The 72089-nt window shown below is 40.7% G+C and overlaps 4 protein-coding genes across 7 annotated transcripts in view; all 4 read left to right on the forward strand.

The window, feature by feature from the left end:
• Positions 1-285: 285 nt before the first annotated feature.
• Positions 286-30869, forward strand: LOC127355964 (paralemmin-2-like). 2 transcript variants are annotated; one of them, XM_051387312.1, is made up of 8 exons: positions 286-410; positions 19050-19101; positions 20335-20415; positions 24334-24452; positions 24886-25030; positions 25990-26014; positions 27923-28003; positions 28697-30869. In XM_051387312.1, the coding sequence occupies exons 2-8, from the start codon at positions 19057-19059 to the stop codon at positions 29551-29553; spliced, it is 1353 nt and encodes a 450-aa protein (XP_051243272.1). In that variant the 5' UTR covers positions 286-410; positions 19050-19056; the 3' UTR covers positions 29554-30869. The 2 variants fall into 2 exon arrangements, with proteins under 2 accessions (XP_051243272.1, XP_051243273.1); XM_051387313.1 differs by lacking the exons at positions 286-410; positions 19050-19101 and adding an exon at positions 19797-19849.
• Positions 30870-30957: 88 nt separating this feature from the next.
• On the forward strand, positions 30958-39213 carry LOC127355953 (uncharacterized). 2 transcript variants are annotated; one of them, XM_051387296.1, is made up of 4 exons: positions 30958-31039; positions 33917-36372; positions 38514-38587; positions 39043-39213. In XM_051387296.1, exons 2-4 carry the CDS (start codon positions 33963-33965, stop codon positions 39142-39144), a joined length of 2586 nt encoding a protein of 861 aa, XP_051243256.1. In that variant the 5' UTR covers positions 30958-31039; positions 33917-33962; the 3' UTR covers positions 39145-39213. The 2 variants fall into 2 exon arrangements, with proteins under 2 accessions (XP_051243256.1, XP_051243257.1); XM_051387297.1 differs by having other exon boundaries at positions 39046-39213.
• An 18437-nt stretch (positions 39214-57650) lies between these two features.
• Positions 57651-61050, forward strand: nfil3-6 (nuclear factor, interleukin 3 regulated, member 6). The gene is made up of 2 exons (XM_051387316.1): positions 57651-57990; positions 58855-61050. Exon 2 carries the CDS (start codon positions 58963-58965, stop codon positions 60166-60168), a length of 1206 nt encoding a protein of 401 aa, XP_051243276.1. The 5' UTR covers positions 57651-57990; positions 58855-58962; the 3' UTR covers positions 60169-61050.
• A 5485-nt stretch (positions 61051-66535) lies between these two features.
• nfil3-2 (nuclear factor, interleukin 3 regulated, member 2) overlaps positions 66536-72089 on the forward strand; it is a 10863-nt gene continuing 5309 nt past the window's right edge. The window contains exon 1 of one of the 2 annotated variants that reach the window (XM_051387306.1): positions 66536-66887. The gene's annotated coding sequence lies outside the window, so the exon portion shown is untranslated. Of the gene's footprint in view, positions 66888-67526; positions 67808-72089 lie in introns of those variants that run through there. The other variant, XM_051387307.1, reaches the window with a different exon arrangement.

Below are 72089 nucleotides of genomic sequence, written 5' to 3' on the forward strand. Positions count from 1 at the left end.
TGTGATTGGCAGAAAGTTAAGGGGGTTGTTTGTTGTCCTTCCTGCTAACTTTGGGAAGCGGGACTTTGTAGTCCTTAGAGTTTGTAGTCCGGAGAGCATGGAGCAGACAGTGAAGTAGACAGTGAAGTTAACGGTGTCGTTGCCCTCTGACTGCAGGACGTTAGAGTCTGCAGCGCCACGATGTGTCTGCTCCAGTTACACACTCACATACGGGGCTGAAGTCACTCCCACCTCTCACTGTGTGAATTTATGGTCAGTTTGGACTCCCTAAAACTCCGCCTGAAACTGAAACTACTAAATGCACGGATTTGAGTGTACGTACTGAGTTTACACAGCCTGTTTGCAACCCCATTCATTTGGTAACACTGAATTTAGTTGCTGTGAACTCTACCACCTGCAAGTTGTGAAAGGTAAGACCTTTTTTCCCCCCATTGTTGCTTATTCCTGCTAAACAACCAGTTATTTTGTGAACTTTCTCACAACGATCCGTTATGAAAAAATCGTCCACAAACAAGCACCAGAAAGCTCAGACTCATTCAGACCTCTGGGATATTTATTTCTACTAATAATTCGTGCCTGAGGAAAATGCATTAAAGAAGCAGCTATGTTACTATTGCACGAGTTAAAATGTTGGGGGTAGAGATGAGAAAGCAAGAATAAATTAATGTGCAAGAAATGGCCTATGAACATTTCTGGATATTCTTGTACAAATGCAAATACCTAGTGATAGCGCAAATAAAACTACAGTTTGCATCCAAAATAGCTATTTCATATGCAGTACAGACCACACAGTAAACAACTAGTCATTCATGGGTGACTTCCAATGTGTCCCCACCAGTGGAAACCCCACTAACCTCAAAGACCTCCGTCCCTGGCAGCAGACAGAGTTAATATGACCCAACTGTTAAGGAGACAAATAGCTGTGGGACACTCTGTCTGCCACCCAAGGCACAAGAAGCCCATTTAGTCTGGTTGCTTTTATTAATGTTGGTGGCTGCAGTCCAGGCACACAACCACCACCTATCAGCATCACTGTCATCATCTTCATCACTGCTGCCACCAATTTGGCCCCAGCTCCCTGTGTGCTGTTCCGCCTGCTGTCTGTTGTCTGTGCTTTCTCCTCTGATGTCTGTGGCAATAATCCATCTGAGGTGTCAGTTAACTTTCTTGGGTCTTGGGTGAAAAATGGTGAAAAGGCTGTGATTAGGAAACGCAGGAACGCTTCTAAATTGATCTCCAATCACATTTCTCATCCTTAAAATAAATTGCTGTGTTATAATGAATATTGTCAGCTGACTTCCACCAGATTTTGCTCACAGGTGCACATTGTGTGGCTTTTTATATCAGATAATAATTGCTTTAAATGTGTTACCCAAACTGAGTGTGTCATTAGCAAATACAACTTCAAAGATGAGGAAAAATATGGCAAAAGCAATACTGCTTAAAGTGTCTGTCTATTTTAACTAAACGGTCACATATTGTAATGAACCACAACTTATCCAGATGTCACCCAAATATAAATATAATATAATTTCTTATCTATACAAATAAAATATAGAAACATTACAGCAGTGAAAGGAGTATTTAGATACTTTGCTTAAGTAATAATTATATTACAACAAGGAAAAAAGACTGATATTAGTAAAAGTCCTGCAGTCAAAATCCTACTGGAACAAATGTACATAAATCACCAAAGTAAAAATACAGAAACATCACACCTGTGATAGATATTAACACTATCCACTGCCATATATTTTTGAGTTTGAATAATTTTGCCATGGCTCAGAGCATCAACCTTTCTCTCTCAGGTGAAACAGCTGAGATAAACCAAAGCTAACCTCACCTCATGACAGTGTCACGTCCTAATAATAAAAATTCCCAAAGGTGAGTTCCTACACAGTAATATAATGTAAGGGAACCAAATATGAAGTATGTGTGCTGATGCATTTGGTTGTATGTGTTTATACGTGTCTGCATGTTGGAGCTGTCTCCAAGCATCTGAGAGAGAGAGACAGAGTTAAATCTGCAGCACACTGAGGGCCTGACAGTGTTACAAGCATCCAGATTGGAGCCTTAGGCTGCTGAGACTCACTATAAGACACCCACATGCTGAAGCCGAGCGCCTCATTAGGTAGGACACGCAGTGGTGGGGGCGGAGGATGAAGAGAGGATGGGTGGGAGAAGGAGAGAGATGAAGGGAGTAGTTCTTCACGCTCCATCTGGACAGAATCTTTAAAAATGCTCCTGCGGTGTCGGGACTTTACACAGGGAGTTCAAAGTGTTGGTGACATGGAGAAGGGGTGGAAGGTTGTAGGTCACCATGAAATCCTCTGAACAGGCAAATGAAATGAAAATGATGCAGGATCTTAACTATCACACCACTCACAGCTCTTTAATGTATGACGATTGGTTATAGATGACTCTCAAGCACAGAATCAGTTTGTGAGGCCAAAATGTGAAGCGCAGTGAGTAACAGAGTGGTAGGGATGTGGTAGTATCTTCTACTAACAGGCTTCACATTCATTATAGAATGAACAACTTCCACATCCTTTCTAATCCGTTAATCTTAAAGCCCCCTTCTTTGTGTATTTGATAACTGATAGTTTTGAATATTTGACACGTTGTCCACACTGCATGCGTGAGAAGTGCGAGACGGCTGCGACGCTGAACTGCTGCGGCTCGCACGCCTGTGGTGTCCGCACAGAGAGCAATTCTGCTACCAGCCCTATCTTTCTACATTACATTTTACCTTTAAACAATAAAAGCCTTGTTAGCATATGAATGGATTCTGTCCACAGAAACGTGAGAATCTGAAACAGATACAGGAGACAGTAAAAATAAATCCTACATTTTTACAGATATAAACATCGTAGTGAAGGCATATATGTGCTGCTATAATGTCGATATGACTATGAACAGATCCTTTCCTTTGTCTATTTCTTGCTGGAAGCCACGTGTGGCTCTGGAAAAAAATAGGTGAGAAATCAATTCTCTAGTGAAGCCTCACTGCAGGCGCACCTGAGATGCACTTGGCAGTGTGGTTGCTCTAACCTGCAACCTAACGGGTTAATTGAGCTTAAGTTGGAAAATTTCTTGGTAAAGTCATTAGGGATGGATCAGGATTTTTCAAATAGTCATTCAATCTTAAAAAAATCTAATTGCGTTTGCTATTGCAGAACTAGCTTTGAAGCATGGTCAAATAGTTCCCAGTGAATATTGATCAGTATTTTTGCTTCAAATGCTAAATATTCTGCTGTTGTGGCTGTGGTCGTTCCACTTCTAGTGCTTAGGCACAACAGTGCTGTGAGCTACATGCTAACGCTAGCATAACAAAATGATGTTTAGCTGATATGTTTACCATGTCCACATCCTAGTTTAATGTATTACATTTAATGACAATACATCCAATAATTGTTGAGACATTTCACAAAAAAAAAAAAGGAAAAGTCAGGGGATGCCAAGGTCAGTAAGAGTCACCCTCTGGCCACCATGAATGTCTGTAAAAATGTATTCTGTTGTTGAGTTTGGTCAGGACCAAAGAAAACAGACCACCATCACCATCAATAGAGCCATGCTGCCAGCATGTTAATGGGAAGATGTGTTGTGGTTGTAATGGCCTCAGTTTGGATGCCATTGTATGTTTTTTAGAGCCAGTTAGGTCAGACAGCAGCAACATCACATTGAGTTTTATTCATTTGGCAAATATGTGTTCTTGTTTACTTTGTTGGTCATATGATGTGTAGTGTAGTTAACTCACGGTTCTTTTATTATAATGATGTCTTCCTCAAAAAAATTTCGGAACAGATCCTATTTAACTTGCACATTGTGGAAATAAGATTCCATCTGTCTAGGCGTCAACCTAATTAACACCTCTCCTCTCCACCCTGCTTTGCTCTGATGTGTTATTTGTTGCATCGAGGAAGCTGACACGTTCTCATACAATTACACTGATGGATCACTCAGTTTTGCATTGACCTAACCTGAAATGCTGCTCCCCACCACCTTTTTCTTTCTAAAACTCCCAGGCTGTTGATGTCCATCATGTGGCTTAAAACGGTTCAAGAATACGCAGGCTGACAAGCTGAAAAAAGAGCAGGGGCCTGCAGCACACAATGAGCTGTCAGCTTATGACCTGTGAATCAGCTCTGCAACATGATGGATAGGCACCACTGGGACACAAAACCTCTGCCCTGATTTAGTTGTTTGCTTTATTTGCAGATTACAGCCATCATTTTTAAACTCATTTTAGACCAACAAAGGACAAAGAAGCACAGCCGTCACAGTCTCAGACACTCCATCTCTTTCTCTTTTCCAGCTGCTTGTTACAGTCATACATCTACTAACCTCTTTCTTTGTCTTTTACCTCTCACTTACTCTGCATAATTTATAAGACCCTCTGTCCCACAGATCCATTACTCTCTCATCAGGTGACCCAGTTATGAGGGGGGAGTATGCAGTGCAGATATGGTCAGCATGGGGCTCATAAATTAACATTTATGGAAACATTGTCCACTCATTCAGATGTTGAATGTGCAATCAGAGCCCACTCTAGCTCAGAGGTGAAGATGATGTAGTACAGTACGGCTATGTTAGTAATGTGGCTCTGAAAATTAAGGTCAGTATCAAGGATAATACCCTGATTTCTGACCTGTGTGATACTTTCCAGGGACAGATAGAAGCTATATGAGAACATATTTCTTGCCACAGACTTTTAGTACATTAAGAATTTCGTTTTTGTCCTTGCTGAGCTGCAGGAAGTTGTAGGACTTCCAATTATTTATGTCTATGATGAATTCAGCCAGTTACACAAAGATAAGGTCAAGGAACGTGTGGAACTGTGTGTTGTGATAATATAAACTGTATTTTGTGGAGGTGACTGAAATGGAACAGCAGTGGGCCCAGTATGGACCCTTGGGGGACTCCATATACAGTATATTGTCAACTTTCCTAAACACAAAATTCCTGTGAGACATAGAAAATCGTTGTCATTTTAGACAGGTTGAGACCAACTGTGTCAAACACGACTCTCAAATCCAATAATACTAAAATAGAAACGTCACCCATGTCACTATTTACTCCTAGATCATTGATCACTTTGAGAAGAGCTGTTTCAGCATGGTGGTTAGCATAGGACATGAAGCTGATTTATGGTGCAGTAATCAACTAACTGCTTATGGGCATTCTTCTCAATGACTGAGGATTCCTGTTAGAAAAAGGAATATTCGTTTAAAGCAGTACAAATTATTAACCCACCAATTAACCCAATATCTCATTATTATACACGCTGAAGTGTTTTTGTTAGGAGAATATAATGGAGATCATTTCCATTCGGAAAGTGGATAGATTATGAGTAGTTTGTTCTTCCTTCCTACATTTAATTAACCTAATTCAACCTTTAGCTGGATAACCCCTCTGCAATACCTTGTGTCTCTCTAGATCAGTGTTTAAACCAAGTCTGGATTAAAAAAGTGGGTCACAGGCCAGTTGCCAACTATTTGTATGTTTTAATGAGCTTGGGGCCAGGGAGTGAGATCATTTTCTTAAATGGATCCCATGTTTGTCATGGTTAAGAGCCTGTGTGACTGAGCACTTTGCTCCTCGATGGAGTTAAGGCTTTAATAGCTGTAGTGCTTTGTTTTACATCTTAAAACAGAAGCAAAGCAGATTAAGTGAAGTGGGAAAATAAATTAAGTAGAAATATGAAGTGATCTGAAGAAAAGGGCTATTTAAAGAAAGCGCATCAGCAGAGGCCAGAAATATCTTTGCTACTGCCCAAAATAGTTTTCCTCTTTCCAATTTTATTGCCAGCTGACACTAGATAGATGAAGGATCATATGTCTAACAATCCAAAAAGCTGTACGTGACGTCACGTGCGGTTGTGGCAGGACAGTATTTGTTTTTTAAGACAGAAAAGTGCCATTGAGTGGCAAGGCTGAAGAGACTCGACACAGCAGAAGCGCTGTCTAAAACGCAGTGCTACTCAATATCTCTCAATCCACAGCGCAGGACTACAATAGAAAAAGTCACGTAGCCTCCGCCTCACTCGCTCTGTAAAAGCTCCTGACTGGAAACACAATCAGTCCTGCTGTAGAAAACGCAGACTGATTTGCAAATTATCCCAATATGCCACAGCTGTGGCGCTCGCCAGTGTTTTGGTTTAACCAGTGACCCTGTTAACTGGCGACTTACAGCTAAATATGTGAAGTCAATGTGCGGATATGATCAAACTGCAGTGCAATTTGATGTTGATGAAACTGGACTTTGATAGATTATCTACAGTGAAACAAGCTTTAAGCCTCTGCATTTTTAATCTCATACCATACTTATTGAAAGTGGGAAATAATGCTTATGGTATGGTCATCACTGATGTCTAGCATATGCAGTTCAATGTGCTAACAAATGCATGTTGTATATTTGCTCCTTTAATCCCCTTAAAACTGCAATTAGCACCATATATTGACCTTCAGTAAATGTTAATCCTTTTTCATGCAATGTGCACCCATTATATCTGACTCTAGGACCGTCACTGATCCCTGCCTCCCCTCTCTCAGGGGAGGAGAGAGATATGGGAAGGGCAGAGGAGATGAAGGGAAGCCTCAAACATAGACCTGAAGTAAATATGAAACGGAAAAGTGTTGTTGGGCCTAAACAGGGCCCCTTGTTTATCTCTGTACCTGGGGCGTTGCTGCTGTATGTGGATTTAGCTCACAGGCAGCCAGCAGCACAGTGCAGTGGTACAAAACATACAGACACATTCCTTCACAGATCAGATTTCTGTGTGTGTGTGCCCCCAGCGCTCCATGAGCTGTGCTGAATAAACAAGATTTAAGCAGTGCTGCCAGATAGAGTAAGACAGAGCTCAATTGGCAGTTAGTGTGGGAGGACAGAGAGACAATGCTGCATAATTGCTCCTCATGTGTGTCACGTCTGTCAAATTCAGCCCATGCTGTATGTTCTTGCTCTGAGCTTGTTAAGAGCCAGCATGCCACGTCCTTCTGGCTACTTTGTGGGTGAATCAATGTGCGCGCATTTGGTGAAATCATATGTTTCTGTTTGAGAATGTGGGTGAATCTGTGTGTGTGATCATAAATGTGTAGGCTGCAGAAGCTCTTTGATTTCCTTCAACAGGAGGGAAATATCCCATGGAGAGGTACTGCAGGCTTATAGCGCCTTAGCACAAAGATTAGCTTTATTCAGCTGCAAGCAAATGGAAGATGGACGATTAAAGCCGAGATGACTTTGGAAGCTCTAGTTCTGTGCAAGTAAAGACACCTCGACATACTGTATGGAAGTAAAGCTGTCGACTTTGTAAACAGATTATATTGTATAGTTAACTTTTCCTACAAGCTTTGTGCGTTCTTTCCGGGGCTGGATTTCGTGATTTGAAGGCCTCCTTTGTGCCTTATTCTCACACTTCACACAATATTATTGGTGTTAAACAGTTTTCCATGGGTGCAGTCATATGTTCAGACCAGTCAATAGCAAAATCTTCACTGTCACTCTCGGATGAAGTAGGGACTCGTTGAGGAGCTGGTCGTGCCATGTGACAGCAGTCTTTCACAGAAGTTTTTGGTGACCCGCCTCTCGCGGGTTGAGCACTGAATCTGGCTGAATAGAAGGCTGCATTGGGATTGGGATCCTGTGGGTTTTTTGGGACCCAAAGCAAATCTCACAGAAGCAGTGGTGTTGGGAGCGGGTGGTCAAAAAAATCCTGCAGGTCCCAGAATTTGTCTTCAGAAGAAGTCAACAAATTAAGTTGAGACAAAGATTTAAGCAACTATTGGCTTGGATAATAGCATAAAAGACTTAATCTTAATTTAAAGAATAGGATTTATAATTAGTGCAAACACAAAATGCTGCTTTGTTATTTTTATATAAATAACATGTTAATACTTTAGTTATGGATTTTGTCATGTCGGAATCTGTTTAAATGCTGCTTTGTTATTTTAAGGAGTTGCTCTTCCCTACCAGACTCTCTCCTCCTTGTGCTGTCAGCGGACACACTGTCGATGGCAAATAGTTCATCGTATTGGAAGTATTACCGCTAACATAAGCCACAGCAGACTGAAACGATGCTGGTGGATCCTCTAACTGTAGCTACTCGGGCTGGTCCACTTGCCATTTCCAAGACTCACTTCATCTGTGCCAAAGTTTCACTGAATAGGTTTTTGTGTTTTATATCATATTATATATAAATGCATACTGTGATTTAAAATATACATATATATAGCCATTAGGAGGCCTCTTGTTTGGGGGCCCCAGGCCGATGCCTACTTTGCCTAATGGTAAAGTCTGCCCCTGGGCCTTTGTGTGTTAGCATGCAACTTTAAAAAGAAGGGGTTAGAGTTCAGTGCAGATGTCAGCTACGTGCCAAAATAGCTTGACCAAGGTCCTCGCTGAGTGATAGATTAACTATCTCACACATTTACTCATTACATTTGCTATAATCAGCATTGTTGCCTCTGTATATTTTACGCAGTGCTTATAACTTGTAACTTGATTAAGTAGACTAAGACCTTGAAAACAGCTGCGTGACGAAAATAAATCCCATGGTTATTTTAGGAACCTTAGGTTTTTTCTTTTTACACAAACTATATGAATAAAATGATACGATACATTATGTGAAAAGTAATTTTGACTGTTGAACTAGGACATTACACATCACTTTGATTGATGCTTAGTCTACATTTTTTACATAAGTCTACTGCAAATACAGGGCATTTCTGCCTGCCTCAGTGCAGTACTAAATAACTCTTCCAATAATGTACACTGCTTTTATGAGCCTTATGAGATCATTGCATAGTGTTGAATTAATTTGCTCTACACACACGTTTAGATTGGTTCACTTATTGGACTGAGCTCAATTTGCTGGTTGCCATGTCACAGCAGAGGGGGCACGAGCATGAAATGCAACTGTGGCAACATTTAAATAATGGCCAGCCTTAGGTGATACAGAGAGAGAGAGAGAGAGAGAGAGAGAGAGAGAGAGAGAGAGAGAGAGAGAGAGAGAGTGAACATGATGATCCCAGCATCAGTTATGACACCACCACTTTAACACTGCCATAGCATAAAGTGTGCAAGCTCTTGCACCACACACACAAACATGTTTGAATCTGTCCTATAGCAGTTAAAGCTAAAACAGCAACTTGTGTTAATTTGTTGTGACTGTAGCCGAGTCAGCAGTTTGTGAATACCATTTGTTCTGGAAAACTGTCGCAACTTCTTCAGCTGCATTTACGCACATATTTATATTTCTCCTGAAACACATACATTACCAAATTTTAATCCTGGGTTCAGACACTTAAAACAGTAAATGTTTGACTAAAACTGTGTATGCATAAAGACAGGAGCACTGTTTATAGCACTCATATGGACTTGAATGAAAAAACACTGAAAAATAAAATGACTCCTCCGATGTAGATATTGAAACTGAAATTTAATTTATACATACATCTTAGCTTGGCATATTATAGATCACTGTGTGGACTGCTAAACAATTATAAACACGGAACATGTTTCCTTTTCCCTTCTGTATGTCACATTTGGCCAGGGTTGCCACCTTCAGTGTGTGAAAAATAAGTGACACATTGACAGCTGCTCCATGCCTGGGTGACACAAACCAAGAAGGTTGTCTGGGTGTCCTCCCTCATGAGATATTGAATGTCAGACACTTAATTTTCTGCATTCTGGTTAATATTTATGCAACAATTTGTGCTTTTTATGTCCTTTGCTACCCTCAACATGAATAAAAAGGAAATACAGAGTCAATCAGAGTAAAGGACAGTTGCATCAATTATATTACTCATAAAAATGTCAGATCATAGACATGGGCAAAATTTTGTTAAAATAACTCTCACTCTGTGTCTGCTGCCCTTGTGCTGCTCGGACATGGCAGTCCCTGCTGAATGTGGCTTTAGGTCGGACAGTCCACCACGGGCAACAGAAAGTACTCTATTTGATTTAATACTCATTCCCACCGATGAAACTGAACCACTGGTGGTCCAGTTGCCATTCAGGTCTGTATTTGGACAAACTCTGGAGGTATTCGCCTACAAAAACGAGTCTGAGTCTCTGTAACCAGGACAACAATGATGTTGAGTGACTCGGCATGTGAAAACATAGTGTATCAGAGTAGGCTGCACACAAAAATATGAGACAAATCACATCCTGTTCTTATTCAGTAAGGGACAGTGCATTTTATTTTTCAATATGGGATGATCCCATATTTTACAGGACGGGTGGCACTGATAACCCTACACTAGGCTCATTCTGTAAAACAGTTTGTATGCTTGGTCTGAAGTATGAGGGAGGTTTGTTTTTTAGAAATACCAGTTTGTGTGTGGAATCATTGGTTTCACCAATCCCACAGCTGTTCCAGGGCTCAGGAGTGACTGCAGTAGGATTTGAGACACATTGTGGATAATACCTAACTTCTCTTTCTAGCTAAACAGTGAGGGAGCATCAGAGCATCAAAGCATGTATGCCGAGGAGTGCTTTGAGAAAGTTCGATTGTGTACAGGGGAGCAAACCGAGACAGAAAAGAACTCAGTGTGCAACAATGAGCAAGATTATATTTCACTGATCATAGGAGAAGGGAGGGGTTAAATACTGATGGCTGCGCAGAGCAGCATTCACCCAGCTGGGAAGCACGGGCGTCCCTTCTTTCTAATTAACAAATACTTGACAGAGCCGCTCAGACAAACAAGGCAACCGAGCACACAGCATCCATCTGCAGCCACCTCGTCTGCCGGGGCTTTGATGCTGATTTGAGCCAATGATGAAGTAAGTCACACTGACATCAGGCTGCACGCAGGCCTTTGAAGGGAGCAGACACACACGATGGCTCACAATCTGTGCCGCAAGATGACAACTACACACAGATAAGCCCATCTGACAGTTAGAGGAGGACCTCGAAGCTTGAAATGAAAACAGAATATTCACATGGAACAAGACAGAAAGCACAAGTACCTGCATTAGAAGGATGGGAGTAACGTGATATGACTGAAATGTACAGATAAAAGTATGGAGGCCCACATGCTCACACCTGCATGTGTAGAAACATTAAAACAAACACACTGGATGATTATGAGAGGAAACACAGTTAGGCCTAACTTAATTAATGAATACAAGTGTGTGTATGTGTGTGTGGGGGTGTCTGCCCCAGGGAAGTCCCTGACACAGAGCACATTGATCTGAGTCACCCCCTCCAGGGCTCTCTGGTATCAGCTGAGAGGAGGCTGCCAGTCCTGGCTGGCACCCAGTGTCCTCCTACGTCTGACAAATGACATCCACTGTGGACACAATGCTAAAACTCTGCCATTACTGGTCAACACTGAATCATACCCGCTCCATTAAAAAAAACTGTCCATGCCGAACACAATATTCTCTGTATTATGGCCGTGTGAGACGGGATCCATTACCTGTGTGTCACTGTGTGGAGTTAATCTTTGGATTTTTCTTGATCTGTGGCAAGAAATTAGCATTATAAGGCTCAGGTAGTAGTTTTGTGGCTTCAGACAGATTTTGGCTCTTTTGATAGTAAATGTTGTGCTAGACCACACAGAACAGGCTATAAAACTCCCATACTGCTGCATGCAGTTAATTTAATGATCTGTTATGGGCGCATTTTAGACAACAAACAATTCATTGATTTCTGATGCCACCTTTTAGATATTTTAACTCAATGCTTCAATGCTGCAATAATGTAATTTTTTTGGTTAAAATAATAATAATATTGTTACATGTAAGTATTTGTAATTAAGCAAATCAGCAAATATTTCTGCCACCCCTTATAGACTCCATTCCACCCTCTGGCCACCCCATGAATATTTCTCTAGGGTCAAACATCTGCATCCTGGCTTTTCCTTACTCCTTTTTTAAGTGATCTGGCTCAGACAGACTTTACACGTGGGAACAGAACAAAAGTCAGTTTTTCTTCAGAAAATGTTGAAACAGAATACAAGATTCATTTCTGCCTCCTAACTGCTGTTCCTTTGGGATTTTGCTACTCTGAAGATCGTTAAAAAGACGTTTCATTTTTTTCCCCCTGCTGTTATAATTGTATTTTCAAAACCAGAGGCACATAGTGCCTCATCTCTGGTGTACCACTGATGCTCCAACACTTCACACCCACTCTCGTCACTTCTTGCCAGACCTGAACAAGTGAGTCGTGCGTTAAAAGGAAGTGACAGCTGTAAAAGGCCATTTTGAACCCCCTAGGAGAAGATAAGGTTGGAGAAGATAAGATGCCACCCCTCGTGTGAGTGGTACAGGCTTTGAAATCCATGTGTCTGCTTTTCCTTTGGCTTGCAGAAAATGCTCCTCCTTAACAACTAAAGAGAAGTCACATAAGTCATGACTGGGCACTAAAATGGCCAGAGAGACATTTTAAATATCAGAATATCCACAATTCCTTTTTACCTTCCTTGCATTTTAGAAGAACTTCCAAAAGCTCCAGGAGAGGAAGGCATATAATCGTTTTTCTTGATTCCAATTGTTAATGTCAACATCAAAGCCGCCTTAGAAAGAGTGCAGAGCTTGAAACGCATTTCCCACCTATCTGCATGTTGCAGTACTCCCACTGCTATGTTCTTCTGCTCTATGTGCACTTTTAACTGCGTGCCTCAGAAGGCTCGGTCAACATTTTCACTTTTTACGAGCAGGCAGCTTCCAATTGTGGCTGTATTGAAAAAGCATACATGAAAAAATCAAAACCACTGGAGGCAGCGGGCACTGTGAGGAAGGATTTCTGCATACTGTCCATCTTCTTCAAACTGCAGCAAAGAAATTAAGGTGGTGGTTTTTTTTTACCTGGTAAAGTACAAGTAGTAAGGCATGTTTTCTCCTCCTGTGTTTCCCCAGCCCAGAAATAGATCACAGCCTAGCTCGCTAACATTAACACCAAGCAGTGATTCCCACAAGACGTTACTTTCCATTGATGTTATTTTAATGCTTACTGAGTTATTCGCAGCGCCTGCACACTCAATGTTGTGTTTGTTGTTACACAGACTTTTATAGAGTCATGTTTCTATCCACCTGATGAGTGTATATTATTAATATTAATATTTTTACCCTCCTTTTTTGTTTTCCACCAACTAGGGATGTAACGTTGCACTCAACTCACGATTTGGTACAATTTATGAAATGACTGAGGATATTGATGACAAAGGAAAAGGCTGAAAAGAATTCCTGTTTTTCTCTGACAAAAATTGACAAACTATATTTTCTTTTGTTATTGATTTTTTTTTACCAAATAATAGCATCTCTCAACTCACTTAATGTTGTATATTCTCCATTACATCAGATAATTGCCTGCTATACATTTAAACATACACTAGTTCTGCTCAAGCAATAGCTCTTTCCTTTTGGTGACTTTGTCCGTAATCCTACAGTTGTTTACACACTATTAAGTTAGCTGGCTTCTCTCTCCCTGTCAGGCTCTATGTTGCTCAGTGTCAAATGTTTTGCTATTTCTCCTTTCGTATCAGTGGGTTATGTAATAAATATAGCTTATTTTCCTTGCTCCTTACCAGACCCACACTAGAGCTCGAGGGAGACAGCTGTGATAGTGCTGCTTTTTTCCCCCTACAACCGATTATTCATTTTCAGAATCAAGTGTATTATTATTTTTTACATTTGTAAATCTATTATATAAATAAGTTTAGAATATTTATCGACAGCCCTAGTGCGCACTGAGTTTAATCTCTCAGCTGCATGCTGTGGCTGAAAAATGAAGTAAATAATTACAATATGTGAGAAGTGAGAGTGAGAACCAAAACAATAAAGTTGTGGACCGGACAGTTAAACATGAGCTGAAACTTACTATAAAGCTGAGGGCAGCTGCAGATTCAGGTGATAATTCTGTGTAAGTTGATCACTACGTGCAACACCTCTCTATTACACACTGTCATTTTATAGATTGTTATTCTAAAGATATTGATCATATCAGCTTTCACTGGAACTAAGTAATAACAATAAATATTTTTTTCTGTCCACAGTCACAATCAAAGTTCCCACCCTCTGGAGAACACCTCTACCATGTGTTTAAAAAAACACAATAACTTGCTCATCAAGTAATTTTACTGAAAAAACTACATTTAAACGACTATTTCAGCCCACTGAACGCTGCAGCACTAAATGTGAGTCATGTGCTTGATGCAAAGAGACATTCTGTTCTCTTATTTAGACCGTGGGGATTTCTCCTGGGTCATAAACCTCCATGGAATTCAATCCACATCTGTTCGCCTTCCTTCATTTTTACGCTCAAAACCTCTTAATCCTCCCATAGTTACTTGGTGCCCTTCTTGTCATCAGGCTGTTTAGGTATTGGGTTGTCTTGCTGTCTCTCTGCGTCCTGAGAAAGATATATGTATGATTAACATCCATCATATAAGCTGGGCTACCATGTCTGTGAAACACTGGCTACACTGCCAACAAAACATCAACCCCCACTGTCACCCATTTCTCATCTCATTAACCTCCAGGCGACACACTCGCACACTCATATACCCAGCACATATACTATAGTATCATATTCATATTCACTCCAAGGCAGTGTGCTGGCTGCTGTTTCGTGTTATTGCGTGCATGTGTGTGTGCATGTATCGGCTGAGGCTGCTGTCATGAGGAGATAGCAGTTCTCTCTGGGTTGTCAGTGACCTTGTGCTTCTCAATGAGCTTCTTTTTCATGTTCAAACAGAGCGAAAACTCCCAGCAGTGCTCCTGCTTCATGAACAGCCACAGGTCCTCATTATTCCTCCGTCGCATGTCACACAGACGCGGTACACGTGCCACCTGTGGACTCGCTGGATGTTGTTGGGTGTCACAGATCAAATTGGTCTTGATGTTTGTGTTTCCTCTGATCTCTGCTGTGCTTTGTTCTACGTGTGACATCACTTGGCTTTCAGTGACAAAGTTCAGTCAGTGAGATTATAAAGCAACACTACCGTACTGTCACTACTGCTACAACTCCTGCTGCTACTTCTGTAACTCCTTTATATCCCCTTCAATGTTCATGTGTACACCTGAACATTACACCATAGGAGATTTTTCAGCATCTCATTGCAAAAATCATGGACAATGTGGAACTATTATGCAATTGTGGAGTCTGTCAGCAGGGATTTGTGGGATTTTGATCTTATTGTCGTCAATAAAGTATAACAAAATACAGTTTTGCAGTTTAACAGAAAGTGTCAATCGTAGCAAAGAGCTTTTTGACATATCTACTATGAATATGAACGATACCAAGAGATCAAATTAAGTTTAAAGCTATTTCTTGCTATGTATAGTGTGAACGATAAACTAGCTATATAGAATGTAGTATAAATGTACAGTGTTAATGATAAGCTAGCACAGTGGTTCCCAAAATATTTTTTCATTCCCATACTCATTAATAAATAAAGTTTAACCACACAAAAAGGTGACATTTAGATGTACTACATTTTTATATTGCTTTTTCAAACATTTTTAATCAGAAAAATAAGCAATAAACATGTAAACATCGAAATAAAACCCCAGTTGAACCTTAGATTGGTGACATGACAGTCATAATAGCGTAATGTAACAGCTAGCCATGCAAATTGTTGCCACTGTAAATAGAATCAAAGAAATGCCAATAGGTCTCAGACTTCAAAGCAGTCTGAGATGGCCGAAATAACTAAAATCATACTGTACAGTTAAAGCTACTTGGCTTACAGTTTTATGTGTATAGAGTGAGCAATCGTGCCTAATAAACTCATCTTCCTCCTGTGTGAGGCTGTATTGAGGCACAGCAGTCCCTCAAGATAAATACTAATATCAGCATGCTAACAGGGAGCTAGCCGAGGAAGCCAGCTTTCGGCTTTGGCTCAAAAGAAAAGACGTAGAGGGCAGTAGAGAGACATCCCTGTTAGCATACTAATGTTTCCTTATTAGCACTAAACACAAAGTACAGTTGAGGAGGTTTTTTTCTTGCCACTGTATTGGACCATTATTATTGCAAAACTACCAGTATTTACAAAAGTGAGTGGAGAGTTGTGTAACTGTATCTCAGTCTGTGTGTGCATAATCAGATTTGCAAAAGGATCTATAAATATGTACTGAGATTGGGAATGTGTACAGGAATCTGCGTATTCAGTTTTGTCAACGTGTAAAAAAAAAAAATCTCGAAATCTGTATTCATATTTGCCTGTATTGAGATTTTAAAATGTTTAATCAAATCTGTAAATGTGTACATACATATTAATGGCTGAAAAGTATTTGCTCCAAGAGCTGGAAAATACAGACAAGTCATCTGTAACAACTCTGTGTAAGGGTCTTTCTGCCGTGGCAGAGATCTGCAGATTCATGTGGCAATTTGTGTGTGTGAAGAGATTTGTGTGTATGCCTCAGTAGCAGTGCAGAAGTGTAGCAAGAGTTACGTGTAAAAACACTGATGACTTGTCTGTTTTTCTAGACTTTTCATCCATTAATATGTATGTACGCATTTACAAGATTTGTCTAAACATCACAAATCGCAATACAGGCAAATATGAATACAGATTTCGAGATTATTTTTTCTTTTACAGATTCTGAACACACATTCACAAATCTCAGTAAGTATTTAGAGATCATCTAACACACTTACAAATCTGATTATGCACACACAGATTGAGATATAGTTACACAACTCTCCACTCATATTTGTAAAAAGAATAGTTGTTTTTGCTCCAATAGTGGCCCCATGGCCCTAAAGTGTTTGGTTATGGTTTAGTTGGGTCTCTGTAAATAATATTACAAAGAGTACGGTCTAGAGAAGTGTTCTGAGTATTATCCATTACTCTGGTATTATTTGGCACTATATAAATAAAATTGAATTGCATTGAATGTAGTTAGTTTTGCAGGTATTTGGTAATAAATCAAAGAATTGTATAAGTAGAAATTCTGACCTGTTTTTATCAAATTCATAGCAATCCATCTAATAATTATAGACTTATTAACTCAAAAGCACAAATGTCAACCTCTTGGTGGCGCTAGAGGAAAACTCAGAGATCATCAAAGTCGGTCGCATTCGTCATCTGAGAAAAAATGGATGTCTGTAACAATTTGTGCTGCACTCCATCAGGGGTGTCCACATACTCTTGGCCATGTATCTATACTATAACAAATCAGTGCAAGTCCTGTTATTGTAGTCACCTGCCTGTATATAAGTGAAAATATGATACCTATTCCCACTGGGGATTGGTACCTGTCCCCCTGCACAGAGGTCACAGCAATATGCACTCTGTATTATCCCCTCCTCATGCCCGAAAGTGCCCCTTGTAGAGCCAGAAAAGAGCACACAGGGACACCAGAACTCCATCACCTCATTTTCTGATACGAAGTGGAGAGCTGAAGTTAACGCTCTCCAGTTGAGCGGCACCATGACTCATCAGGCAGGACACGGGGGCCTGAAGCGGATCTCTGGTGAACTAACAAACAGTTATTAATGGTAACTTATTATACATCTCAAAGGGTTCATAAGCCTGCTGACTTCAAAGAGACGGCCCTTTGCAGTGAGACGCCTTGATGTAACAAGTCTGAAGTCTGTCACAGGATTATGAACCAAGGAGCATTACTTTTATATTAAGCTTCTGTGCATATCCTAATGTCTGTGAAGAAATTCAAATTGAATAGATAACATCATGGTTAAAAAATGGATTGGTCACAGTTCAAAGCATGAGAAGTGTTTAATGTGATCAGCCACCATTTTAATGCTCACATCCCAAACTGTCAAAAGGGAAATTATTTTATTTTTGTTTCTTTTACTTCTTTTTTTTCTTTTTCCTTTCCTTTACGTTTCACTTACCTTCATCCAATAGCCCCCAGATGTTTCTAAAACTATTGAACTGTCAGAGATGCTTTTCACAGTCACGGCTTGTTCACACAGTCCGCCTGAGCAGCGCGTGGTGTCTACGGCGCGTCGCGGCTGTCATAGTGAATGTGACAACGTCGCTTTAGGTTTTGTCACCATCTCCATTGAAAATGACGCATTCGCTCGTGCAAAAGATGCAACATCTGAACGGCCCCTAACTCAATAATCACTGAACAAAGTCAGGGCCACAGTTATGAAAATGTAATTTCAACAGGTGGAGCTAAAGTACCCTTTACAGCCTGGACTACGTTGAAAAAGTTCAGAGTGCAAGCTAAATGTGTGCGGAATGTGAGCTATGTCTATCTACAGCTTCACGCTACAGGCCGCTCTCCCTCCCACTCTGCCTGTCAAGGCTGAGACTGTGTCTTGGCAAGGCCTTAGATATTTAATCTGTGAGTCAGGGTGTGAGCGGATCAATATAGTACAGTTCTGTCTCTTCATCACTCTTCCTTCTCTCTCTTTCAGTGAGTGAGTGTTCCTCCATCAATCAATAATCCTTTGAATTTGCCTCCTCATTAATATGGAGCGAAGACCAGCTCTGAGATACTGAATGTTGGCAAAGTTTGTACCCCTTGTAACCTTTTTCTGAGCTCTATGAATGATGTGAACTCTATCAGGGCTCATCATTGAATCAGCTCTAGTAATCAGACTTTTCCTTTCATCTCTTGTGTTGTCTATAATGTGGATGATGCTGTTAAGTCCATTACACAACATCCAGTCTCAAACTTAGGGATATTTCAGACCAACAGACCAACCATCTTACCCACACTGCTATCCCTAGAGCCACACTGCTAACATGCCTAAAATTTACAAAAGTAACCCCAGCCTTATCCTTCATCAGCTCCAAGCTTCATGATTGTCAAATTAGAAGAGGGGTTGTTGACAAAATGTTCCAAATGCCTGTTAACTATTGACTTGTCTGTTTAGCTGTTCTGCAGTAATTCTACCTGTGGGTACAAATAAAGTTACCTGAACTAATTTATAGCTGATTTGATAAATAATGTTGTAATGTAATTACTGTAACAAATACTTACAATATGCTGTACAGTTGTAATACATTCCTTCTAGTCCATGTATCCTGTTTGGTGTATTTTGATGATTATAAATGTGTTTCTCCCTCACGTTTCCTTAAAAATAACTGCTTAACAACTTTAACATCTCTATTGTATTTTGTTTTAAGGCCCGGCATGGATGAGGCAGAGATGTACCAACAAAGGCTGCAAGCCATAACGGTGAGAATGTAGTTCTTTCTGTCTTTACTTTTGCCTTTTTACTGTCCACTTCAGTCTGCATTAAACCAACTTGAACTTTCACCTCATGTCAAAATAATCTTACCGCACCAACATTGTCTTGTGTCACTTCAGCGGAACGGTCTTACTTGATCTGCACCGCCTGAAGTGAGCATGCAAAGAACATTCCCCGAGTTAACTTTCTGGCCAATAATCACTGATCTGTGAAATGAAAGGTTGGAGGGCCTGAGTGGAGCCTGCTTGACCTCCCTCGAATGTAAAATCTGCCCAAACACAAGTGACCCACTTCACCAGAGACAGTGAGGGCCTGGAGTGGACCTCAGCATGTTTACAGCGTCCATTAACAGTACAGATACTGCGATAGCATGCATACAATGTGCTATGTCACTGAACTATTTCTCTCGGCATCTCCGCACTCCGCCAGCTGTATCTCCCTGCTGCAATCTGTCGGTCACGTCTCCTAAAAATATCCCCTCTCTCTCTCTCTCTGTCGTTCTCAGTACTTTGCTTTAATACAGAAGAAGTCCTTGTCTTCACGGACCATGACTGCAAAGGGGTGTTACCAAAGAATTATATCAAAAAGCGGGTGTAACCCACCAGCATAAGTACAGAGTTCTTGGATCAAGTTCTGTCTGTCAGTAGAAGAAGTGCACATTAACCTGCTTTTTTGGAATAACTCAAGTTTTTTTTTGCTGAGATAAAAATTTTCAGGAAGACTTTAAATGCAAGGGTAAGTAGTGATAACACTCCTAGAAAATTGAATTTTTTGTGTGTATTAGACTGACTTAAGTGACTTTCAAGCAATGTAAATCCTTACATGTATGTAAATGTGTCAAAAGGCAGCGTAGACTGGCTGTTACGTTCAATGGCTTTAACATTTTATTGATAGATACAGAAGCAAAGTGAGGGGACTTGGGATTGATTAGAGATTCAGTCTTCAGGTCTAGAAATAGACACTGTAAAACTGAATTTGACCATCCTGCCTTATCAGCTGTGGTATGAGAATCTATTTCACAGTGGTGTCATTGTCTCAATAATCTCTTAAAATTCACAACCACTGCATAGGAGTCCAGAGTGTTCCCTCTGTTTGTTTGATGACACACTTCAACAACTGGAAACAGGAAAGATGAATCCACTCCAAGAGTCTTTTTTGTTTTTGTTTTCTTTTTCCTCACATTCCCTCTTCAAAGATTTCACTTTTACTTCTGTTGTCAGGAGAGGCGTCGACAGCAGGAAGAAGAGAAGAATCTTAGGAGAGAGACAGATGAGGAGTGGTTGAAGACAGCCCAGAGAAAGGTGATAGCACATAATGTTTTTCTTAATGAAGCAAATCCTTCCCAAACTTATTAAAGTGGAACTGCACCCCTCTCTTCGACAGGAGCTTCGACAGTCACTAGAAGCACATTCAGGGCACTGTAGCTTACCTAACAACTTAGCATGAAGACTGGAAACAAGGGCAAACAGCTAGCCTAGGTCTTTTAACAAAATCTGCCTACAGCACCTCTAAAGCTCTCTAATTAACATGCTATATATGTTTGTTTTTTCATCGGTACAAAAGACAAATTCTAAAAGACGACACATCGCTGTTTTAATTTTGGAAAATGTGGTCCTTTTTGGGAAAAACGCATTTTCGCTTTGTTGCTAGTAGCATAATGACTAAAATAAAGACGGACAAATTAAAACCCAGACGTGTCATTTTTACATTTCGGTTTTTATACAGATACAAAAACTAACATATAGCAGTTTGTGAGCTTTAGGGATGCTGGTAGGCAGATTTTGTTACCTGAGCCAGGCTCGCTGTTTCCAGTCTTTGTGCTAAGGCTAAACTAACTGGCTGCTATTGGTAGATTCATATTTACAGTGCAGACATGAGAGTGGTATCAATCCTCTCATCTTACTCTCGGCCACAAAGTATATCCTAAATGTCAAAATGTTCCTTTATTGCTTTTGTACATACAATACAAATTTACAAAAAATTGTAAATGCTGTGAAAGCTGAGGGCTTGGATCTACCCGTTTAGTTTTCATTGTTCTCCCTCCATCCCAGCTGCTGCATGTTAAAAATTGACCATTGGTGGGTCCCACCCTAATATCATGTCATGTCTTGTGACTGTTGCCAAACTCGCTAGCCGACGCCTAGCTCAAGTGTTCTGGGTGGGGTCACTTGGACTCCATTATGACTCTGATTTACTCCCAGCTACACATGAGCAAGTTTTTTTTTTAGTTACACAAGCATATTGCATTTGATGTGCAGAAAGCTCCACAACCAGGGATTCTTTGTTACTATGTCAACCTGATCTACAGGAGGAAATTAATTGAATTCAATCTCTGGCTGTTCCAGTGTTGAAAATAATAAGACGACATTAAGAGAAAGAAACAGCAGGAGGGGAAGTGGTGATGACAGAAAAGGGAAAAGGGGACATTATTTGTGTATGGGTTGGGATTCTTTGCACTGAGCTGTTATGCATCACATAAACTACTTTAATGTTCCCTCCAGGACATGCTCTTTTGAAAATAAACAACACATAACAACCTACATTATCTGTGTAGCCTAGTGCTGCATCATGCACACTGTAACAGCCTCCCACACAAACAGTGCGCAACACATTTCTGCTTTCTCCAACCACCCGTTGCCTCGGGGCAAGTGCATTGCTAGCAGCAGGGACAGACCATCCCAGCTACAGTTGAATAAGTTTAGCCTGAAGATACACTAACGCCTTCTTCATCTTCGCGGTGGTTAAATGTGAGGCAGAATTTGTCCCTTTCTCCCCCCAAAAGGCAATGTATTCTCTGCTTCTCTGCTGCAACTACTGTCTATTATCACCCACCAAGAGCGGCACCCATGCATGGTTACATGGCACAGATTTATATGGAGAGGTGGATTGAGAGTTTGGGGCTTCAAGTGTTTGAAAAAGGGCAGTTTCAGGTTGTCACTCTCCCACACAATAGCAAGGCATGAGTGACAGACTGTGTTTTAACTGCAGGAGCAGGGTGTCTGGGGCTCTGGGTTGTGGCACAGAGCTGTGACACCTTTTTACTGTCATTCTCAGACAATAACAGCCTGCTGGCCTTAGTCATCCACCGCAAGATCCAAAATGGCAGAACCACAGAGCTTGTTTGGTCTTTAGAGGAGCCAAAGTGGCAGAGGACAGACTGGCTGGTGGCCCGCTGTGTGTCTGTCCCTTAATAAATGCTTCTGTACTGTAGGTCAACAAAGGCAGAAGGTGTCGATGTGTTATTTGTTATGTTTATGTTTTCAGTGTGGAATATGGTGTAAACGCTAAACCCCTCCCCAGAGCCAATCCAATCATAGGTTAGAAACTGTAACAAAACATAGTTATGGATGTATAAAGGAGAACTGAATACAGCGTTAGAGACAGCGCTCCGTTTATTCCTATGAAAGCTGCTCAGTGGAGCATGAAACCCAGATAAACTTCCAGTTTAGCACTCCTCTAGACTATCCAAATGTTATCTTACTGAATGGCTCAAATTCTGATTTGCAGGGGGGTGGTGATGCTCAAAAAATGTAGCCACCGTTTTACAGCTGCTTCTTTCTCTCTAATGGGAAAAATTGTTTTTGGGCAAGAGTGCATCATGTGAAGGACATCATTGCTGTAATTTCATGGTTTGGCTTGGGCATAGTCAAGCTTTGGGTTTCTACACATGGTAAACCAGACAACACAGGACTGTAGTAATATCAATACTCTGTATCCTAATTGTTTGAAAGGTAGTGTCTTTTCTAAATGTCACAATGCAGGAACAGATTAAACAGGGTTTATCTGCTCTAACGTATGCTGCAATTGGTAGCATGTCCGACTCAATACTACCTGTAACCTAGTGTTACTTCCAAAGCCAAGAGTTAGCATATTGTGAACTAACTACATGTACTATGTATGTATACACATACTATGTGTGAGCTTACATTCATTACTAGCACCTGGGATTTCCCTGTTGTGTGGAAGCCAGTCCTGAATGCCATCAGAGTTCAGGGTAACATTAGCAGCTTTGTACCGCTCTTATGGGGATGTTTAAACTCCCCCCAGCGAACATTTCCCAAGATAGATTTCAAAATAGCTCTACACTGCAATACAATGCTGTTTCTTTTCTTTCATGTGTTCTGCATGGATAACTGGTGAGGATGCTGACTTTTTGCCTGGAACATGTAGCTTTAGCCTCTGTTTTTTTGCATGATATCATGTAGCCATCAAGTGCATATTTAAAGCTAGTGTTGCTAATGTTGGAGAAGACTTTTTAAAAGTGTCCAACTGAAGAAATCCAACCCCCTCCCTTCAGGTTTCCCTCCAAAGCCACTCCCCCAACACACATGGACATGTAGTTCTTGAGAGGGACACAGTGCATCGTTGTCATACCATATCCAACTACCTCATGTCTCATTCACACATATTTCTACATAAAAGCTACAAATTTCCCACAAAACACTAACATACAAACTCAATAATAACCTGTCCTTCAGTTCTCACCATTGTTGAAAAGCCAGTGTTGACTTTGGTTTGACCTGTTGCTTTAGCAGTGTGAACTGTTGTTGGTACAGGTGGCACTATGTATTGTATTGTGTGACCACCTCAGTAGCTTTAGCAATATTTGCCTGGCCAGCTTGTGGAAGACTCCGGTCATTACATGCCTGTGACTGTTACAGATATCAGATATTTTTTTCCATTTTTTCAGAGGATTTGATTTATTGATTTATTTTATTTATCGTTAATTTCAACCAATATAACAAAAAGTGAATCTGAAACACTTTACTTAATGTAGTTTTAAGGCCTATTTATGAGGTTTTTATTTTAAAACGAGTCCGCTTGAAACCGGAGACGGCATTTTCAACCAACTCACGGGGCTAATGTTAGCTTTAGTTGTAAATTTAGCTTGCTAAATTCTGTCTGAAATCAAGGACCCATTGTTTGAAGTAAATCTGACACCATTATTAACGTAAACTGCATATGTGTCAGAAAGCTTGATAGGAACATAGCAACAGTAACTAAGAGGGGTGGGGCATAGCAAACAGTCAGTCGAGCCAGCAAGAGATGGGGCGACAAACTGAGGAGTGAGCTCAAAGGCCACTTGATTAATGTTGACCTCTCAAGATAAAATGTACTTTTTGTTCTTTTCTCTCTCAACTCTGTGTGTCTGTCTGTCTTTCTTGCTCTTTAGTTTGATCTTGTCTTAATTTTTTTTTTTCTCTCACATTCTCTTACAGAGGAAGAACTTGAGGGAGCAGTGGCTCAGTGAAACAGCTCCAGCTCCTGTCCTGCCTTCACTTGACAGCTCTAGGCCCCGTCCACCACCACAGGACGAAGCAGACAAGCACACAGCAGCGTGAGCCAAATTTTAACAGCTTCATTCAGATGCAGCAGCAACTTGTGGGTGTGTTTGAGATATTTATGATAGAGGGGAGCTACAACAGTTGTGGTTTTAAGCTACTGTCTGCTGGCACACAGATAAAAAAATATTCAAGGTTCACATGTCCATTTCTAAAGATTGAAATATTTGCCATGAAGCATGGAGTACAGTATTTTCATCACAGATACATTTCTATATCGACCATGACGAGATAAGAAGGCAGCCATGTGACAGGTGATGTGATGGATTATAGACTAGAACATACACACACACACACACATACACACACATGTCACAACGTCTCGGTTTTCTTCCCCTGCTCTGAATCATTTCTGTTATGAGCTCTAATGTGCATCTTTTTGTGTTGACACACATTACATCTGTGCCAATGTGTATGTGTTTGTGTCAGGGAACAAACCAAAAGTCAAAAGACGCCCGAGGACGAGGAGGAGGGCGAGGCAGCTGATGCCAAAGAGGAGAAACAAGCCTTCCAAGAAGAAAACAAAGAGTCCATCAACTGTACAGCCGCAGCCAGAACACACAACCACTATCAGGTGAGATAGGCAGATGTTTCTAGAGTAACATACATTCACACACACAGGCAAAACTGCTCAAATACATATAATCTTCTGAGAGATCATATTCATATTCAGTGTACAAATTTATCCGACAATGTCCAGGTTTTCTTGTAAAAAATTAGGTTTGAAAATTTAGAGATATAAATAAAAAGCCCTAAAATATTTTTTGATTTGATATGTCATCGCCCAAATTCTCCCCAAAGGCTGAATATTAAATACAGGTCTGTGGATACAAATGGTGGATCACTTTGGCCTTTTGCCACATCCCAGGGCGTTGAGTGGTCAATAAATAAATAGTACAGCAAGCAGAAAAGAATCTTACTAGCCCGTACAACTGGGATGTGAGTGCTTCAAATGAAGTGTGTATGAATAACAAATAGAGAATAGTGCTACCACATAATGATTTAGCGCTGCATGAGTAATTCTAACCAGAGCTTTACCCTGAATTTGGTGAATAATGAAACAGATGCACAGCTTGTTTTCATGAATATCGTACACTTTTGCAGTTTGATTTTTTTTACCTAAAATTAACCTGGATTTATCATTTAATAGATTAACATGAGCCCATATTTATCACATATTGTATTGTTTTTCTTGCATCGAGCAATTGCATTCTTGTATGTGAACTTTAAACTCCACCAAATGTTTGTCTGAATGTTTACTGTAAATCCCACATTTAGCTCAGTCGGACACTGGCAACCAACAGCAGGACTGAAATGGTTGTTGGGTAAAATAACCTCAGTGCCTCTTAACATGATGGGACTAAGCTTGGTTCAACACTTGTCTGATGACGACTGTGAAATATTTATGGCAGGGCACAAGTTGGGGAGGGCTCCAGAAAGAGGGGGCTTGTGTTTAAAGCTGCAGACTCTGTGTCTGTTTTAAGTGTCTGTCCAGGGAGAGCACTTAGAATTGTCTCTTTTCTTTACCCACAGGCTGGCACTGACGAGGACGTACAAGGTAAGAAGTCAGCTGGGCGGTAATCGTCATCAGCTTACCATCAGCTTCCATCTCATTTTTGTCACTCTCCTGACTATGCCAGCCTAGAATCTATTCTCTCTTGACAGATGTTAATTTACCATAACTAAGTCTTTGCATGAAGAATAGTTATTTAAATCACCGTGACAGAATGGAGCCATGGCTGAGAAACAGCTCTACTTTGACTGTAACAACATTACTTACTTAAATTCTGCCTGCATGACTCACTCTACAAGGACACGATAAAGAGCAAAAGTTTATCCCAAACCTTTTCAGCCAATCTCCAACTTGCACAAAGTCACAGAGAAGCTGGGAGGTAAACAATAACAGAACAACTATATAATACTTGATACTAATGACTTTCTTCCCCAAAACTTAATTCACAGAATTAAAATTGTGATTCATGCAAGTCATATTAGCACATTAAAAGCTCCAGAAAGCTTTGTTTTGCTCTCTAAATTCCAGCTGAATTGTGTATACTTTTTGTATGAGAAAAAAAGAAGTTATGATGATATTGCAGCTATTGTGCAGTTTTTTAATATCTTTCAAAAAAAGGATGAAACAGTGTCTAAACTTTCGACCTCTGTGGAGGCGTTTCCCATTGCAGTGTTAAACAGACATGTTTTATACAACAACTTTTATAAAAAAAAAAACTACTTTTTGTCATATTTTCTGAAACTTCCACTATACCTTGACAGTAATAGTAACAAGACTTTCCTGGCTCTGACGGTTGTTTTCAAGCACAGTGGATTCTTGTAAATGCTATTAGGAGCAGTAGGACAAGCCAAAGGAATCTTGCTTTTTCCACAGATTATCTGTCTCATATACTGTCAGGATATAGTTAATATGACATAAAGTTATTTTTATAAAAGTTACTACCACTACTAGGACTTAAAGCAACTGCAGCTTTAAGTCCTGTGGTTGACCACTGACAGAAGCATGTCATTGCCCTGTATTGACCGAATGCGGCCCGCCCATTTCTTCAAGTTACATTTGGCCTTAACCAGCTTTCAACAAGCTCAATAATTTTTACTGTGTGTTGCAGTGGATATTTCTTAAAAATTCAAGAACTCTGATGCTGACTTTTTCTTTGTTGTCGTTTTTGAGGTTATTAAAAATGAATTAGTTGAATTCTTCACAGACAACCACCAAACCAGTTAATTTTTGTGTTCTTGGTCTGGAATGTGATTTATCTTTTCTCTGATATACATTGTATTGACTACCACTTCACATTAGGAAATTAAAAGACAAAATAATGACATGAAAGCACTTCTATGTTTCTAAAACTCATAAGGTCAGTAGCCCTAAAAACCCTGATACATGTTTTTTCCCCCTTTTTCAACATACCCTCATAACCTTGTTTTTGTACCGACATCTGTTCTTTACATTCACCATTAGAGAGGATCCATTGTATGGTTACATTTCTATTCCACTCAGAAAGTAGAAGATAGCAAAGCTAAGCTCATCTGTCAGCAGTCAGTTTTCATCCCACATTATACAAAGTGAAAGGTGTAAGCTAGGCTAGCTAGCGTTTGCTGTCTGTCTTTGATGGGTCTAGTTGTGGTGACAGCAAATGACCAGACTGTCAAAACTCAGGAATGGCTAGTCCTGTAAACTCAGCACTCTGTATGCTACACTGCGATTCCAGTCACAACACATAGTGACTAAGGGACGGAAACATGGGATAAGGCCGGGATTGCTCAGGTTACAGGTGGGACTCCACACAGATATTGCACCAATAACATTACAGCAACAACACTGTCGGTCAAAAACAAAAATAACTATTAATCACTAATGTGGGGGCAGCTGTCTTATGTGTATACTGATTTCTAAGCAAAATTCAATTTTAGTTTGAATTTAATATCTATAGTGCAACATTTTCTCTTTCAGTGAGTAAAGAGCCTAAGGATCACTTCACTATACAAATGGCACAAAGGATGTTTCATGAAAGTGGACAAGATGGCCGATCAGGTGAGGCACAGTAGACTTTTTTGTAACTGTGACTGTAAAAAGATCAGTATTATGTATCTCGTAATTTCCAGGGCTGTGGATACCGAGGTCATAAATATATGTAGTATTTTTGGCTCAGAATTTGAGTCCCTTGAAGTGCAGATTAACTACTATAACTAACCCTTGGAATTTTAAAAGTCCTTTCTGACTACAGCCCTTTGTGATTATATGACTACACAGAGACAAAAGTTTTACCTTGAAAAACAGGAATTTAGGCCACAGAATATCAGAATATCGTCAGTCTCTAGATTCTCCTCTTGCAAATGATGACCCCTTTTTTTATGCGGCACTGCCCTCAGGGTACGACTTAACGATGGTACTGAGGTGAACGGCCTGAGAACAATGTTATATTTAGCCCACTTATTTCTGTTCGTTAATTTTCTATGCCCGCTGGATGGCTGTGTAGAGTAAAAAGCTGCTGCATTTTGCTTATTGTGTCTCTAAATTGTCTTCTGTGCCGACTTGCATTAGTTATACAGAGCTCTAATACTGACCTGGGACTTTTTAATTACACCCAATCCTATGATACATTAAGAGATGCAGCGTGACCTCAACTGCAAATTACTTCTGTATCTGTAATATCCGCCTTGAGAGTCGTCTTTCCTCAAGCATTTTATCTTCTTAATTTAAACCATGTTCTGTCCTGTGTTGCAGTTCTGGGAACATTGGCGGTGCAGGTCGAGAAAGACCCAAGGACAGGTGCCACAGTCGTCAGGTCAGTGGCCCCCGTGCTCACACCGGCTGGTGCTGCGACAGCTACCACTGTCTTCGACGATGGCAGAAAGAGCATCCACGCTGTTGGTGGGGTGGGAGGTCAACCCTCCACCGAAGAGCTTGGGCAGATCTTGAGCGTTATCGACGGGATTGGGATGAAAGTGCTGCTGGATGAGGTCACAGTCACACCAAACAAGGCGGAGACGAAGACAGAGAATGTCGATGCCAACAGAGCCCCAGAGGGAAAAGTCCTGTCTTTTTCTACCTGTCATGCCATATCAGAGGAGGACAGTATGCAGTTAGACAGCTCACGAAGCCACGACTTGGAAGCTGAGCTGGGGAGAGAGGATTCTGCTGTAAGCATGGGAAATGAGGAGCATAATAAAGAGGACAGAAGCATCACGGCGGTTAGAGACATCATAGGGGAAGTAGGTTACGTGGAGGATCAAATGTTGGAGGAAGGCCCAGTCACTCTTTTGTTCCTCGGATATGCTGATGCTACAACTGACCAAGGAAACGGCCAAGAGGACCACGAAGGCATGCTTACTGTGGAACGAGTAATGATCACTGAGGAAGGAGAAGAACATGTCTTAGGACCTGAAACATCTGCTTCACCTCAGGCAGGGAAAGAGTCCCAAGACCAAGCGTTTCAGGACATTCCCCTGGAAGGAAATGGGGCAGGAGTTAAAGTCCAGGGAGAGGAAGGTGATAAGGAGCTGCATAATTCATCATTACCCAGTATAGCAGAGGGAGGAGGTTCCAAGCGCAAGACCTGTCAGTGTTGCTCTGTCATGTAAGGAAATGATTGAAAGGGGAGATTCCCTCTTCAGCCTTAATCCTAACATTTACAATACTACGCCTTCCATTAGGCACTGTGTGCTGCATTGCGGCCTCAATGACTAATATGAGAGAATACACCGCCATCTGGTATTATGTTACGATGGTTTTGGCTTTAAGCACCCAGCACTTCACTTCGCTTTGCCAAAGAAGCAGACATTTATTATGTTGTAGGTCTTTTATAGCAGCTGTGGACTGACAAAAGCTATTAAAACCCACTTCCTCCCTCTGGTGGACAAAGCTGAGAATTTCAACATGCCCTCCTGCAGGCGTGAAGATACTTAAGACTCAAATGTATTTCTGCCTCAGGACTTGTTCTGTGCCGCATCAGCCGAAAATATTCCATATGTTTGCTCTAGGAATGGAAAAAGCCAAAGAGCAGGAGAAGCATATTTTACAGCTTAGAGCACAAATATTAGTAATCAGTAATCATGGTGTGATTCAGTGTGTCTGTCTTGAAAAGTAAAAAGAATAGTGACATTTGTAACATCCTTTGTACTTTCATTCCGACTACTACTCAGGGCTGTAGCTACCACTGAGGACAGAGAGAATTTGGAGGTTTTAATGTCATTCACATTTTACATGTTGAGTTTCTTAAGCCTTGTTCAGTTGTATTTTAGTCTCCAAATCCTTAAGCTAATAGTTTTAATAATTTTGGGAAATACCATCATTCATTTTTGGCTTTTACATTAATCAAACATTTGATGTATTACTTAATGAGCTTTAGAGTGCTGGTAGGTGAATCGTGTTACTTTTGGACAGAGCCAGGCTTGCTGTTGGTATCAATATTCTCATCTAACTCTTGGCAAGAAAGCAAACTTACTTACGCAAAATGTCAAACTATACTTTTAAATTAGATTGTTTTAGACTTGAAATAATTTTATCCATCAGAATTGTATTACTGGCATTGTAGGAAAAGCATTGAAACTGCATTAAGGCAATACTATAGTGAGATAAAATATTAATATTTTAATATAATTTAGCAGTTAAATTACTGTAGAACACGTGGGGAAATAACATTTTACAGACTTGTTTTTGTGGCTAGTTAAAATTTATTTTAATATTTGGTATAATTTGTATTAATTTGGTATAAAATGGATTTAATGCAGTGGATGTACTGGAATATATGATTATAAATATAATGAGTATGTTCTTTGTGTCTAATTTCCTCAAGATCTCACATTTGAACACAATTTCATACAAACACAATAAACACTGTCGTATGCAGCACATCTCAATGTTACACAATAATAAAGATACACTTGAATTTCTACAATGCTGCTGTGATTCATTCAGACTGCACAGTGCATCTCAAAGAAGAGGATTCTGTTTGCTCACATGACACAGAGGACAGGAAGGTACAGGTGCTAAGTAGATCAGCTGGATCATATTTCCATTGAGGTCAGTACTATCACGCACTGAAGATGCCTGCAGCGCTACAGTCTGGTGGGTCTCTTCCTTTAAAAATTCTACATTATGTGTCTACCTTTGTATTTGTTTGCTTAACTTTCACTCTTTTCTCTCTGTGATTTAGTGGCAGATATTAATAGTAAAGCTTTATGTGGTCAGTCAGATAAAAGCAGCAGTACAGTTAAAGATCATGTCATACAGTGCTTGAAGAAGAAGTACTCAGATGTTTTTACTGAAGTAAAAGTAGGAATAACATTGTCTAAAAATACTCAATTAGAAGTAAAAGTCCTGCATTTAAAATGTTACATGAAAAGTTAAGTAAAAGTACAGGAGTACTATCAAGTAAAATGTACTGAACGTATATTATTATAGAATATCATATTATTTATTTGTACATGTATAGTAGACAATGTGGAGCCATTTTTGTACTTCTTTTACACTACTGGGTAGATAAGCAGTATAGTACTGCGTCATATAAAAGCAGTGTTTTTTAAAAGTAAAAAGTACCTATAAGTATCAATTGAAGTTGAGTAAAAAGTACAGTATCTCTGAAATGTAGTGGAGTAACAAAAAAAGTGGCACCTTAAATATTTATAAGATTGATACTATTTGTATACTACTACTACTACTACTACTACTACTATTACTACTACTACTACTAGCACAACCGCCACTATCATATTTGATTATACTGGATAATGGAATCATGAAATTGCATGTCAATTAAATTGTATCGTAAAGTATTTATTTAATATTTTTGAATAGCATTTAAAGTAATCTATAAGAACCTTCTTCATAACAACAGCAGAGAAAATGTTGAGGATGGAATAAACAAGTTAAGCTCATTAAGGCGCATTAATATGTCCTGTTGCTTGAGCTTTATGTACAGTAAGGTGCTGCTATTTGTAATGCTGACATGCAGTGTGACTGGCATTAAGCCCCTAAATGCAGGCGTAAATATAGTCCATAGATTTAAACCTGCAGCACAGGGAACCAGATAATGCTGCAACAATGTTTATATTAAGGAGAACGTATGTTAAACAATTATTCAGTGACACCACATAGTGAATGGGGTCTCAAATTCAAATTTGTTTGGGCCACAGCCGGTAATGTTATCTCATAGGAGGGCAACCTGAACGTTTAAGTACACCAAGAAAGCACAATATTCTTAGAATATTTCCATTATCAACAGCAGTTTCTATCCATTTTTATATAATCATTTTGTATCATCTTTGTTGTTCACAACCAAAAGACAAATGAAGGCCCAAAATCTGCACCTTTGACCTTTGCCATTATTTTATATCAAACAAAATACTTTTTTAAAATAGAATTGTTTTATTTTAATTTTATATGAAGGATAGTATAAATTGATATGAAAAAAACTATTATGTTATTATTATTATTGTTATTTATATCTTGCATGCCAGATTATATCATATTTTTGACATGTCACAGGCTGGAGGGGAGGAGGGTGGAGGGCCAGAAATGGCCCCTCAGGTCGGCATTTTCGGATCCCTGGCATTGTGTATTCATGTTATGATGCATCAGTGTAACTACATAATGCTTGTCCCATTAAAGAGTTAAATTGTTATTACAGGGATAATCACAGTTCAAGTCAATGTGGCTCAGGGATAAGCTCAATGAGTGAAGGTCTGTTATACTAAACAGAATGATGGAAAAAAACACAATTCTCAACAGGAAAACTGGTAAGAAGATGAGTCTCTGTGGCCGGCCAGGCTGGCAGATACTGTACATAGTGTGCGTGCCAAAACAGACAGAGCAAAGCCGATTACTCTTTCCCTTTGTCAGCAGAATTGGCTGTGCTAGGTCACAGCGGGGGAGAAAAGTCACCAAAACAACACATAAGCTGTATGCTGGAAAAAAAGGAAAAGTATTGAGCACTGGACAACTTTAAGACAGGCATTTAAAGCAATCTCAATAACTGAACACCAAAGCCAAGAGAAAGCTCTGCACTTCATCCTTATGAAGATGCTGTAGCAAGGCTAGATTACCAACAGAGCACAGCAGTCAGCTGCCCTGGGGCCACAGACTTTCTGGGGCCCTGGAAGCTCCAGGCTTAGTGTATGTCAACTGGTTTGTGTTAATGTAACTGACATGATAAGGGCCTATAAAGTGTTAACGTACAGGCCTTAAAGGTGCCCTGCAGAGTTTTCTTGTAAAATAACAAAGTTTCTGTTCTCAGTGTTTCTCACCAAAACACATTGTGTATATTACAAATGTGTTCAATGCATTTCCCTCCCCATCCCAGTTTTTCTTTTGAAAACTGCATTGTTTACATCCATGTTTATTTGCTTGCCATTTTCTTCTTCACTCCCTTTGTTGAGCAGCTGCTGCATTTCTTGACATCAGTGGAATACTTAATGAAACTGTTGGCAGGAATCACGTCGCCCCTAGGTGTGCACGTGCAACAAAGACAAAAACATTGCTCTTTAGCACTACTATAGATTTATAACCTGGTCTTGACCCTGTCTTGAAGAGGGTCTCAGTGTCAATTCTTTGTACTTTTGTACTTACATTCCTAAATTAATTTGTGTTTAATGAAATCACCACACAGTAAACCAAGGGCCCGATAGTATTACAGCACAGAAAACTTGTACACATTGCACAAAGAGTGGGATTAACAGGGGCGGTCAACAGGAGCCCATCAACTAGGTTTTGCATTGGGGACGACTAGCTGGTTTCTGTAGCAGTCACAAATATAAGATAATAATAACTTGCTCATTCTGTCTGGCTAAAGACCCTGTTTTTAAAAAAAGACAGACAATAATCTTTGTGTAAAAAAGATAGTTGTGTTTTGTAAAAGCAGTTACAGACAATAATAATGAAACTAGCAATGATATAATGGATTTATTGTCAACCTCTATGACACTTTCTCATGTGTGTCTTTTAAAGGAGAATAGAGAAGAAACACCATTAAGTGCTTAAAAGGCTTGTAACCATGGAAACAAGAGATCCCAGACCCAGCCCTCAAGGTCTTGTCTCCCAGGATGATGCTGGTCTGTGGATGAAGACAGACTCCAACCCAGTGACTGACCACACAGAGAGCCCATCGGTAACCTGTGGTGAGAGGCCCCAAGATGAACCCAAAGTCACACCCCCTGCCCCTGCCCCTGTACTGAAACCTAGGTACTACGGTGTGATGGATGATGTGGGTGCAGATTATGTCTTCATCCCACCGCCTCCTCCATCCTACACGGCTCCTTCGCTGCCAACAGCGGGAAGCACAGATGCAATGGTGAATAATCCCACTGTGACCCTTACAAATGGGGGAGCTGACGCCAGAGAGGCTAAAGCTAATCCAAGTGGCTTAGACTGGCATCATGATGAGAGGCAGTTAATGGCAGCACACAACAAGGTAAATGAAGTGAAAGCAAGTACAGCACATACTTCTATGGAGTCTATGGACACTGTATCTCTGTCTGAAGACAAGGACTGCACTCTAGCAAAAGACCAAACCTCCATGGAGTGCACAGGTAGTCTCATGGAAACATGTTATGATCCATCTGGAAGACACAATCAGGATAGCACAACAGGAGATGAAGAATCAAATGTGGAACATGAGGATGTTGTCATTTTGAGTGGACGACAGGAAAACTGGAGTGAAACTGATGCAGAAGGAGATAAATATCCAAAACAAGTACCATCAAATACTGAGAAAGACAAAGATGTATGTGATCTTGCTGAGACAGATTTAAAACTAACGACAGAAAACATGGATTTTGTGGAGACAAATGCTCTAACTGATTTTGAGTCCTGTGGGCCACCAGAGCTCTGCAAATGCAACCAAAACAAGACCAATCAGCCACAGGTACCAGAGGTGTCCAATTATGATGAAGGGCATGTTGACAACAAATCTTTGGACTCCAACCTCACAAAGGATGACTGGGTGAGAAGAGAGAGTGGCACTAGCAAAACGCAAGTGTCCCGTCTGTCCATCTCTGAAGGCTATGAGGAGATAAAGGGAGAGCAAGAAGATGTAAGCAGGAAAATATCTACTGATATCCAACAAGGAGAGCAACTGCTTCAACGTCTGCAACAGGTGCAGCTACGACAGGATGTACATCTACCAGAGAGCCCTCACACCTCCCAGCAGGTTGTCCAAGAGACGAGAGGTGAGACAAAGGGTGTGCTTGGGACTGAAGCAGATGATGTTAGAGCAAGAGAAGGGGATCTGACAGGTGTAGAGAGTAAATCTCACACTGTTGAGGATGAGGGGGCGAAGACAAACCTGACGGAGAAGGAAAGGAATGAGGGTAAAGATGTTGAAACAATAGCAATGATGTCTTCGTCAACAATGCCTGTAGAGCCAGAGCATCACATCATTGCCAGAACAGAGGAAGGTGACTCTGATGATGATCAAAGTAACAGCTGGGTACCTGTAGATGTGTCTCCAATCAACCCCCTTGAAACATCTCCCACCCAAACTCCCTTTCCATCCACCCGCCACCGATTGTCAGTCACTGAGACTTCCATTGAGAGGCAGATCCATGAGGCAGCCAATGAGAAGCAGAACCTGCAGAGAGCCGGCGGTCTCTTCAACCTTGCAGATAATCCAGATGTGCTAGAGATCCCCTTCAAGACCAATATCTCGCTTGAGCCACTTGCCACCACGGTTGGCCCAGACCAGCGAAGAGACTGGCAGTTCTCCGAACAGAAGATGCAGAAGGAGATAAGTCAGGAGATCCAGAGAGAACTGGTGCTGGTCAACCAGGGGAAGATCCCAGGGGGTTACAGTAAAGGGGAAGTCCGCCAATTAAAGGAGACCAAACTGCTGTTTGAGGCTTTTCAGCAGGATAACACAGACGGTCCAACAAGGCAAAGGAAACTCCCAACCTCACTAATGAAAGATCATGTTTACCCATCTGTGCTGGAGCGGACACGAAGTCTAGAGATGTTTTCACTTAAAAGTCGCCCCATTTCCAGAGCACATTCCCTCAGGCTGTACAAATCTGCAACCTCTGAGATGGAGAAAAGTCCTGACGACTTAAGATCAAGGAGTCCAGTTGGTGGTTCTCGGGACAAAACACGTTTATTCCCCTACCCAAAACAAGACAAACAGACACGCCTGCACAGAAGCATGGACTCCATAAGCGCGGATGTCTCTACGTCAGCTGTGGAGACTAGGAGTAAAATTAGGGAGGGAAACGCGACACAAGAATCTCCCATCCTCAGACAAAACCCCTTCTACAAGTTGCGACCAGCCCTGGCTCTGCAACCCGAAGTAGAGAAGGACATCCGGGAGGCCAAAGAAAGAGAGGAGGAGCTGCGCAGACAGAGATCCAGTCTGTACGGAGAGAACAGGCAGAATAGTGAAGATGGAGAAAAGTCACAACCAACACTTGAACCAGGTTAGTCTGCATGGTCACTGTGATAACCTTTAACATGAGAATCAGTGGTGAAATGCAAGTAAATACATTTTCTCAAGTGCTGCGAGTACAATTCGGAGCTACTTGTATTTCAATTTGATGCTTTATACTTTATATTTCATTATATAACATTTTATATTTTATACTACATTTCTGAGGCAATACTTTTTTACTCCATTATATTTATTTGACAGATACATGATAGATTAAACAACCTAGTAGTATATAAAATATATACTTTCACTTAAGAATAGAATGCATAACTTTTACTTAATAGAATATTTATTTTACACTGTTGAATTGCTAACTTAAGTCCTAAGAAGGTCTAAAGACTTTGTTGTTTTTTCTATGTGTGTCTGCATGAATCCATTTTGGTTCATTTGTACATTAATTAAACAATTTCCGAATATTATTAATATTTCTGTTGAACCTAAGTTGATAATTTGGATAAACATTACCAATAATGTTAGGAAACCATAAATAGAAATTATGAAAATATTTATGGCTCATTTCCACCAGGTTTCTAATATGTATCATATAAATACTAGCATGTCTAATCTAATAAGAGTCATTTAGATCTTTATTCATCGCACATCCCAGCCTCCTGACACCCAGTCTGAGCACTTTAATGAATGCCTCTCTACATTAGGATCACATAGTGTTATCTAAGGAGTCTTATCGACAACTTAGTGTCAACCCTGTCATGGACGGTTAAGGGCACATCACTCCAGCAGCTGCCTGATCTGAGTCAGCGGATGCCAGCGGCCTGAGTGACAACATGAAGACTACTATCTGCACTCCAGCTTGAGCCAGTGGCAGTTCTGGTTCGGTTATAGTGTTGTGTAAATAGAAATGATTTCAGACAGTTGATAGGTCTTGTTGAAAGGATGTACAGTTGTTGCCTATATGCTCAGCAGGAGAGCTTGGAGGCAACAAAACAGTGCAGCCAGCCAGGGAGTGTGTCAGTATGTGGCACCATGTTAGTATTTTCAGCCACCGTGGCTGGATAATGATATGTGGGTTGACTCAAGGTGAAGATGATAAAGCTGCATGTGACAGTAATAGTAATGTATATGACAGTCTGAGGCTGGGCTAAACTGAAGGAAATGACTCATTCTTAAGGTCAAATAAGCTGTAGTGTGTTATCCTAACCAGCCATGACACAATACTGGATATATATAACCAAAATACAGTGAATTTTCAAAACAATAGATCCTCAGGTTTCTTATTTCTAGCCAACAATTGCTGTAGTTAATATGCTAACTAAGCTAACCTTAGCTTAATGATTCAGTTAAAAAAGCAGCCTCAGGCTGAGTTTCTAAAATATCCAAATGCCTTTTTTTTAATTAAAAACTCAGGCAATGGCTACATGATATCATCCTAAAAGACTGTGGCTAAAGCTACGTGTCCCAGGCAAAAAGTCAGCATCTTCAATAGCTGATCCACGACACAACAGCATTGTTCTTGTATTGTGTATTGCAGTGTAGAGCTAGTTAGTCCTACTATTACAAGTAAGATGAGGAAAATGTAATGCTGCATTCACACAGAATGGGAATAAGAGGAAAAACATCTATTCTTCGAACTTGGGAACGTTCACACATTATTCCAAGGTGGTTAGCGTTAGTGCTAACCTTGTTGTCACACTAGACTAAATTGGTTGTGTTACATATGTGTATCAGTTTGTTACTTAGTGAAACCAGATGCAAAGTAAGTTAAAGCTCTGATTAAATTTGGTATATCCATTATATCAGTGTTAATATTACGTTTTATTTTGATGTAACTGGCAGCGGTGGCACATTTGCAGCCATTTTGTTTGTTGACATATCTGTAGTTCTTTTCACCAAGTGGGTAATATCCTATGCGTCTGAAATTAGCCACACAGTGAAAATAATGTCTTTAACATCTGTAACCCCACAAAATAATGTATGAAATACCACAGGCCTGGGAAGTAGCACTCAGGTTACTGCTGTGGGTAGGAAGATAGTTAGCCGGATATGCTAACATTTGCTGCTTACATTAGAGCAGACAAATAAAGAGTTTCAGTCTAGATAAATGTATGGAATCCTTAATGGTTTAATGACAAATCCCTTTATATTATCCTGATCCTTTCTTCTTCCTGTCAGATGTCAGGCGACAGTCCAGGGGGAAACTGGAACGGGTTTGGCCGCCGCCTTCCAAGAAAGACCAGCAGACACAGGTGATGTGTCAGGTCTAATTACTGTAAATAGCTTTGTTCTTGTGTTCTCCGTCGCTCTTTAAGTGCTTGTCCGTGCTTCATGCACAACACTGGCAAGAAGCATGTCACTAATTCCGGGGAACACTACAGGGTTATCATTGTTATGTATTGTTCTGATAATAAAGCACTGATGAGTAGGTCTACTAAAGGTGAAGTATATCATATCAGTACAAAAATTCCGGTTGATTGGATTTCAAATATGTTTCTGTAATTGTGGCTTTCTGGATCATGAGGTACTGTCCTGAATGGCTGGAACCTAATGTTGCTAAAAACAAAATACAAAGATGATTTGCAAATACTCTGTGTTTTATTAATGCTTGGATTAGTACAAGTGGTCCTGAAATTGATCTCCAATTCAGAGGATCAAGATAAGGGAGCTTATCTCCCACTCTAAACCCTGATCTTTTGTTCCCCAGCAGGAGCCAAAAGTTCACAGAGCAGGAGGTCAGAAGGCTCCTCTGTGGCAACGCTGGGAGTCCGGCCTGGTCAACGGGCAGCCGTCAAAGGAAAATAACTGATATTGGCCATCCTGATGTCTTCAACACTTCAAATAGAATATCTATGATCTTCCATGCTAGAGCTGCACAAGTCCAGGATTAATCAATATAATCAAAATCCTGAAGGTAGTTCCATCTGAAACGCTTTCTAACTCTGCTTTGTATCTGTGTCAAATATACTTTTTTGATATCTTCAAACACTAGTTTTATTTAGCACATAAATAAAGCAAAAGTATCGCTTCAATCATTCGCTCCATCCTTTTTCTCTTTTAATCTGTATGAACTGAGTACCAACAACACCAATCTTTTTACTGTAGTCTCACTGTTTATGGGGTTTTAATGGGATGCTGAATTTCAGTATGCTGTTCAACAATTTGGTGAACAATGTTGTGATGATGATTTTCCAGCGCTGTAGCAATAATGATGTCATCCAATGAGAGGAGTCCAATCTATTCAGCTAGTTTATCTTGGCAAATTAACACGCTTTATCATTTTTGTACCAAGTTCACAATAATTATAACTAGAAAACTAACTATTTAAGAAGTCACAGTATTTAAGGGGCACTCCAGTGATTTTACAATCAAGTTCAGCTTACTCGTCAGAGAAAGTACTACTCAGCTCGTAAACACTGTGGAGGGAGCTTTCTAAAGTCGAAAAAATGTTTTGGCCTGATCTTAGAAACCCCAAAAACAGAAAGCCTGTGTTACAAACTGGAAGTGTGGAGTTTGGGAGGGTCTAATGTACTATAAGGCACCGTCCAGTCACATAATGGGAAATGTAGGCTCCAGTGTTTGGGGGCTTGACCCATACTAGGCAATAAAAATGAATGAAATGTCTCGGGCTCCTCTTTTTCAGTTTCGACCATTCTTTTTTGGCTGAACTGCAAGAAAGCGGGTCCGGCCCTGTAAATACAAAAGCCTGTCCCTGATTTACTGAGTGATTAATGAAGATACACAGTCGGTTGGTCAGGAGAGTTTCCTCTTTAAAAAAAAAATAGGCGTGGACAGTTATCATTTACATCCTCAGTAGCACATTGATTAAACACAGTCCGTCCATTTGCTAGTTAGTTTTCAACCTGGTCTTGTTTAATCGGTTTCTTGTAATTGCCCTATCTTTATGGAAGTGCAATACAAAATCCCAGGAGTCCACCTTTAACCTCTAAGGTGACTCAGCGAGGAGTATCGTGATCATAACTTCTTTTCTTTCTATATATCTATATCTTTTGGGCACATTTTCTAAACAACATAAGAATCATCTCAGGACAAATAAAACTTCCAAATGGAGACTGGTTATTGGAACCCTACAGTACATTTTCCCCATACATGAAAAATATAATCATGGATCTGGTGACCTCTAATCACTGAGATTACTGTAAATTTAAGTGGCAGCAGAAAGCCTGTTCTGATAACTAATAAATAGATTGTGTCCATGGTAAATGAAGCCATCAGGAAAACAGTTGACCTGTGATCACGTTTACTAGAGAGAGCTCGGTTTCTAATCACCACAGACAGAAGCAGACTGCTTAGCCCATCTAAGTACCATCTGTTAGCCCCAGTGACTCTGCCAAGGGAGGAAGGACTTTCGCTCTGCCCTTCCTGGCTTGGATATCCCAGTGTTAATTGGCTTCCCTTCTCACCAACCCACAAACAGCAGGCACGGCCAAGACCTAGGTTTCAGCTGTTTTTTAAAGATGGCTTCCCTAAACATCCCTAATCCAAAATACCAGATGTCGTTTAAAATTGCTCTGATGGAGATTCTTACAAGGTCATACACAGTGTCCATATCTCACTTTATTTTAATCCATTCTCACATTTATATCGCTTATTCTCTACATAACTGGAACAGAGGGCGGATTTTGTCAAGTGAGCCTGAGCGGTTAATGCCAGGCTGCTATACATCTTGTCTGTGGCCTCGATGTATCAGCAGCATCCAGCATTTAGAGTAGGCCATACACAAAAAAATCAGTGTTTAGGGTTCCCTTGCCACATTTCAGATGTCTATAAGGTGTATGCAGTTCAGCCAAAAAGATATTTTCCCTCTAAACCTTTCACATGATTTTATTTAAATGCCTGTGAAATGCTGCTTACACAACGATTAATCAGCATTAACAATCATATATCAGTCACAGGGATTATTTTCTGCAGAACAAGTACTTTTACTTATGATAGTTTAAGTATTTGCCAATAATGCTGTTGTATACTTTTACTTGAGTATGACAGGACTTTTACCTCTAACGGAGTATTTTTTACATTGTTGTATTGGTACTTTTACCTATGGAAGGGTCTGAATATTTCTTCTACCACTGCTGGGGTAAGTGGAAGAGCTCTGGAGAATGGGATGGGAAGACGAGGTTGGTGGAGTTGGATGGTTTTGCGGATGGAAGAAAAAATGGTCTGCAGTCACAGTAATACAGCATTATGCAATACAGTCACCATGTTTATGTGACATATTCAAGCATCAAAAGGCTCTTTACCTAGCATCATCAAAAGACATCAGAGTAGACATCAGAGAGCATTATGTGATGTTACTGTGAATTGTGTCTTGGTAATATCATGGCGATAAAAAAAATATATATATACATATATATAATATATATATATATATTATATATATTATATTATGTTCCATATAGAGTAAGGTTGATTATTTTATTTTTTATTATTCTTCTCATGCATACACTAAACATATTCATGAAAACTATTTATCCATTTAGTATGGATGTGAAGATTGTGAATTAGTTACCAGAAGAGGGCAGTATAGTCTTGCTAATGAAGAGAAAGTGTTTCAGGACAACATCAAGACAACATGTTTTTAGGTGTGATTCTGGCCATTAAATTGCTTGTTCAGTCACAGTATTGCAAGCACTACTGTAACCAGCTGAATATATGGGTATTTTCATGAAGATTTTACAATAATATTACAAAAACCTAGATTCTTTAAACCAAACTTGTAACATCATACAACATCCCATAATGCACACACATAAAATTTGTTTTTTTTCATAGTCATGTGGAGGATTACTAATACAATACCAAGAAATCACTTCTAGGATGGGTAAACATGCACTGAGAAAGTACAGCACTTATGTAACCTTTGTAATTTATCCAATGATGAGTCACTTACTTCACAGAACTAGAGCCACCAGCTACATGTATTATCAATTCCATCTACACTAAGATGAAGACAAAAGTTGCTTAAGAGCACATCTGCGTCATCTTCTGCAATAGCATGTGGGTGGTAATTTCTTCAGATGTTTGGCTAACACTCACTGAGTCACTGATGAGGGCTGTCATATACAGAGCGCATTAAGGCTGTGTTGTTCTAAAAAAGAGACAAACTCTGCTCCAGTGAAAACACAAACAACACGTCAGCGAGATGAATCTCACAGGAACGTCTTTTCCAAACTGCACTTGAATCACCAGCATAAGGAAACTCTTTTCTGTGAAACACACTGAGGCAGAAGTGGAATAAACTTTCTATGATTTGAGGAAGAAACAAATCTGTTGAGGGTGAACACATAATGTTTCCACATTTCTTAAAAACCCCAAGTTCACCTTCATTGCTTCATCCGGTGCAACTTTTGGCAGTGTTAATATGCAAGCCTCAAGGCAGAAAAAAACTACAGAGGAGGTTGACAGTTGAGGGGGAAAAAAAGAAGGGCTAACAATACAGTGACAGGGGGCCTAAATGAAGACAGTATACTTCACTCAATGCTATTATTGTATTCAACCCTGCCCTGAGTTCACAAATACCAAGAGCTTTGTGAGTGGGTGCTGATGAGGGAGTAGAACAGTGACAGCTCTGACATCACCGCTCCTTCAGCGCCGTGAGATGGGGCTCGACTCGGCTCTGCACCAGCAGCAGCAGCGACCTAACGCAGCGGACAGATGATGGATGACTCATTCTTTCCACCCACACAACTTCCCATCGTCAGGATCCATCATCAAGGAAGTCTCACTTGCCTCTAAATTAAACCCTTCCACATACTCCGTACATTACTACAGTCTCACTCAGGGGGGAGGCTAAATGTGTAGATGGGATGCTACAGAAAATAGTCTATATTTGGCAGTGACTCCTGCGAGGGAGGAATTAGGATCAGATTAATTTTTTTAAATCTATATATTGAGTCAGCTGTAACCCCTGAGCATCATGTGTTGCAACTGAAAGCACAAGTGAGCAGAGAAGTTGAAAAAGTTAGCAAAAAGAATAAACAGTTGTAAAAGTTAAAGGTAATGGATAAATGGTCAAAATAGCTTAGAGTAAGGTGGATTATTTGTGTTGAATTAGTTACATTCAGAGTTATACCTGTAACACAAATTTCTTTGATACTGCCTGAAATGCAGTATTGGCTATAGATCCGATACCACGTCATTTATTTGCCCTGAAACACACATGTATTGGATCGGTACGCAATAGTTTCGATGTCAGGATTGGTATTGGGAAGGAAAAAATGGTATCAGAACATCTCCATTGAATAAATGGTTGAAAGAGTTAGCTAAAAATAATGGATAAATAGTTGAAATGGGTTAAAGTAAAGTGGGTTATTATCACTGACATTACCTTGAACTACAGAATGAACACTTGAAACAGCTGATAGACAAATGGCTGAAATATCCAGTTTCTGCCGTTCCAATGTAGAAATAATACCAACGCAAACTCGACTTAACCAACCTAAACATAACCTAAACTGTATGAAAAAGTATTGTAACAATATACACTATACACTGGTGTTGATGAAGGGACACTTGAGTCCATCTGATAAGGCTTTGGGGGTACATCAGACAAAAGGTTGGCAACCACTATGTAAAGAAATACTCTGCCCCTATGTGTATTTACAGAAAATGTGCATATTTCATCACATTTTCTCATTCCACAGAGGGACCTGCTCGGACTGTTTATCTTGCCCATGCTTCTTCTTGAATTACTGAAGTGAAATGAATGAATAAACATTGGGTAGCGAGAGCATGAGGTAAGGACAGAATAAACAGACCTCAGATGGCCCTGCTTAGTTGAGCCATTGTCCTCAACAAACCCTTCCATTCGCTTTCACTCTCCCCTCCTCTTTCACTCGCCTCCTGCTCTTTTTTTTTGTACAATAAAAACTCAATTGTGTAATTGCACAATCCCACATTACAACAGTCAACAATCATATAAAGAAGTCGTGCATGATAAGATGATGAGTGCGTTTGTAACACGGCTTCGACTGTTCTTTGTCTCTTGGGTTTTCTATTTTCTAAGCTTCTGGGTTACAATGATGTCATCTCTTCTTCTGTAAAGCAGAGTGATGTTCTCTTGAAATGTATTGAGGAACTTCAACAAATTTGACATTTCTTCTGAATTTCAGTTGTATTTTTAGCCAAACATTACATCAGTTTTACAGAAGCTGTGCAAGGGTAGAAGGGTAAGTAAAAACAAGTTCAGAACTTCATATGACTTGACTGCATTTTTGTACTATTTTAATTCTTCTTAAAGTCTCACAGTAGCTTCAAATGTGGATTTATTGCTAATTCATAGTACAGAATAACAAGGGCTATTTGAAAAGGTCTAAACATTAAATGTGAATAGTTGTATTTAAATTTTATTTAGTTAGCTAAAAAATCCAGTTACAAAACTCATTTATTCTGAATTCTGAGCAAATACGGTGGTTCATTAGAGAACAGTAATTAAAGTAGTAAGTAAATTCAGCTAATCAGAGAAAATTGTGAGGCCTTTGGTTTAACTTATATAGCCATGATGTGGGCATGCAGCAGCATCAATAAATAATTAAAATTTATTTTATTTATATATATAAATACACCCTACAAACCCGTTTTTGACCATATTTTCTCTCAAAAGAAAGAGGGAATAAGAAGTTCAAAGAGAACTGGGGTAGAATATCTTTCTGACTGCCACCACAGCATAACCACAAGCTACTCTATAATTCCTGCCCTTCCGAAAGTAGCTACTTAAAGCAAAAAATCTGAATCAATGACAGTATAATTGATGACTTTAGAAAGTACTCAGTTCGCAATGAGGATAAGTATTACATGTAATTAGCTACTTTGCAAAAAAAACGCCTGAATTGCAGCTGAAATGATGCAATATGTGTAACGCAGGGAAATATGGAGTGGCTGTAGTTGCTTGGGGTTAATGATCAGATAAGTGGGTGAGCAGGGTGGTCTAAGGTCGCACAGATTTCAGCAATAACTCTGGGACAAATCCTTTTACTGAACAAGATTCTGATCTTAGAAATTTTTTTCTTCCGTCCCTTGGCTGCTGGCCTGGGCGGTTGGCTTTGAGCATCAGGAGCAGTTCACTTTAGGTTAAGCTCTTTCAGCCAACTGTTCAAAGCCCTTTCTGCATGGTTCGCCTCTCTGGTGGCTGCTGCTGAACTGCCTCCCGTTCTATTTTAGGATTTAAAGGAATGACAGTATTCTCGCATGACTCTCAGAAAATCCTTTCAATCCACTGTATGGAACACCGCTGGGATTAGGATGCAGCCTGCATTACATAAAAGTGAAGATCACGTCCTTGGTGAATGTAAAACCAAAAAAGGAAGCCTCCCATGAGAACGACAATAACCACTCTTGGAGCTTTCAGTATTGCGGGGGGCTGTGGAGGGAATTAGGTCCATAAAATAAAAATGCTTGAAATCTCAAGAGGCTTTGTCAACAGAATGGTAGTCAGATACATACAAACTGCAGACAATACAGCAACCTATCAGGTTTAAATAAATGAAAAGATTACTTGTTAAATGGGATTAAGTCTTTTGCATCACAGCATATAGAAAGTTACATAACTATTATAAAATACATCCAGCATGGTTCCCGTGTCAGGATTAAGTTAAGACTTATTAAACAATAGAGAAAAAATATGCAAGGTCAGGAAAAGTACACTCTGCAGTACACTGTGTTCCTTATTGTGTTAAGTTTTACCCTTGGTTGTTAGGACTGACCTAACTTTCACATCATGAGCATTAATGAGGCACCATGTTGCTTTCATTTAAGACATCTTTGTTTACGTCTGTTTTATAATAGCTGTGACGTTAATGTTTAGACTGAAGTCCTTATGTTGCATCTGAAGTAAATTCCTCAGAAACAGCTTCAGAATCCTGACTCATCTGCAGGATCCGTATGCCTCTATCATCTATCTGCCGCTGCGTGATTTCAGGAAACCTGACCTTAGTTGGGCATAGATAGGAGCATGAGATTCAAGTTGCACTTCATGTTATGCAACATAAGGCCTGCCTCATAAAATAAATTATCCTTCTTCTTTTATCATGGCTGCATGATGTAGCAACTTAAAGTGAAAGAAGACTTTTTATGAGCAATATACACAATAGAGGAACAACCACAGAGAGTTATCCTTTAATATCACTGTCAAAGCTTTCCAAACTGTCACTAGCGCCATTTCTCAGGAACCATATGCTAGCGTCCAATGTGCAAGTTTGCCTATGAGCAGCCTGGATAAGCATAATTCCAGCTTTAGTACTCAGTTTAGAAGTCCTTTCAGTTGTAAGGTTACAAGGGAAACGTACTGTTTTATTTTTTTCCGAACTGACCAACTAAATAGTCTGATCTTGCATTATTCCTTGAGATACTTACAGCACTAATTAACGCTATACTAAAATACAAGAACAAAGGTGTTAACAAAAATCTAAAACACTTACTCTTGTTTGACATTGTGAATCAGGATATCAGAGTGAGCTAGCAGCGTATGTTTTGACTGAAATTGTGTCATGAAAGTGACATGTCAGTCTTGTAGCAGCAGTAGCAGTTTTATTGTAAAATAGTGGAGAAAAACAAAAGGGACTCATGACTATCCCGTGTGATTTGTAAGTGATTCACTGAAGGATTATACGCACAAAGAGCCCGGGCAGTAGCCTATAATGAGGCGTAACAACATTGTTTCTAATGTTGCATGTCTACTTTGGATATAATCTGTGTGACATAGCTTAGAGGGGTTGTACCACACTGTGTATACTGTGTAGTGTCATGGCAGGGCAAGGGTTTCAGAGACCAGAGAGATTATCAAACAAACAAATTATGACTCACGCCAGAAACAACTTCAACATCTGTCCATATTCACGCAGTAAAGGAAACAAACATTGCAGCATTGCTTGTCTCCTCATGGTAAACAACTATCGAGCACTGTTGTGATGGCTGAAGTTGAACGGTATCAAACCCTCTGCCAAGGTTGCCTCGGGTGAACCTGGGCCCTCAGGACACTGTGCCACTGCCATGCTGGAATGAACAAGGTGGAAACTGGGCCATCTATATCTGTATAACCCTCTGATTATGAACAGATTATGCAACAGCACAGCATGCTTTACATAACCAGCTATGGCCATGCACTCCTCCTCTACACACCCTTTGTTCCCAAACTGAATAACTGAATTGCCCCAACCCCCCTCCCCCTCCTCTATCCAAGCTGACATACAGCCCGCCTGACACCTAATCAAATATGTTATGTACCGCCGACACTTCAGCTCCTCCTCACGCTGGGATTTATCTGTTTTTGTTATGAATTATGACACCAGTGCCTGAATGAGATCGGTGGTGTGTGTCTACACATATAAAACAGCTGCTCCGAGGAGGAACACTATTTACTGAGTGTAAACAGAGTTATTTTAAATGACTGATTGTGCTGATAACATTGTGCAGTTACAGTAAATTTCCGTTAATGTGGACACACAAACACTCTGTCTGAGAAAGCACCGTGTGACTTTCCAAATCTCCTTTTAAATCTTTGCTCAAAAAACACTTTTATTATTGATTTGGCTGCACTTTAACATCTTAGGGACTCTATTAAAATTATTAGGAGAGAGAGGATGTCGAAGAAAGACGAGGGTTTTTCTTTTTCTGGTTTTTGCTGATAACATTTACTCATCCATGATTCATTCTTAACAAGACTCCGAGGGGACCTGGGGCAGAAAAAAACTAATGGTGAAGAAAAATACTTTTGCATTCCAGAGAAACTTTTGTGTTCCCTCTCTCTTTTCAAGAGTACCTGACTGCAGATAAAATGGTGCCCCCCCCCCAAGTGCATGCATGTCTCCCATTTTTCTCCCCCCCTGTCCCCTTAAGGGCTCCATGCATTCATACTATTTGAGATTTTATTGTAAAAAATTAAAGATCAAATAGTAACATCACAAATATTGCTTTTATTTTGATATCTAACTGTCCTGTCTTTGGACGCTGTCTGGAAGAAATATCTCCAACACTGCCACACAACTCAAGCCTCCAACAATCAGACCTCTGACCTCACACATATCAGGCTAATGATCATCATTGGATCTAATTCTCATTTATTCGTACTAAGTGGTATCCGGGTTGGGTGGGAAATATTGTGGTGCTCAGGACTGTCAGCAGCCCCAGAGCTGCCGCTTGTTTCCGGTTCACTCATTCTGTGGCTACAATCGATGTTTTTTCAGCAGCCGTTTATTAAAAACTAGAGAATGGGTAGAATAGTCACAATTTTATTATATTTTCCATGCATGTGTTTTATTTTAGTATTTTCATACAGCCCCACATTTTCAATTAAACATTTTGCATTTAATATTTTACATTATTTGTTTTATTTCAAAGCAAACACTAAACTCTGGTTTTAGGTAACTTTTCAAATAGAATTGATTATTTTTGTTCTTACTTATTTGCATATCAATACTGACTGTAATAATCATACAGGTGGAGGCAGGCAGAGCAGCAGACTGGAGTGTACTGTGGCTGCTCTTGAATTCTAGGTCAACAGAAGAAAACAAAACAAATTAATCATCATTATGTCACATGGCTCCTTGCTCCTCCACTTCAGGATACAGCTTGACCCTGGCTTGGTGTCAATTATTATGACAGATGTGAGAAGACCTTTGGTTGCAGAAAAGAAATCCTCCAGTAACTTTGTATTCATTCATTTATATACAGATTGCGTTTATTATATTATGTATACAATGTGTTTTTTTTTCTTAAACCTATTGTGTTGTTCTGTCTAAACTTGTGTGCGTGTTGTGCAGATTTTATTTTTAATTAATCCTTTCACATTCTCCTGAGAAACGTCCCCTCTAATATGTGTAATTTGTTTTATGAGCATTTCATAAGCCCCCCCTCCAAATGATCAAAAGTGGTTGCTTTGGAAACAGCGTGACGTATTTCAGAGCCTAAGAATAGAAGCATGAGGAGGGAAGCGGGTCTGAGGCTCTTGGCTTCTGCCTCACAATCGGTCTGAGTGCCTTTCCAAAGGTTTTCCTCTAATGTGTGTTGCGGGTCAACACTCAAACGATGCTGACATTTTTTGTCTGATTACGGCGCACACAGCGGGTTCTGTGTTGGTACAGTGTGGGAGAGGTAGCCCCTCTCTGCTTGAGGTTTTCAAGATAAAGACATCAACACCTGGCCGGTGAGATTTGGAGCAAACTGAGGTCATGACTGATGCAGTAAGCTGAGGAATGACAGGAACACTTAAAGGGGAGCGTATACAAATGACCGCACTGACAACAAATTATCAATAAACATACACCAGCACGCGCACAGACACACACGCACACGCTCTGCTTGTTATGAAACAGCCCCCCAGGTCAAACAAACTGAGTCATTGCCTATTTATAGCTACCGCAATACATCTCTCATGTGCATGAGCCTCGGATAGAGGCTCGACTGTATGTCTGTGGTATAGACAAGCTGTTACATAAATGGTTTTCTGCATACATGTCTCAGGGGAGCAGTGATTCATAGCTCTCTTTATAACTGCATTTTTCTGAGTCACCAGCCAAGAAAAATATAATTATCAAGACAGCTAAATTTGGTTTTATGTGGAATGCTTTTACGCATTTTTCTAGATATAAATTTGGAAGTAAGGCAGAGCAGATTTAGGCAAAAACAAAAGTACTAACTTACATTTAAATGAATGGTTTTGGGAAATATGTTTCCTCGCTTTCTTACAAAACTTCTTCTTACAAAAACCAAATTGTTCCAGGAAATGTGAGCTAAGCTAAGCTAAGCTAACCATTCAGACATGTAGATACAAGAGCGGTATCAATCTCTCTACAATCTACATAGACAGGCATTTTCACTGTTGCAGTCAAGTTAAAAGTCACACAGGGTTGGAGGGTTTAAACATAATTACCTGTCAGCAACCTAATCCAAGTATCACACCAAACAACACCAAATGTATGAATAAAGACAAGAGAAAAGAAATACCAATAAGATTTTCTCTTTTACTTCTTTTATAAGACACCAGAACAAAATAACCTTAGAAAGGAAAAGATTTTTAGCATCAACAACGTGTCCTCAGCTCAGTGTATTTTGGAAGAAAACAACTTCCATTAAGCAGATTCAGACAGAAGCCAATAGACCATTTTCACAACTGAAAGGCATAACTGTGATGTTGTTCCCTTTTCTACTTTAAAGACAAAATAATGGTGAAATGTCCACCCACTGAAAGCATTTTTAGCTCACCTGGCAGAACACGCACCCCTTGTAGCAAGGCAGAGTCCTTACCGCAGTTATCCCCTCTTTCTCTCCCCTGCCTTTCCTGTCATATAAGTCATATAAAGCATACAATACAAAAACATATATATACACATATATTACGTATATATATATTGCTATATATTGTAATCCTGCTAATAATTCCCATTTTTACTAAATGTAACTGTAATCAGATTATGTTTTCTTTTTCTGTAACTGTAATGAATGACAGTTACCTTTTTCTTGTATCCTGATTACGTACATCTGTTACATTTAATCCATTACTCCCCGAGCCTGGTGACACAACATATGTCACAAGAGCCCTGTGCCTAACGCAATGTGTTTGTGTAATTGTAGAAGGAGATGGAGCAGAGCCAGGAAAGAGAAGAAGACGGAGGGGCAACAGCTGAACAGAACTGGATATGATGTGATAAACAGGGTCAGAAAAAAGATGTAATTATGAAACTCCATTTGTATTAGTTAATATCTAATATTACCGGCAGCTCTTTTCTTATCTTTCATAATACCGGCTGACTTGCACTGAGTGTTATCACATTAGATAACGTTATATAGCAGGTGAAATGAGGCCAAGCTGGCATGTACTTTGATGATACTGTGTTGGTGCAGCACACTTCCGCAGCACACTGTGTCACTGCAGTGCAGAGGGATTTTCTTCTGAGCCACAATGAGGCAAACATGAACAAAGGATTTTCTAAAACAATATCAGACTGCAATTAAAGTTCAGAGGCAGCCAGGGGTTGTAAGGACACTGCAAAAGGAGCACAGGGGGACTGAAACAGACGATGGATATTCAGTAATGTGTGTAGAAATAAAATAGAGAGAGAAAGTGGACACAGGTGACACACGCCAAAAGTGATCAGTGGCTATCTATGTGACCTTCTTCCTGCAGCAGCTAACTGTGTCAGCGGAGTGACGGTCTCCTCCCTTCCCTGTCCTCATCTCTGGACTTCCCCTGTGGTCTAGTTCAGGATGTATTTTAAGCTTGTCCCCTCCACCTCCTGCAGGGCACTTTACGTAACATGCCTTTGCCCGTCAACTTTGAATAACACCTCCCAGCTCATCTGTCTGACTCCCAGTGGCTGTTTTTCTATAGCCGGTCAGCTGATGTAAACAGTCTTGCTGTGAGTCTTGTCTGTGCCACCCACTTGGCAAGAACAGGGCACAGATATTTATATCCATCCTGCTGCCCACCACCGCTGTAGACACAATCCACCCCAAAGCGGATGAATTATAAAGACAAGCAGGATGCAAAAATGATACTGTCTGAAGCAATATTATTCTGAGTGCAGCTTGTAAGTGTTCGTGTTATAAACATAAATTGCATTTACTGCCAAGCTGGTAGAGCTCTCCTCTGGGAAAGTAGTGCTTTTACAATATACCATTGTTCTACAAGAATTATTAAAATACATTTACAATACTGCTACTACCACAAATAATCCAAAACCAGAGAACTATCACTGCTGATACTGCACAAGGATCATTTGGGTACATTTGCAGTAATTATCTAGGGGGACTTTCCTGGAAAGAGCTACTTAATTTGGAACTAATCATTAGGACAATAGAGTTATGAAAAGGTTATGTGAGTGTTATCTAAGTTTAGTTTGTTGTGTTGAGTTTGTAAGCAGTTGAGCCTTGAACGAACTGCTTAAATCTCAGATGGAATGTCTAGAAAAGGGCAGGAGGTAAAGATTATTGTCAATATTGATTAATCTGCAGATTATTTTCTCAATTAATTTATTAACTGTTTAGTCTTTAAAAAACTGTGAAAAATGCCCACCACAATTTCTAAGACGTTTTAATGTTTCCTGCAGACTCATTTTAAATCATGAATCTCGTACAACAACTGGGTCTGAATTAAGTAGTTGATTGCTACATAAATGACTTCATTCTAAAAGACTTGAATACAGCTCAGCCTTCCAAGCGTCTAAGGGAAATTACAGTGGCCATGAAACTTATGCATGAAAGGCCCTGGGCCACTGTAGAAATATGGCGGTTCAACATGGCGGACTCTGTAGAAGCAGACCTTCTTCCTCTGTAAGTAAAAATGGAATCATTCTAAGGTAATGAAAGCTGATTATACACTAATGAAAACATACCTGTGAATATTATATTATATTTCTGCCAATAGATCCTTCTAAATGTTACACACTGGACGTCTCACTACTGTTTCATTAATTTAATTTCTGTCAGTCACATACTGTGGCATACATTTACTTCTGTCTATATATTGTATATATTGTATTCTGAAAGGTACATGCTTATGTTTTTTACTTATATGTATATACCTATATATACATATTTTCTATCTCTATATACATATATGTTAGATATTGTAATAGAATAAATTCTACTCTTTAACGCTGTGTGAGCACCTTAAGCAACTGTAACAAACAAATTTCGCCCCGGGGATCAATAAAGTATTTCTGATTCTGATTCAGATTTTAACTGGAAAAAAGAAGAACAAAATTGGCCCATTCCTGTCCAACAGTGCCATTTGTTTCTGGCCACAGCTACACTTCTCATCATTGTATGCTGTACAAAAATGTAAACTGGGCCCTTTAAGCATAGAAAAAACAAACATCAGACATAATAACCAGCCTCCAAAGTGCATTGTCCTACCCTTACTCAGTGCACTCCTCTATTGGATTGGGAAAAACATAGTAAAACAACACTTTAGCTACCTTGTGCAAATGGAATAAATGTAAACGCTTACACAGTTTGTTTTGAGCATTGTACTAATAGCTGAAGTTTTAGTTGTCATCTTTCATTTAACTGTAAATGCTTCCTTGTAAATGCTGTCTATATTGTGTATACTGGTTGAAGTTTCAGGCAGGTTTCAGTGCGACTAAAAGTCCTCTTGTAAATATTTGAAAGCTCCCCTGAGACATGAAATGTTTTTCAGTTGAGACAACATGTTCTGTTTACCGGGTTGTGTGCCCTCTTTTCCCTGCAGGTCAAAGCTATAAGGTGAGACGTTCCATAACAGGCTTTGCTAGAATGTCAAGAATTCAGCTTGAACTTGTTGAACTCACATGGTTCCTCCTCTCTTTAAGTTGTTTTCCTACAAAGTCACTTGATACTCATGCCTGTATTAGGTAATGCACTATGAGGAAACGTAAGAAAAACAAAACCGTCAATGCACTGTTGCTGAATTCACTTTACAAATAAAAGAATCGAGTAAATTCTGAATGTAATTTATCTGAATTATGTCTCAAGTCTTTTGTGGATGTCTTTCCAAAAAATCATCAGACACAGAAGTCTGAGTGTTGTACTAAGATCCTCTTTGATGTGCATTTTTTTGTTCATTTCCAAAGAAGCCTAAGGTGAAACCACTTTCTCAAGTAGATGTGTTACATACACATATTTCAAAAGCTGACCTGATATATGGTGTAACTCACTTGCATTAAACCTTCTGGTCTTTAATTTCCCTGACTTCCTTTTTATTCTTGCCATGCCTACCAAGACTCAGTTACAGCTGTAGCTTTAAAATAATTGATCATTTCAAATGAAAAATGGTTACCACAGACTAAAAATTGCATTTCTTCCATCTTTACATTGAAGTTGAATGACAAAGAGCAAAGGTATACTCAATAATAAAACATTGTTTTATTGTAGGTAGAGTGTAATTTCAGTTGTTTGAAATGTTTAACTGACAGAACCAATCTTTTCTTGACTGTTTCACAGTTTTATAAAACTCAGGTTTTCACTCTCACAGCTTCAATGATTGTCTTTTTTATACAAAGGGACCTCCGGGCGCTTAGGATTACGAGACCCACAGGTGTCAGAGTCTTACAAGGCCAACCCTCAACTGATGTAATTTCCCAATCTATCATTTTATGAGTGTGCCTGAAGGCAGTAGCTCAGCCGACACATTGGCCTACTCCATTAAACACAACTATCAACACATGGTTTGTTTGCTGTTTGTGCCAGCAATCCATTTTTTTGAGCTGGGGAGTTCATGAACCCTGTGTGACAGATCATTGCATGTAGTTTAAGCAGCTTTGATGTGTAATGTTGTGGCTGCAGAGGATGTACAGTACATACAGTTTATGGAGAATCTGGTGCAGCCCAGTGTGGATCTCTGTCCTCCTCTGCACTCAGAGACGTTGCTAAGCTGCTATCATATGCTCTCTGCTGTTTGTCTCCAACCAGGAGGCCTGTCAGGATCAGATTGGTATCAGTCTATTGTGCTCAGTAAATGGCAGAAGCTGGGGAATTCTCATCTTTGTGCACAAAGAAAACAATTGATAGGCATATCTCAAAAATATCTGCTGGCTGCAGCGACTGAAATGACATTATGGAATATCTTTAATTACACAATTTAACTCATGATTGATTAATATTTGTAAGCAAGCAAGATCACACACACACACACACACACACACACACACACACACACACACACACACATACACTTAAGCAACTTAATCTAACTTTTGCTGTTTGTTTTAATAAAGAGGTAATCGATAAAGTAAAGACATCTCCAACTGCCTTGACAAAAAACACGCAATCCTGGGAATACGCTTATTCGGTCAGATTATTCTTCAGAGTTTAGCTGAGAAGATTGACACCACATTTCAGGTAAGGTATCTAGCCACTGTCAGCAACCAGTTAGTTTAGCATAAAGACTGGAAACAGGGTGAAACAGCTAACTTGGCTCTGTCCAAAGGTAACTAAATCCACCTTGTCATACCCAGCTGATTGAGAATGGTATCAATCTTCTCATCTAACTTTCAAAAAAAGTCCATTTCCCATAATTTCAGACTATCTCTTTAATTTTGATTAATACTTTATAAAACTGAACTCTCACTGGCATTACACAGACCCTCACACAGCCTTATGTTGCTGTTGCGCTTAACAGCACATTCCTAGCTGTACAATTGAATCAAAGCAAGCAAGTGTGTTTTTTCTACGCATCCCACATTCACGTGGAAAATTCCACATTAACAAAGTCTCGTTTTAAGCAGCTATTGTACTGTGACTATATAGGCACTGGCTTATGTCCCTATCAGAAACCAAAGGTGGCCAAACACTAAGGGGCAAGGGGCTCAGAGTGTATCTCTCTGTCAACTTGAGCATGTTTACTCAGGGGGTTTACATATGTGATATGATGCAGTACATGCAGTTCTTTGTCTCCTGTAAGCACACAAACGCACAAGTGCTCACTGTAAAAACAGAGGTCGCTTGAGGCTTTTGGCCAAAGAGCCTCATGCTGCTTTCACACTTGGCACACAAAGACACGTGTCACATGCTGCCCAACATACAAGTGGACTGTAGGTGCTTACATGCTATCAACACACACACACACACACACACACACACACACACACACACACATACAGTATGGTGTTATTTTCCTAACTCAATACACTATAGAATCACACATTGGGGTAACAATGAGTCAGATGTTGTGTAATGCACAGAATACTACTTAGATGTGCTGTGAACTATACAGTATATGTATGTGTCTATTTAAGTATCACTCATTACATAATTTTGCAGGGGTCTGGAGCACCAGGAAGAGACTATCTGCCTTCACTGAACATACTATTTATGGGTCCTGTAGCTTCCTAATAATTATCCAGAAAGGAACCAATGTCACTGTAAATTGTTAAGAGGGTTCCTGGAAAGGACTGAGTAATGTGGCTCCAACTTCAGGGGGGAAGGAGGTAGTGTTGAAACGAGACAGATCCTCAAAAACATATTTTGAAACCCTGCTTGAAACACACATGACTGGATTGAGTTAGGGGGCCCCAGGGCAAAGAAATATGTTTTGGCTCCTCTTGTCTTCACCCACTGACCTCTGAGCAATGTGTATGCACCCTGTCACCTCCAAGTTCCCGTGCAACCAGTAATCCTATGCTGGGATGATTTGCGTTAGTTTGTGGTCATTCAACTAAAGAAACTTTATGAGGAATGTGCACCATGTGAGCACAATATAACTCAGGGACTCATTTTAGTTAATGTTGAACTTTAGTGGCGCAGATTCCACAACAAATTTGTAATTAGACCAACAAGTTACCAGAAACATTTAGCATGCAGTGAACCTGGGAGCTTTGAGGGCCCCTCGAGCCCTGGAGCCTTAAGGAAAGGATTGCAGTGTTTAGCATTCAGTTATGTAAGAGGTTCTGTATATTAACCCTTGTGGTTTGTTCATTGGTTTTCTTGCCCATTGTTTGTGGTCTCACAGACCCAACTGCTGTAATCTAATAGTTACAAAGTCAACCAACTTTCCTTTAAATTTTACTTTCATTTTGACATTATTAAAACCCAATATAGGTATTTGTCACAAACTAGTCTTGCACATTTGATGAAACAAATGTGAAAATTACTATAATGCACTGTTATTAAAGCAATCTTGTTTTATATGTTATAGAAGCTATGCATGAAAACATATATATTGTATTTGCCAAGTAAATCACAGACAAAGGTATGTACAGTATGTTATCCTACACAGTGATACTTCTATTGGAGGTGAATTAGCCCCCAGACAAGTTTAACTCCCCGTTAGACCAAAACCAAACAAATCAGACTTTGTTTGGGATTTGGGAGGGGTGCTGTCACCACCAATCGCAGACATTAATGAAAATCCCTTATATTTATTCATGTTGTCTGAGACTCCAAACAAGGAGTAACAGAAGTAATGCATCACTCTGAAACACATCATCAGTTCAGAGTCAGGTTTATAAGCAAAAAGAGTCAGGAAGTATCAAGCTGATAAGAGAATGATCTGGTGGGTTTGTTGTAGAGCTGTTAAAGAGGGGTCAGGGTCACCAGGACCCCAACCAGGACATTATATCAAGCACTATGACACACAGCTCACTGTTTATACTATGAGTTATACAGGCCGACTGAGTTATATACTTATTTTGCAAGACTGACTCACAGTAAGTGCATCTTTATGGGAGAGAAAGAGAGGCGCAACATTATCTAATTGTTATGGGAAGATTATCCTGTCATAGGGGGCGGGGCTAGGGAGGTGAGATGATGACGATGGTGATGATGATGATGATGATGATGCCTGAACTGCTATGCTATGTGAGAGCCGATAGGAGCTTTCCTTTGGATGGCAGAGGGGGTGGGGGGCGGTCTCAGAAACACAAACACACACACACACACACACACACACACAAAACGGGCCCCGCTGGTTCAAGTGAGGATAGGGACCGTCCTGAGCTGAACTCAACGTTACAAATAGGAGCTGCGCTATTCCAAGTGGAGCAGAGTGGAGGTGCGCCACACCGATGATAATATTAAGTAACGTTAACAGCGCTGAGTGGAACTGCGGTGTTAAACCAGAGAGGGAGACCGATAAAAGCGCTTCTTCCTGAACCGGACAAGGAGACGTTTGGAAGAGGCGGAGGACTCATGCGCATCGGAGCAGAAAACTGATCAATCTTCAGAGGTAAAATGATTCTTTTAAATACAGATTTTGATTTATTTCTTTCAAAAGTTTCTTTTTTAATCATGGCCACTCGCTAAATGAAACCACAACATGAAAGCGTTAGAATAAGTATAATAAATAAATGTCAAATGGTCTATATAGCATATTTAAGATTGAGAAGATATGTGACATGTAACATATAAAATCTGCTTTATTAGCTTCTTTTATAACTTCTGTTATACTGCATTTTAGGCTCGAGCCTACAGAAAAAGAGCCGGTTTACTTTAATATAGATAAAGTTCACCAAGGACGGAAGTTGCAACATGTTGAGATTTAAAAAAAAAACAACAACTCTCAATTGCCTGTAGATCTAAATTGAAGTCTCAAATGCCAGTGATGCTTTTCTGTGTAAGAAGGTCAGCTCAGATATTTAAAAGCAGCCGACAGGAGATCAGCATGTCCCTGTCAGGCATGTGGGTCAGTGCTGATGAAGCAAGTGAAACGGCCAGACCGGAAACCGATGACGAATTATTTAATTGCCCTAATAAAGATAACAAGGAGAACAAATAAATGTTAGTTTATGTCTTAAATGTAAATGTAGGTTACAATGTGAACAGGTTACTGTCGCATTGTAATGGAGATTTATTTTATCTTGTATTTAAAACAAGTGCTGGATGCTTATAGAAAAGCCAAAAGTCTGGTCTGAGTATCTTTGTGTTTACAACACACATTGTGGCATATTGAAGGTATAATGAGGCTTGCAAGGTTATAGTACAAGTCGCTCTCGTTTTATTGGAGAGATGTAATAGGGTTACATAATATTGTGTTGTAATGGCTCTTGCATAACCACTAAATCCCTCTTCTCCTTCCCACTTTAACCACTAGGTGACACTGTTGCTTCATCCTGAGAGTACAGCGAGCACTCAGCACCACACAGCGGTTCTCTCCATCCTTAGCAACCAGGAAAGAGTCACTTGACCCCTGACGGGCGTGATGTTTGACGAGGAATCTCAACAGATGAGGGGGCAGCAGGATGTGGCTGTGCTCCAGGCTCTGGAGTCCCCTGCAGCAGTGACTCCAAGTGGGGGCGGAGGAGGAGAAGCAGGGTCTATGTCCTTCACAGACGAAGCGGTGTCCATCCTGACCTCCAACAGCCTGTTGGCGCGCTCCCTGCTGGGTCGCACCTCTGCCGTCAAACGCAAAGAGAGTCCTTCTTCCAGCATCCGGCGCAAGCGCGAGTTCATCCCGGTTGACAAGAAGGATGAGGGCTACTGGGACAAGAGGAGGAAGAACAACGAGGCAGCTAAGCGCTCGCGAGAGAAGCGGCGTGTGAACGACATGGTCCTGGAGAGCCGCGTCCTGGCTCTGCTGGAGGAAAACGCTCGCCTCAGGGCGGAGCTGCTGGCCCTCAAGTTCCGCTTTGGCCTGGTCAAAGACCCCTCCAATGCCCCTATCCTACCCCTCACAACAGCTCCTCACCACAGCGCTCAAACCTTGACTCCTCACTATTATCTCCACAGAGGGGACGGAGGCGTCCACAGTTCCTCAGCCTCACATCCAAGCAACCACACGGGCCAGTTGAGCACCAGGGTCTCCAGGGATGCTGGTAACATGTCAGAGGACTCCGGGTTCTCTACGCCAGGGGGGTCCAGCGTGGGCAGCCCGATCTTCTTTGAAGACCGCCTGAGCGACCATGGGAAATTATCACCACAAAGAGCAGAGGAGCTGGGCTATGACCTCCACCACTCACCTGCTGATGTCCACCACACTGTAGGACTCAGCGCAGAGAGGTTGGACCAAGCCGAGGCAATGAAAAACCTTCCCCACAAGCTACGTTTCAAGACACCCGGCAGCGGAGATGCGGGCGACACTGCAGGGGATAGCGCCAGACGCAGCCCTGCGCTATCCACAGCAGGTCCAAGAGAGGCCCCTAAAGGACTGAGTGGAGGTGAAACGGGAGGGTACTGTACCGGCTCCTGGCTCCAGCAGCTGGAGGGGGAGGAAGGCAGGAGGGGGAGACAATCCCCCCAATATAACACTGCCGGATGCAACCTCCAGCCTCCTCTGACGCAAGGACAAACAGAGGTCCAGTATAAGCACGAGAACACTCACCTGAAGTCTCAGCTCAACTCTCTGAGTGAGGAGGTCGCGCAGCTGAAGAAGCTTTTTACAGAGCAGCTCATGGCCAAAGTCAACTGAGGACCAGAGCTGTGAGCCAGCCAGTGTTTGCCAACGTCTAGACTTTTAAAGACAGAGTTTTGCTGTGAGCGAGCCTAGAAACTCAGAAGGACTGATAAAACTTAACTCTCAAGTCTAACAAACTAATGTGTTGTTTTTATTTTAAATACTGTACTATATTGTAATAAATGTCTATAAACATTCATCTCATAACCTGCTGTTTAAAAACTACTTAAACTCAGCTCCAGTCAGTGTTCCTCAGACAGGGAGTCCTATCTGTAATTTAAGTGTGCACTAGATCCTCTACTCCATACACTGTGACAACTAAAAACCACACAACATAAAACTGTTTACGTGACATCATTACACAATTCAAGATCGAATTAATGGCCTCACATTAATAAGAGAGAACAGGTTCTGGAGCCACATTCAATTCAGTTGAAAGTCAGCCAGCAGGTTTTTTAAGGCACCATGATGGAGGAAGTGTTTGCAGTTTTGTTGTTAGAGGGGTTGTGACTTGCTGCACAAGTTTCCCACCACTGAGACAGGTCTGCTAGAACATGTAAACACAAGCAGAGACAGACAGTAAATACACACAGAAATAAAACGATTGGCTGTCCAAACCTCCATTGGTCTTGAAGGCTAAAAAGAAGGGTTTGTTCTGAATCTGTTTTCACATGTAAAAATGTGTTGGGCTTGTTTATCATCACTTGTTATGTGTCACACTGTCAAGGACGTCCTTTTAGACACTGTAACATGTACTGTTTTGGTGTTTCACATCTCATGCCCGGTTTGAATATGTTTTATTATTGTCATGTTATCTGTACTGAGGTGACGACAAGAATTTAATGTCTGCTGTCTTTCTGTACATTTTCTTATTCAAAATAAATTTGACAGATTCAACAGTATGGTGGTGAGTTGATCATTACTTGAGGAAACCTTGAAGGGGCCAATTTTACACATTGAGTTTGGTTTACTAGTCAGCAAGCAGAAACCTGTGAGTAGCTCTGGAGGGACCCCTCTATGGGTTGATAAAATGACCCTGATGACGTCCAAATTACGTAATCAGGGTTGTTTCAGCTCGTGGGCGGCTGTGGCTCATAGGCAGAGCGGGTCGTTCCTTGATTGGAAGGTTGTGGGTTCGATCCCCGGTTCCTGGTGCCACATGACGAAGTGTCCTTGAGCAAGATACTGAACCCCAAATTGCTCCCGATGCCATGCATCGGTGTGTGAATGTGTATGAATGTTAGTTTCTGTTCAATGGACTTTGCCATCACTGAGTGAATGTGTGTGAAAGGGTGAATGTGGCACGTAGTGTAAAAGCACTTTGAGTGGTCGGAAGACTAGAAAGAAACTATACAAGTACAGGTCCATTTACCATTTACTTACATTTTAAAAGAAAGCCTCTGTCACAAACTTGAGTTGCTCTGTTTGAAAGAAGTGGGCATTTAGGAGGCAGTGGGGGGAGGTCTAGAAGTGCTACTGAGTTGTGCGTGTCTGAGGAAGTGTACCATTTAGAGCTTGAACCATACCAGAGAGCAAAAGTCAGTATATGTCAGCATCTGCTGCTTTGATTTTGTCTATTCTTTTTTTAATACACCAAACTCTTTGGAGGTGCAATAATAGATCACCGGAGTTCCCCTGTGAACCCCGACAGATCAATGACAAACTGTTACATAACATACATTACTGTAAATAGCATACAGCAATAAAACGAAAACATCTAAAGCAAACACCTAAAATGTCGCATTGCTCATTTGAGCCTGGATATCATTTCAGATAATAAATTATAATAAGGCATAATAAGAGAGCAGGTGAAAGACAACAAGACAAGGGTAAGGCCTGGCAGACAAGTGCTGACAAATGCAGGCGGTGAAGAGAGGAGTTGTGCACTTGGCAGCTTTGTCTCCGATGGTCCCTGCGGGATGCAAGACAGCCTGACAGCCAGACAGCCAGAGACAGAGACAGTGGGTGTGTCTGCTATTACTCAACAGTTCTATCACAAACCTTCAGAACATGAGAGCTTTAATTATAGCGCTGGCGGGGAATTCATTCAATGAAGAATGCATAGCATGAATTCAACGAGGCCATGTAGTCACATGCAGTCTAGATAATGTGTTTGTGGCCCTTTTGCAGTGTGTCTACTGTCAGTACACATATGGTGTCTGGAGTGTCTGAATTTCAACAGTTTTCGGGAACCTACTCCCTTTTCTATAGTTGGGAATTTGTAAAAATCAGGCTACTTTTGAGTCACCAGGGGGCAGCAAAGACAGTACATTCATCATCACGATGGAGCCCCGGAGTCTGTGTTTCACCATCCGCCACAAGATATGAATCATGCTATGGATCCCTGCGATATTTATTGCTCTTTCAGCATAGCAAGTTAGTTGGCATGGAGATGAGTGATAAGTATGCAGGTAGAATCGTGCAGAAACTGACGCTCAAGTATTAAAAGGTCGAATTAATTTAGTGGAGAAAATTATTTGATGCCATAATATGTTGTTATTTCAGGTCAGTGCTATTATTTGTTATGAAAAATCTTCTAATAATTTATTTGGCTTGATATGTCTCATGTTTTATGGTATTTTATAACTACAGAGATGATCTTCTTATACAAAAAGTATTTATTCTCATTTCATATCCATTGTAGGAAGCTGGGACAAAACAGATATATCCTGTAATTAGATGACCTGTTTGTAACTCTGCTAGAATTAAGAGATATAGAGACAAAATTTTGGCTACAGTTCTTCCCCAGACAGATTGGAAAAGCAACATTTTGCAAGTATAAATAGTAAATTGGAGAAAACCTGTGGTGAAATGGAAAGGTAGTAAGGTAGAGGCAAGGCAGACACTGCAGATGTGGAGCAGTGAGAAGAAAAGAGTCTCATTTAATGAATCCACTGCAACATGATGCTGTTACACTACCGTCCTCACCCACATCCATGCATCCATTAAAAAAAAAAAAAGCAACCCCATCTTCCCCCCCATTCTGTTCCCCCCTTTTTTTCCCAGTGAAAGGATAAAGCCTGTTGCTAGGCAGGCAGTGCGACAGTTGCCATGGGAACGCTTGCAGACATAGCTGGAAGGGGGGAAAACGTTGGGCAGGGTGGGGATAAGGATGGGGTGCAAAAGAGAGGGAGTATTGCAGAGACAGAAAGAGGGAGAGAGAGAAAGAGAGAGAGAGTGTGTGTGTTTTATGGGGGGAGGGGGATCCAAGTTCACGGCCAATGCCTCTGCTCTTTCAGCGCTGTTTGTATCCTCCAGTTAAAGAAGGAAACAAAGAGGTGCAAAGGAATGGTGACTTATATTTAGTTCAAATCTGAAGGCTGAACTAGCAACAAAAAAAAGGTCACTTTGCATAATTGAGACAGACAGTCAGTCAGAGTGTAGTCAACAAACAGAGCACAATAACAAATAATTCCTGCAGCATTCAAGCTGAAAACTGCTCATCATCCTTCAAGGACACACAACAATCCAATTATACAGAATAATCGCTGCAGTCAATGCAGTCATATGCACCAAACACACAAATGTCACTGTAACTGCTTACATCTTTGCGGGAAAGGATAACTATGAAGAAAAAGCCAAGGGTACAAGTTTTCTGGACGTACACACTCATACTCACACACACATACACCCTCTTTCACTCCCATGCAAAAGATAGCACAGCCTTGAAGATAAAAGGAAATAATGAACGTATCCGCAGCAGACGTCAGCCTGCAAGGCATCCATTCAGGCCTCTTTTTTTCCCCTAGTTTAAATCACTCTGTGGATAATGCACTGTGCCGCGCATTTACTGAGACACTGAGCAGACCTTTACCATCCCTATGTCTGGAGAAAGATGGCTATCTGACACGTGGAGCTGCTTCAACGACAATCCAAACTGCAAAGTGTGTCAGTGCCCCCCCCCATATAAATGTTAAAATAATAGGTCTCATCTAAATACACTCTGATACACATGAGAGTGTGATGGATGGCCATTCAACTGCTTGAGCTTATTCAAAAGCCTGTTCTTCAATTACTCAAAGGATGGTGTTTAAATCAGAGGAGAGACATTAACTAAATAGTTTAACTCCCCTGCTCTTTGTGCGAGTCTCTTCCATGCTTCGTGCCTGCCAGCATGACACACATTCCTGCTTGTGATCAAGAGGAATCAAAACACAATGTGCTTCAATTACACAATATGGTTGCATTCTGGCCAGAGGAGCTGGTTTAATGTGCTCATTCAACACTTGGTGGCAGGAAGTACATTCAGCTTATTGCACAATACAGTGACAGACACTGTGAGTGCCAGGCTTGCTTCTGTAACTATTAAACCAAAATGTTCCACTTGTATTCATGTACTTACAACAGTGACAATGGTGTCTGCGGTTTTCCTCCGGTGCGAGTATCAAAATATTCACTCTGAGTTGAAAACACAGTGAGTTTGCACAATAGGTCTTTAATACAGGAACGCCACGTTTGTCCATTAGTGCCGTGGGTAGGGGCCGTGATGGGGCAGGGGGTAATAAGGTGGAACAAACCCACCGACTCTCCAACACACAGACATACGTAGGTGAGTAGTTACATCAGTATTTCTGTTTCACACTACTTTATACTTCTACTCTACTACATTTATTTGCATATTTTGCTGACCTTTTTAATATATACATATGGCCAGCTTCTAAATGGATGCAGTGATAGTGCAGTAAAAATATTTCTTTTCAACACAGATTAACTGGATTAGTCTTCTTTGTTTCAAAATACAGACATTAATTTCAACAGTTTTTAAATATAATTTCTAAATTTAAAACAGTATCAGCAACATGTACATAAAGCATCAAATTGAAAAGTAATCATTATGCAAAAAACATTGTCCTCCTACGGGTGTAATATTTTTTACTGATGTTACTGAAGTTAAAAGTAGCATTTTAATGTTTTGGTTGGTTGAGAGGGAGCTTATTTTAATGAGTGTGTATTTTACATTTGGCTGGGTAAGATTTCTAAAACAATTAATCTTATTTTATAACCTCATATTTAAAATCTAAATCATCATTAGTATGTAAAACCTTTATCTGCAACTGTAACTGGTAATGATAGCTGTCAGACTAATGTAGTGAAGTAAAAAGTACAATAATACCATCTGAAATGCAGTAGTAGTACAAAGTGGCAAACACAAACATGCTAAAGGCCCTATTTACAACCACTGTTTGGTTTGTTCATTCTGGGCTACTGTAGAAACATGGCGGACTCCAAGAAAAGCGACCCCCGGTGTCTGTAGGTAAAAAAAGGCTCATTCTAAGAAAACAAAAACACAACTATTCCTATATTCAGGTGATTATACACTAATGAAAACATACTTATTATATTCCATTTCTGACAATAGATTCTCCTAAATGTTGCACACTGGATCTTTAACTTGGAGAGAATTACGGCGCTTAAAGCAACAGTTTGACCTGTTGGGAAATATGCACTTTCTTCCAAGTTACAGCTTTCAGCTAGAAAGAGTGTGAAACAGCGAGCCTAGCTCTATGTGAGGGTGACAAATCCACCTACCACCACCACTAAAGCTCACTGATTAACATCTTATATCTTGTTTGTTTAATTATACAAAGAAATACATGAAATGTTAAAAACAGCTTGTTTGGTTTACAGACTAGCTGTTTCCCCTTGTATCCAGTTTTTATGCTAAGCAAGGCTAAGCTAACCAGCTACTGGCTGTAGCTTCAGATTTACCATACAGACATGAATGGTATCAATGTTCCTGTCTAACGCTCATCAAGACAGAAAGACAATATTTCCCCAAGTGGGGAAGAGGACAAGTGTGAAGGATTTAGTGGCATCTAGTGGTGAATCTGTAAATAGCAACTAACTGAACACCACTCACGTCTATATTTGACAACCTGGGAATGAGAACAGGCTGCCATAGATGAAAGGCCCTAACTACAGCCAGTGTTTGGTTTGTCTGTATAAAAACGGCTCATTCTTATCCTATAGTCAGGTGATTATACACTAATGAAAACATACCTATGAATATTATTTTCCATTTCTAACAGAGTAAAAAAATTAAACTCTGGGAGCCACACAGGTGTTTGACAAAGTCTGGTAAGTATAGCCCCGCAAAGGATGATAATTTGCTTTTCCTAAAACACCGGCTGTGGTGGGTAAAACAACTTCTTTTTACGTCTTTGCTTGTTTCCATGTGTCCTGCTTTTTGTCATGTCTAGTAACCTTATTAAGGGTATCACTGGCCTTCATCTGACTGAGTCTGGCTTAGAGCCTAGTCCCTCCCCCTAAAGGCCTTTCTCCTCCCCCTGCATCTCCTCTCCTGCAACAGGATTTGAAGGCGAGGAGAGAGGGAGGGGGCAGAGCCGAGAGAGAAACAAAAAACGTGACTAGGCACCCAAAGCATTCTGTTATGCAACAACTGACCTACTAACATACATTTACAGACTCTGAGCAGAAGCATAGAGAGAGAGAGAGAGAGAGAGAGAGAGAGAGAGAGAGAGAGAGAGAGAGAGAGAGGGAAATAGAGAGAGAGAGCAAACATGACATGAGGAGCGCACTGAAAACAAGCCACACTGTGTTCACACTCCCGCATATACCTGCACTAATCGGAGAGCTGGTGTTTTGAAAGTGACGGACGGTGTGTGTGAGTGTGTGAGAGCAGCAGACCGGCAGTCAGAGAGCAAAGCGGATTGTTGGACAGGGACAGAGCTGTTTGTACCCTTAGTGGAGTCATTTCCACACATAACAAAAAGGTAAGTTTCTCTCATTATTAATAACTGCAGCATTAAATAAATAATTTGAATGTAAACACAGTGGATATGGTGCACGGGCTGCTCTGAATACTCTCGCTTTCTCTCGGCATTTTTTATTTTATTTTATTTTTTATTTTATTTTTTAAAACTCCAGGGTGTTTGTTTTGGTGCTTGAGTGCATCTTCTCAATGTCAAGGCGAGGCTGTTTTCCCTCCTCTGAAGACTGTGTGAGGGTCTGTGTGTGAGAGAGGAAGGGGGGGTAGCCAGAGGTTGTGGGATTCCTTCAGAAAAAGGTGCGGTGGGTCTGGTGGAAACACACTGAGGTGAATGTTGGAGCGGTGCCACAGTTGTAATGAGGCAGGGTCAACACATCCGCACTGTTGTGTTGTGGTGCATAATACTCTCCTATATTCACGGTTTGTTGTAGTGCGTTTAGGGGCCAGTTTCATCTTTTTAACCCCCTTTTTCGGTTTATGAATGCACCCGCTTTCAGATAATTAACATTATTATTAATAATTTATTATTATTACATAAAGAGGATGCCATTAAATGTTCAGTGTCCGGTTTAGACGTTGCAGAGGCGTAGCCTATTTATACTCTGCTCTTTTGGGTTAGTAGTCCATGCGGACAACTGGAAAAATCCCATGCAGGCTCCGAGGACACACTTCTCTCCGTCACGTGTAGCAGCTCTTTGTAAAGGTTAACGCGGCTGTGCAGCCCTCCGGGTTAACCCTTTAGTAGGCTGGCAGTCTGAAGGAGCACAACACAAGAATCCAGCGCACACCGAGAGGCACGATCATCCGTGCCGGATACATGTGGACATTTCCGTTGGACTTCCTTCGCTTTGTTAACGCGCCGCCAATAGAAAGGATGAAGAGTGGGGAAGTTCACGGGCTCTGAGGAGCGCAGCCGCTGGCCAGGTGAGGTGTGGATCCAGAACATCTGGATATCAAATGTGGGTCAGATGTGCCCTAGTGTTGCTGAGCAGCTCAGTTGACAGCCACTAGAGCAGTATGGTTTTATAATAACGCAGCAGGTGAATATGTGTATTGTTTGTTGAGACGCGTCTGTTTTGGGTTGAATTTTGGATGCGTGCAGTCGCCTCGGATGACTGGGGATCCGATGAAATATGCATGAAGACGATTTGTCAGACAGGGCAACAAAGGAGGCACGCGGGGTAACATATTTCTCACAATGTGTTGCTACATGAATGATAAGAGGTGGGGTTTTTTTTGCTTTGCGCCCAACCTACTGGAAGGCGGAATTAAACAATACATATGGTCTTAAAATGGACTTCAGTGGCTATAAACAACTCCGTTTGGCTGCAGTCCAGCACTGGACCAGTAGTGGTGTTAAGTGATGTCATAACCTGTAGGTGCATATGTAACAAAGTCGAGAGATTTTATGTGATGATTTGTTTTGTATAGAAACTCCAATTTTCCACACCGGCTTTGTGGTCTATACACCGCACGTGGGCATGTCCACCCCCCTCGCCTATTGCAGCTTTCCTCTGCGTTAAGGCATCACATGTACTAGCAGTTTATATCCATACAATTGACACATAACAGCAGATATTTTCTAGATTAAAAGAATGACTTCAGATTTTGTTGTGAAAGTGTCCAGGACAGCCTGTCTCTCCCCAGTGCAGTGCAGCGTGGCTCTACGCATTTTACGCATTGTGAGGTGTGCATGTGCCGCATCTGTAGCTATACGAGGTGTAGGAAACATCGGAGAGGTTATGCAGGTTGCATAATAAATGAATTAAATAATTTAAATGGATTAAAGAACTGGGCAGATTATGCAATCGGCGGAAACCCTCAGTCTGTGGCTATGCAGCGCTGCGCTTTGCTGGTTGGCGCACACACTGGGTCTCTATGCCAGCTATGAATGTAGGTCACAGTAGTCCTGTGGGAGGAGGGAGGGGGGGTGAGGCGCACAACCGCCGCTGACTAGAAAGGCAGAATCAAAACCCCACGGAAATAAATCCTCGCCCGCCATAACAAAGAAACGAAGCAGACATGCAGAAATAGAATAGTGGCACATTGATTTTAAAAAAAAAAAAAAAAAAAAGGCCCTGCGCGACCTAAATAAATACCATTTAACTTATCAGAACTTATTTGAAAAAACAAAAGAACTGAAAACTTTTTTTCTACAGCTCTATAGCTTAAACGTCTATTGCATCACTGATCTAGACTGCTGAGACAACTGTGGTTATTTAGGGTTGATTAAACCCCGTCTGTGTCCAGCTTTACTTAATAAGAACCTGTAATAGTCAGAAGTATGGATCAGGTTTCCTTCCTGTCCCACTTTGTGGCCTTTTGACTTTCTCTGGGTTTCCTGGCACATGTAAGATGATAAAAGATGAGGGCCGTGCTTTGTTATTGTGCTGAGGTTTGGAGCCAGCACAGAGGCGAATTACAGCATTTAGTAGGCCATGGGAGCACATGTGACTGGTGCAACACATGGACTGAGTCACTCTGCTTTTTTTTTTCCCTTTCCCAGAGAGGGGTTATATGGTGTGTTCGTGGAACAAGGATCTAGCTTGGATAAGGACTCCGCCTTGCTGGCATGTTGCCCGATTTCCTAGTACCTCTCTCTCTCTCTCTCCCTCCTGCTTTTTCTTGGGAACATAAAGTCAGCCCCCAGACTTGGAATTCAAGCAGACCCCACCCATGACCCCCAATCCTGCACCACGTGCCATACATTGCATTCTTCCCAGGGGGGGGTGGGTAGCAGTTTCATAATTCCCCTGTTTCTGCATGAGCCCCCCTCCTTTATTTTAGACCTGCACCCATTTCCTGAAACACTCCACAGAAACACGTGCAGGGGTTTGAACTCAGTCCACTGTTTCCAAAGCTCATTGCCACATTTAGACTTTTGCGGTGCAGGCCCTGCAGTTGTGTGTGAGCGGGTGCGACTCAGATTCTTTTACTGTGCTATCATTCCACAAGTGCCACAGAGACCCAGTGATGACACGTGAAGAAAACATGATAAATCGGAAAGAGTGATCTAGGTCAAGTAAATGTGTGCGGGAGTGGAGCTGTATAGGTTCGCTTGCTTCAGCAGGATGTATTTGTGTATTTGAGCTGGAAAATATAATTTATGCATGCAAATAAAATGGCTTTTGGTAGCAGTTTGATTTATTCGCCATGTCTCGGCTGTTGTGGCTGTAAGCGTCTCCGGAAACGTTAAATCTGTTGTAATTTTGATTCCAGACAGTGTGAATGAAATGGATTCACAGGCTGAGCTGTGAAGGAGAGTCACAACACGTTGTAGATCGGTATGATTCACGCTCATTCACATGGGCGAATATCGAGGGGCGCTACAGAGGGAGAGGCACGCGAACACACAGAAAAAAGCGAGGGCCACCACTGGGAGTTAATTAAACACAAGGGTTCATTCATGTGGCTAGCTCATTCTGACTGTAGGACAGATATGCAATACATGCACTGGCTGACGTCAGTCACACGCCTTTTGTTACAGAACGCCGGTTTCTCACCATCTGCTTTTGGCCATGTCAAGCCACTGGTTCAGAGGAAGGGAGAGAAAGTCTGATATGATTGGCTGCCCTTTTGGTTTCCCCCTTTTTGTTGCTATGGATGACACATTCCTTCTATTGATGCAATACCAACATTGTCGCAATTGCCTCTGGTTTCCCCCCTACCCAGCTACAGTATAATCTCTTCTCCAGCCCTCTCTTTGTTTTAACTCCCTCATTGATTCCCTCCATTTCTTTGTCTCCGCTCCACTTCCTCTCACCTCCGTCTATATTTAGACAATGCTCTAATTCTCTGAGCCTCCTTGTTCTTTTTGTCTTCCCATCTCTTTTTGTCTTTCTTCTGATCTCTCCCTTGCCTCTCGATGCTTCACCTCTCCGGAGCTCGGCTGACCTATATTCCAGCGAGCCATACAGTGGAGGCAGCTAGACTTGTGTTTACAGAGTGCGGTCGGTCCCCAGTTTCTGGGTCAGTGGGACATGCTGAGAAAAAAAGTCTCTCCCTTCATTCTTTTTCTCTCGTGTCTAACAGCCACATGTCAGAGGCTCACGTGGATAACCTTAAACCATTGAGCCAAAGCCTGGGGTAGGGGAATCCAGACATTTTAAAAGAAATATATATATAATGTAATGTAGCTGCTTAGATTAGATTTGATTCTTTGGAGAGAAATAAAAATAAAAACCTGCCACCGTCTGCATATTAGAGGTGAAAAACTCCCTTTTCCCAGAATATGGGCTGAAATCCACTGTGTGGATACGCCTTTAGTTACGTAATGGTGTCAGATCCTGACGAAGAGCAGAGTACAACCAGTGCAAACACCTTGCCAGATTATGAGATTACAGATTCAGACAGTGTAATAGTGCTTGTGCAGTTTAACCTAGGAGTACAGATGTTAAGTAACACAGATTTACTGCAGCTGGTAAAAATGAATGGGATCTCGTGTAACTTAATGATAATCTAAGTAGGAGAGGCTTTTATTTGTTTTGTTTCTGTCTTACATTTCTGAAAGAATAAGTCACGCGGATGCACAATACCAACACATATGACCTAATTATTTTTCCAGGAAGATTCTATCCTGTGATATTAACGAGAAGAAAAATGTATTTGATTATTCGGGTCTTTGCTGGTGGCACTAGAGGAAAAGTCAGGAAATCACCAAATTCATTAGGATGGTATATCTGAGCCAAATACTATTTTTTTATTGTAGTTGCTGAGATGTTCTAGTCTGGACTAACACTGTCATCCCTGGATCCATGCTGTTCACATGGCTAAAAACATTTAAAAAGATTACTTTTCCTTTGAATTAATTGGTGTTATACCCCAATAATTACAACATCCTACTGGTTTTGTCTGGAGGCACACCTGTTCAGCTCATTACGGAGGGCTCCCTGCTGTAATTGAGCTCTGAGTCACTAATCTTCATAGTTATGAGACTTTCCGACCACCCTCGGGTTTCACTCAAATGCTAACAGGCCGTGTTATTCCTGCCCGTGTCCCGCCTCCTCTCTTTCCAGGGGCCCTTGACTTATATTTATCAATGCCCCACCTCCCAGCTGCCCCCACACCTCCAAATCTCTCGCCCCAGTCTCAGCCTCTTTATCCTTGACCTGCACTGGCTGCTGCCTTTGTCTGCCTTATCTGCTCACTCTGCATCATTGATTTGGCATTGAGTTGTTTTGGCGAAGAATGCTGCCACATTCCTCTA

Source organism: Dicentrarchus labrax, unplaced genomic scaffold (genome assembly GCF_905237075.1).
Source record: "Dicentrarchus labrax unplaced genomic scaffold, dlabrax2021, whole genome shotgun sequence".
Taxonomy (NCBI): Eukaryota; Metazoa; Chordata; class Actinopteri; family Moronidae; genus Dicentrarchus; species Dicentrarchus labrax.

Coding starts and splice junctions, on each gene's coding strand:
- LOC127355964 (XM_051387312.1), top strand. CDS start 19,057: ATGGATGAGGCAGAGATGTACCAACAAAGGCTGCAAGCCATAACG. Junction 19,102..20,334: donor AAAGGCTGCAAGCCATAACG/GTGAGAATGTAG, acceptor TTCTGTTGTCAG/GAGAGGCGTCGACAGCAGGA. Junction 25,031..25,989: donor GAACACACAACCACTATCAG/GTGAGATAGGCA, acceptor CTTTACCCACAG/GCTGGCACTGACGAGGACGT.
- LOC127355953 (XM_051387296.1), top strand. CDS start 33,963: ATGGAAACAAGAGATCCCAGACCCAGCCCTCAAGGTCTTGTCTCCCAG. Junction 36,373..38,513: donor ACAACCAACACTTGAACCAG/GTTAGTCTGCAT, acceptor TCTTCCTGTCAG/ATGTCAGGCGACAGTCCAGG. Junction 38,588..39,042: donor AGAAAGACCAGCAGACACAG/GTGATGTGTCAG, acceptor TTTGTTCCCCAG/CAGGAGCCAAAAGTTCACAG.
- nfil3-6 (XM_051387316.1), top strand. CDS start 58,963: ATGTTTGACGAGGAATCTCAACAGATGAGGGGGCAGCAGGATGTGGCT.